Genomic DNA, 72,089 nt, shown 5'->3' with positions numbered 1-72,089 from the left:
TTCATACGATGCCACCTCCTTACTCTGATAAACTAAACAGACAGAGGTTTTATCAAAGTCTTCAGAGTATTCTTAGGGGAGGGATTTCTGAATCTTTCCAATTTATTTCATGCACTGGTGACTCTGAAATTGGCTAGTATATTCCAAGAGTTTCTCTGGTGTGATCAAACACAGAGGTTAAATAACATCCTTTCTGCTGGGTGTAATCCCTCTGCTTAAGCAGGCCAAAGTGAGCAACATCCAGCTATCTTGGTTCCCTTGTATTACATTAAGAGCTGACATCCAGTAACAGTGAAAACTTCCTTCCAGAAACCTTGTTTCCCAGGTCACATGGCCCCATCCCACAGGCATGTCTCACATGCTTCAGCCATTCCGCTGGACACTTTACAATGCATGGTATTTCCTTCAACAGAGTTTACAGAAGAGTGTATATCAGCCATACACCGATCTGTTCTCTGGTACTACTTTCAGTTCTCCTGAAGTACGCAGAAGAAGGGAGGGGGCACTACTGCCTTGTTATCATATGCATCCACAAGCTCTGCAACTTGATCAGATCCATTAATTAATTTATTGATAAAACCGTTTTCATACTAGCCCATGTACGTGTTCTGAAAAAAAGATTTTGGAAAAATCAATTGCCCCAGTTAGATTAACAGTAAAACTTAAAAACCTAATTATTTTCTTTTAACCTGCCTAAAAAAAGGCAAAATTGTTGAGTTCTTGCTCTTCAAAGTTACTCACTTCTCATGTGAGTTGATAAACCCTCCTCGAAAAACAGTGCGGTGCTATGCTCCAATTGTTATTTTGCAAGGAATTAAAAGTCATCAGGAAAAAATAAAAGGAAATCAAGAAAGTTACACTTACACAGCTGGTAAAATCAGCCCACTTTTAAAAGTAACAAAAGAATGGAATTAGTTTTGACAATTTTGCATAAAAATCTTAATCCACACTTCTCGTGCATAAGAAAGTTTCCCCATTCACTTGAATGACTCATTAACAGCTTGCTTGCTGATAAGCAAAGTCAAAACATCCATAAGCCAAGAACTTCCTTAGCACAGTGAAAGAGGAGACGCGTAAGACACTGCTTCAGGATGAGTAAGCTACACATCGACAGTATGCACCTAACTAATTTTAAACATTACTCAATCCCATACTTTTTTTTTTTTATACAGCATGAGAGTTTATGCTGTTTTGTAAATCCAGTTACTCCAGGCTCTACAAATAAATTCAATTATTGCTTGTGTGAGAACAGAGATGATTGTGAAACAGGCAAGGATAGATTCTGTGATTCTTGATTAGGGTGTAGTTTGGAACATGTCCTACAGCCTTACATACTATAATGCAGATTACTGCATAACTTTTCTAATTTTCCAAGATTTGGGCAGTAGTAAGTTAAAAACAAACAAAATACAAAGTTGCGTAAAGCAAGACACTGACATAGTCTATATGCATTACGGAAGGAAAATTCAAGTAATTTTAAATCTTATAAACAACAGTTGGATTTAGGCACTCAATCTGTTTAGGTCCTTTTGAAAGGAACATGTACATTTATCCTTTGAAAAGGTGATCAAGGCTAGCTGGAGGTAATTGGTTCTTCAATTCTTTCTTAGATTGAGTATTTCTTAAATGTAAAACTTGTCTTGATGATGCGCTTCAAAACTTGACTTAAAACTTTGCACTGCCTGAGCAGTATAAAGTGGAACTGGGAATTCTGTGAAGAGTCTTCCCTTCATGTGAAATCACACATACAACAAAACAGAAATCTAATTTGTATTACTCAGCTTCTGAAAAAACTTAAAGATGAGTTACTAAGATACTTTGGGCTTAGAAGCCTCTTAATTTTGTACTACTCTTCATGGGCCAGTTGACAGAAAAAGAAAATTAAAGCCACACACTTAAGGAAATACAATGGTTTGCTTTGGCAAGGCTCAGCAACTCTATCAGGACCATCCACACTGATAGCCTTTTCCTTCTCAGTCAAGAGGATGTTACAGAAAATCCAAGACCAGTATGATAAAAGAACATCGATGTACATACCATTGTTCTGCCCCCTTGCCTTTTTTCAAGTAGACATTCGGGTTTCCTGAGGATTCATCAAAGATATATATATAATTACTAAACTAAACTGACTACATGGCGGCCTCAGATATAAAATGACAAACAACCTAATCTAAGGCAAAATTCTTCTATAGATATGCCCTTCAGAGAGGACATCTGGTAAAACATCTTGTGGAGGGATGGATATGATAAATCAGATGCAGCAAAGTAATGTAAAAGTGTAACTGGTGACGACTTCAGAGAAAACTGAAGAACATATGATAAAGACAAGATAAAGTGCACTCCTGAGGCTGTCTGGAAAGAGGGTCAGAGAAAAAGCTGCTGTCTGGAACTTATTTTGCAGAACTGAAATATATTAATTTAGTGCCAAAATAAGCAGAGTCACAATTTACACATCTCTGTCCAATCAGTTTTAGCTCAAAACTATGGTAGTTTCTATTTATGTTACAGAGCCTCTTACACTGTCTCAGAGAAGCGTAGCACTTAAGGATGGAGAAAAGTCTAATTTTGCTTTGCCAATAAGCACTCCTAACTTTTAACATACTTACCACATCTCAGTTTTCTCCTACTTACAAAAGATGCTGGTTGGAACGACCATTTACAAACCGAGAAGAAATAACGCAAAGCAGGGAAAAGCAAATGGAAATAGACTTGTTCAAACATTTGGCATATCTTAAGGAAAAGAAAAAAAATCATGGAATTCTCAGAATTAAATGCAAGCTGAAATTATATGGTAATAGCTTCTCCTCTTGTCCTAGAAAAGGCATTGTTCCACCTACAAAGGGTTGAATTAGAGTGTCTAGACCAACTCCCTCCCCATACCTTCTCTACCATGCAAAGGATGCTCAAAAAGGTCTGAAAACAGACTGCAAATGACTGCCAGAGATCATACCCACTAATCCCCATATTCACTTACGGCACAGTATTTAAGTGCTTTACAGACAGAATTTCATTTTATTCTTCTAGGCCTCAGAGGACAATATATTAACACCTTATAATTCCAACATCTTAAATTAGTCCCATTCTCTTCAAAAAAGCTTCAAGTAACTTCAATACCTGTGTCCTAATCCAGATCTGTATGCATCCTAGACAGAATAACAGACTCGACCAACAGGACTTCCGATCATTAAATCATATCAAATACTAAAGCAATTTTGCTAATGTAATTTTACTGGTCTGAGGGAGGATTTTTAAAGAAGCTTTAACAGCAGGTTTGTACCAACTTCCCTCTCCCATTTTTTCTCTTCTTTCTCTTGTTCCTGACACAGATTCATGATTTTTAAAGAGGTTTTAAAATTATATTTTTGACAGAAAATCTTTATTTTAAAAAATGATAATAGTATCATTCAGGTGTTTGCATTTGAAAGTGCAACAGAACCAGCCAGGAAGATCAGACTTGACATCAGATGCTCTCCAAGGCTGTCAATGCTATAAATCATTATTTACATTTTAATGTGGTAGAATACTTTTTTCTACAAACATGCTATATTAATACTGCAAAAGTCAAAACACAACAATCTACTTCATGAACAGGCTAAAATTAATTCAAAATGCTACACTCCAAATGAAGTCTTGTTATGAACATGCAGAAAAATCAACAAAAGAATAAAGCAACAGAGATATTATTTGAAAAATATCTCTGCCATTTTGCCAACAAGCATATGTATAAATCCTTTAGTCCATATTATAGGCACAATGCCTGGAACAGACAGAAGATACTTTTGAAGCCAATTAGAAAATACTGTTTATAAGGGATATTTAGTTATGCAAAATGCTAAATGAAAAGTTTCATACTAAAACATCAGCTTGACAGGGTAGAAATAATTCAGGAACCATCTTTGTAGATAAGCAGCCTTGTAACATCTCTTTGATTCACACAAAGGTCCCCCAAAAGACAGTAATATAGAAAAGTAATTCATTACAAATGCCTTTCAATTCCACACTGGACAGATGGCTTAGTTCTCTAATGTGACCTCTCTATTTTTTTTTTTTTTTTTAATTTTTACTGGATTAGATCCAGCAATCCAATGTTAGTGTGATGTTTAACAGCTTAGACAAGATTTAAATAGCATTTATCCCACACAGTGTTTAACTTGCATGCTGTTCATTTTTTCCACTCAATGTAACAATTTAAAGATTAGAAATATAGGTATTAATAATAATTTTCTGAGGAGGTCTTTCAGAAGAAAGAAAATCTTGCTAAATGATCTTGGGAAGACAGAGAAAAAGAGAGAGAGAAAAAAATACACATTTGTAAAATAAAATATTGAAATCTTTCTTATAATACTCAGTGGAAAACACCACATATGAGATGAAGAAAAACTACAGTTCTGATGAATCTGGATTCATATTCTGGACAGCAATAGGGGAAACTCTCCACACATTCTCTCACTTACTAGCACAGTATTTACTTGCTCCCAGATTTATTTATCTTTTTGGCTTTCAGTTACTATTTTCAACAAAGCTAATAATTTCTTTTCACATGTCTGATATTTCAGAAGCATGGGCTGGCCCTGCTAGCACATGTAGTCATAGCATATGTAGTGTGCGCTAATGAAGGCATCGGTGCAAGAGCTTGCCTGCACTATACTGAGACCTATAGAACAGCTATTTTTTGCAGAACCAGATTCAACATATAACTTAAACCTTTCAGCAGTGATAGGATTTTAAATATTATAGATTTTATAAAGAGACTAAATAGTTTTCAGGCAACCTGATTAGAGAAATATTGTATTTTAAAACATACAAGGTAGTCACAGTTCTAGTGTGATTTATTAATCAATCAATTAAAGTTTTAATTTGTTTCGGCTACCTGCTGAGCAAATCTCTGCAGACAGCAAATTCAAGTTGATAGAAGGCTTTTCAGAAGCATCAATTAACAATAGTTATTAAAACAGTGACCTCTGCCAGCTTTTGTGAGATGACACTTCCTGCCTGGATAGGCAATGAAGAGCGTGAAAAGAAATTTAACAACTCTCATGCTGAGAAAGCGACTTCAAGTCTCAGGAGTAAATTAGACAGCTGGCACAATCCGTGACATCTGTACATCAGTCCTGGAAGTCTCTGCCTCTTTTCCCAATTTCCACAGGTCTTGTTGGGGCTTTTTTTATTGTTAATTCAGGCTCTTGCTCTTTTCTTCTGTAGAACCTCTATAAAAATGCTCTTGTTTCCTGGCTCCAGCACTAAAATCACTCGCTTGTTTTGATCAACTTCTCCTCCAGCTTCCTTGCCAGGCTGTCTTCTCTTACAGTTGTTAACACTGTCCTCTTGTCCTTTCGAACAAACTGATTCAGCCATTTCCTCTCTCTTCTCACCCAATTTCCAAGTTTCTGTTGGTGGAAGACTCCAGCCAGGCTCCTCCTGGCTCATCTTGTTTCCTTCTGTTCCCTTCTCATCTGCACGCTAACTCAGTCTCTGCTACTCCTTCCATGTCTCCATTCCCACTGTGAAATCTTTATTCGTGATACTTTATAAAGGAAAAAATGTTACCTCTTCCAAATAACTAACTGACTTCTAACTACCATGAGATAAATTGAGGGCAGAAGGGGCAAACCTAAGTCTCTCGAGTTATACACAGTTCTTCAGTCTTGGGGCTTCAACATATGATCAGCATAAGGGAGTTTCAGCACTGGAGTGTCTTGGTAAAATGAGTCCACAGGTGTGGGAAGATGCAAGCCAGAATGTGTGGATTGTCAGGAACAAATTTGTTAAGACACCTTGGACAAAGGTCCTAAGGAACAAACGTGCTAAAGATTCATGCCCAACCCCACTCCACCCTGCAGAGGCAAAGTGAGACAACACACATCTGAAAGCACTAAAGATTCAACTCCAAACCTGCAAGATAGCAATTTTTCATTTACTCTTGCAAGTTAGCTTGTTTTCAACTTTGCTATGGATGTTATTTTGGTCATAGAGGAATTATGTTTTCTTATTGAGTGGATGCAAAAGATTAAGTTATGTGCCTAAATAGTCTAGAAATGTTTACATATAAACACAGGGTGGTCTGCTTCAAAAGCATATGCACATATAGCTGTATCAAACACTTAACCATCTGCACTTCTCACTCACAAAAGGCCAAACCTGGTACAGCACTTAAGGATGCATGTGAAGTCGTTTGGACAGTTCTCTAGAAGCCAAGACAGAGTGTTTAAGGGTTGGATTTACAAAGACATTTAGAAACCTGAGGCTGTGATTCAACAATTTTCAGTCTTCAGCACCAATAGTGACATAAGGCACTGACACATCCCCTCCTGCACACTGCAGCATACAGCCCCCTCAACTGTGCTGTGCTGGAAGAGCTGGATCACACAACTGATCTGGCTTTCAAAAAAAAAAAAAAAAAAGTGGAGAGAGAAGAAAAATGTATTAGTTCAAATCTAAACTGGTTTCATGATTTCATGATTCAGCTCTCTGTGACTGCACACATTATGTGCCAGCACAATTCCTGCCGGGACCATGCATCATGGGCCACGAATACTGTACACTGGGGTGATTCTATTACATCAATAAAATATTGTTTTAGGGCAAAATGTGTTACTTGTATTGTTTATACAACAAACACAATTCTGAATTCTTTGGTGCTACTGTGAATCCACTGATAAGCAACATGGTGTAAACCTGCAAGAAATGTCCTCAAAGGTATGAGCTGACAGTGATGCTACAAAAGCACGCAGGTTCTCGTGCTGAATGCTTATGAAATGCAAACCTGTCCCTGAATCAAACAGCCTCTGGACATCTGCACATTTACATTAAACATGAACACCCCTTTAATGCACTCTGAAAACACACATGTTGTCAGTGCATTGTTTGTTTTCTAAGACAGAGCAAAAAGACATCTGTTCACAATATCAAATTCCAGTGCACTACCTTAAAAAGAGTAACTTTAATAAGGAAAACTTTAAGTTAGAAATAGAGACCTTGCAGTCAAATTCTCATAGATATTTTATTATATTGTTGAAATAGCTTTCTTTGTACTTATGTGGAACACTCTTCAAAATGCTTTTAATTCACAGCAGTAATCAAGAGAAGAATATGGATATTAGAATGTGTGAAAGCTGGTTAACAAAATAAGCATGCTTCTACTTTACAGTTATCACCAGGATCTTGTCTGAGCCTGTTACTGGTCTGTGCTTTATGGAAAACATTAACTCCTTTATACATACATCGAGAGGAAAAATAGCCCTCCCTAACTATGCAGCATCAGTAGTAATAGAATTTCAGAAGCAATACTTCACAGCACATATATATTGTTTATATTTCCACTTCTTCATGAAACTAGATGTTGCTCCATAGCCCAATGCTAACAACAGTAATTTTCAGGGGCCTGGACGAGAATCAGGATTATTACATCAGTGTTTATCTACAAAGATGGTTCTTGAATTAATCCTAACTTGTCAAGCAATTTGTGCCCCACCTGTTAGCCTGAATGTGCACATGCACATACATAGTTCCATACAGTAAAGCTGTGCCAAAAGTGCTCAGGAAAAACTCAAGCCAAGAGATCCAGCCAGACTTTTTGAAAAAAAACAAACAAACAAAAAAAAAAAAACAAAAAACCAAAACCAAAACAAACAAACAAACAAAACAGAACAACCAAAAAACAAACAAAAAGTTTGCACAAACTGCACACAGTCCTCCCCCACAGGGTTTCAGAGATGGATAATCCCCACCCTCTCCACCAGATGTGGTTCAACTGAGTTCATCTGAGGTCGCTTGGGTCTGCACTGTAAGGTGAAACCACCTCTCCTGCACTCACTAGTCAATCATGCAGCGAGGGAGAGAGGATTAAACTGCGACATGCTGATGTTCAGTGAACACCAGACGGTGCTTTGACAAAGGCCTCAAAACGATGCATCAAGTTCAGTTCTGCTTCTAGAAAAGATGACGGGCTGGGCTTGTTTTCAGCCCGCCTGCCCAGCCAAATTCCCAAGCGAAGAAAATGGGGCTCCCTGCAGATGGGAACAGTCCCGTTGCATGGACTGCCCGCCTGATGGGATCCTGATACCGCACATTACTCCATGCTGTCATCCCTGAATTCAGCCTTCTGAAGCTAGAATTCAGTATTTTATAACATGTTATTTTCAGCTCTGCTATTGAAGAATTACTTCAATAGCAGTCTTCCCACTTTCTTTCTTTGTGCTTTATTTCTCCCTCAACAGAGCAGAAATTACAGTACTTACCTCCTTTTATGAAAAGCAACAGATGATGTATGATATCTGTTATATATTCTACACCTATCAAAAGCAACAAGATTTTACCTTTGGGTGGAGAGATTGATGAATAGAAAAGCTAGTATGTTGTGTAGTTAGACCTTTTTATACACTATGCTTGACCACATGACAAGCACTGCTGGAAGGAAAAGATCTTAAGCAATCATTTCTGCTAGGCACATCAAGTCCCAGAACTTAGTGAAAGCAGCACAAATTCCAGAGGATGGGAGGAAGAGAGGATTACGGATATAACCCTCTGGAGAACAGCTAACTTGTCAAAACAGGAGGGCAGAGCAGACCATTTCATAAGACAAGTTTTGTATCAGTTAAGTTATCAAACCCCAGACATTTTCTGCTTTTAAAACTGTCCCCTAATTAAATCACACTCTGATGGTTTGCAGGCAGAATCACGTGGTTTTAAAACATTCTTTAAATTTGCAGTGGATCAGTACTCTGAAAGCCTGTCTTGCTGGAATTTCTCATCCTTACCATATGTTTAACTTCAGCTAAAAATACAATAGCTTATTGTCTTAGCCACGCCTGCATCTAATGCAGGCTTCAGCTTTCATTATTTAATGCATTTAGGGTGTGTTGTGTTGTACAGTTATTGACTCTATCATATCTAATGTGTCATGTCCTGTTAGGAACTGCTGGGATGAAGATACTCAACTTTTATGCAAGATGGATTCATTCCTACAGATACAAGCCAAGACATAGTGCTAGGCTTTAGAATCTGCATCAGATTCTTCTTGTATTTTGCAAGTAGATTTCTAAACCTTATAACCATACTAACATCTAAGCATATGTAGATGATAAAAGAAGTGCCTGAAGAAGCAAATTAGGCAAGAGAAAAAGCACAACCCCGAAAAAACCCATCATGGACATGAAGGCATTAAAAATATGGCCTCAAATTTTAGGCCTCACAATAGACTTCAAGCAGCCACTCAAAGAGAGCATCCACTTCAAGATCTAGTGCTTTATTAAAATTGTAAACTATGGTAAAGACAGACAAGTCGTATAGCACTACTTCTAAGGGTACTTAGGATACTTGATACCAGCCTTTAAGGACACTTAAGATCAATTTGTTCTTCTGTAATTAACAGGGAAGTAAAGGGGAAGAAAAAAACTAGAAAAGATGACATAGTATAACAAATAATTGCTTGTACAGCCCAATGTAATTTATTACACAGACTTCTATCAAATACCCATTTCAACTTTTCTGATTACCTACTTTAAGTTTTCTTGAGGGAATTTAATAATTAATCCTGATTTTTTCTCTTCGGGATTATGTTCTGACCAACTATTTCGATTTGTCTGTGATACTAGAGATAAAAATCTATCTCAAAACTCACAGGTTTATCAAAAGTCTCCTTCAAGGTCATCTTTACACTCCAGTACAAAAACTGCATACAAGTACAACTAGGCATTTATAAATTCAAGACTCTCAGTACAAACATTTTGGAGAGAAAAGCCCTTCAAATATTATTTTATATAAGAAAAAAAAAATACACTTTCATCACTTCTTCCTCCAACATGACAAGCTGTTCCTTAGGTTGGGATTTTTTATAGGGCTCGTCGAAATTAATTGCGTGGCTTCCACTGAAAGTTGATGTGGGGGAGGAGGGCTAATTCCCTTAAGCAAATTCTCTGAAAAAAATGTTCTCACTAAAACCAAAGTTGGTTAAAGGAAAGGGCTTATCATGGCAGTTACTCCTGGGCTTGCCAAACACAGTCCAGAAACCTCAGCAAAGAGACTGCAGAAATTCACTGTACCTCTTTTGGCCATTTTCCCACTCTTGTAATCAGGTTCCCTCTCATTTGATGTTATTTCCCCTTGCACACAAGGATCACTGTGCAACCACTGCAGAGATCAGACAGGCTTTATGTTCACTGTAGCTTTATAAATGCTGGAGTTTCTGCTTTGCCTGTGTTCCTCCACTGCATGTAACAGGCACAGCAGAGATTAAAGTACTTCAGAGGGCTGAAACCTGGACTAAATCCAAAGTTCCACCATGGTAAGCAAATATAGTTGTGTTCGTAAGTATATTCTTGTACCTGCATTACTTTACATCACCTGAAGAGCTTCCCCCAAAATAAAACATAAACCAGATTTTATGCCAAATATATCTAAAGTAGAATAATCCCTTTAGAACTACTTTGTCTGGTGCTATCCAGGAGAAATGTTCAGCCTATTAAAAAATAATACAATTCTGTTTATGCAAGTGTACTAACAGATAAAACTGCCTAAGTGAAAAACAAAGAATGATGATCTCCTTAGGTAAATATAAACATGATTATTAACACTGCCCAGCTTTGTTCCTAGGTACGTTTTCCTAATTCTGAGCATCTACTTCATGAATACTGACGTCAAAACTTGTTAAAAGCAAGTTCCTTTAAGGAATTTCAAGTCGGTTACCCAAAGTGAAGAAGTTCCAAATTGATAGATAATTTCTAATAGTAAATAGGTACATATTAAAAAAGGAAAAGTCTATTGCATTCATAGTCCTTAACTGAAAAAAAAAAAAAAAAAAAAAAAAAAGACTACCCACTGTAATGTGAATGAGTGGCATGAAATAATCCACCACTGGATGGGACTGTACATGATCCCAAGGGAAAACTCATACTCTGCCAAACAGCATCTCAAAATTTCTGCTACAGAAGGGACAATAAAAGATTTCTTGCAGACTCTGAAGACAATACCAGCCTGATCAACCTTTTCTAATCAGCAGCCAAAGTGTCTTGCCTGTCTATCAATAACAGTGTCTCTCAGCAGGGAGTGGTTTATTATTCTAATAAGATGCTCCAATAAAGAGAGGGTCAGCTATGAATCACTACTATGAGAAAATTTAATTAGATTTTTACACTAACTAAAGACATTCCTTGCACACAGACAACATTTTAAATATGGAGATAAATGTTAGTGTATTTTAAGGCAAGGTTACTTTTGTTTTGTTTTGAACTTATTGTTTATATTTTTCCTTTTCTTGAGATGGCAGTTTACATTATACAGTTACACTGTCCAAGCTTAAAGGTTTCTCATGAAAAAGAGTTCAATAATTTTTTGATTAAAAACTCTCTAGGCAAATCTTCTGAAGTATCCCACCCAACCAAGAGCTCTATATTTTCCTAGGAGAAGGTCTGATGATAGCATAAACAAAAAAAACATACCAAATAAAAAAAATTTAAACATCTCTGCTTCATCACTAAGTAAAAGCTACAGAATAGTTTGCTATCAAACACATATACAATATATATTAAGGTAGTATTATAGTATGGTGTTTCAATTGAAAATATACTGTATAAAGAGGAGAATGGGACTCAGCTATATTAATACATACAGCTGCAAAATATCTGTATTAGCAGACAGAAGTTTCATTAAGAGTAACCTTATATCAAAGGTTTTTCTAAAAGTAACCAGAGGAAAGTCAAAGTCAACCACGAGGGCCAGGTCTATTAGAGCTATTTTGATCATTAGGAAACCATTATCTCAAATTCATGCTGCTACCAGGATACAGGTTCACCCAGTAACATGACAGCAAATTATATGATTAATTAGCTAACATGTAGCTACTGAGAGTCAACCAGTTGAAGCTGATGTCCTACAGAAACAGATAAAATGTTACCAAATGGTATCTATCACCTCAAAAGACTGTCCTGCAGTTATATTTCCAAACATCAGTGAATTTCCAGGTGTTTCAAGGCAGCTCTCCATTCATGAACACTTTGCATTCACTACTCACTGCACTGATATGCATTTCTGTATTTGGCTTTCATTGAATCATTTAATTATTCTTCACTTTTTGCCTAATTGCAATCATTAAGTTTTCTATAGATTCAAAATACAAACACAAAAAACACTTGCATTGACCTAATGTCAGACACATCCTTAATAGCACTTCAGAGGTATTTTAAAAAGGAGACAGAAGTATTAGCTGTTGATTGTATTGTATAACTATTTGGCAAAAGACACAACGAGATAAACATTGCACAACATCTCTAAAAAGGAAGCATGAAGATGGGAAAGCAGAGAAAGAAAGTTTGACTGAAAACAAATCTAATGTAATTATAGTTACATTCTTAGCTACACTACTGAGAGGTTTGCTGCTTTGACGGCCTTTCTGCAACTCATCCCATCATACTGAAAACAGACTTCTTCATAAACCGCAATTAGCAAGAAGTCAGCAACAGCAAAAGACAGAAAATATGGGAAAACAAAACAAAGGGCTCATTTTACTCTTTTCAAGGGCTTAAAAACCAAACCAAGCCAAACAAACAAAAAACCCTAAACACTAAAACATTAGCTTAAGTACGTGTGTGTACATGTATTTCCCAGTATCACAGGGCAGTCAAGGAGCGCTTCCCATCCTTGCATGCCATGCTGCATCAGTGCCGACACATCTGGAGAGCCTCTATGCTCAAATCAGAGCTGAACTTTTCTCAACATATCCTAACCTTCACACTCAGGAGATGGAAATGAACTACTTATTTAGGATTTGAAAGCAAAGGGAGTCAACTATTTGGTCAGACCTTATGTGAGAGAGAAAATACCTTTCTTGAAATTCTCTGAAACAACAAACCAGAAAAAGTTAACAGATAAGGAAATGTTTGAAACAACCTGAAAACTAAGGACCATCCAACAACCAGGCTCTCTGTGTACCTTGTTTACACTAGCATTTTAAGATGTGTGGAGAAGAACTTCAGCAGAAGGTATTCAAGAGATTTGCAGAATTCAGATCTTTAAGACCCAGTATATACTAACACTTTAATAAAGCAATTAGTAGAGAAAGCAAACAGTGGTTCACTTGCATAACAGCATGCTGGTGGAGGATGATGCCCAAGACACAGAAATTAAGTGGCTTAAATACATACAAGCATAGAAACAAATGATTGAAACACGGTACTGTAAACAGATGCAAAAGTACATAGCAGGAGAGAAAGGAGGATATTACAACACTCAGGCTTCAATATCAGAATTTTTATCCCCATTGACTTAACAAAAAACAGAGGGAAGACAACAATTTTGGAACAACAAAAAGATATTAGTAGCAGCAGATAATATTTTAGCTGTATTAGCAACAATTATAATTGATTTTCTGTCTGTAGTATTAAGTTTGCTATCTTTGCACTAAAAATAAATTTTCATTTTAAAAGCATAATCACATGTTAAAACAGTTCTACCTGGCATTTTCTGTCAACAAGCTCATTTTACAAGTGGCATACAAGAGCAACCATTGCTCTGTCATGTCAAGAAATTCGTTTCACTTCCTTAGAAATACCTAAGATTAGATAGCATTCGATTTGTTTATCATCTATTATGTTGTAAAAGCACCTTGTTGAAGAAGTAACCTTTTGTCTAACTGAAGAGCAACTTTCAAAGTAGAACAGATCATGGAAGCATCAACATATAAACTGCCTAAGTCAAATTTCAGATTAAAAAAAAAAAATCATACAAATATTACAAATATTACTTTAAATCCCAAACATTCCTCCTTGGAGCACTCCTTTCAGCTAACTCATCTTTTTCTCTCTCTCTCTTTTTTTTTTTTTTTTTTTAAACAGACTACTGTAATTTACATTATAACTTACTGTAGCTTCTCCAAAAATACCTGCTTTCTCCCTCCATCAGCCACCCCCACTCCAAACCCTCCTTAGAACAGGGTTATCTGCAAGATGCGGGTTTTCAGCAGATCTCTTTAAACAAGAACAGTACTAGCTAGAGCTCTAGAAACAAGTGAACTGCTTTGATGATAGCTACAAGGGTAGTATTCCATCCCTGGAGGTTTTTAGGATTCAGCTAGGCAATGCCATGGCTAATCTGATCTAACTGTGACAAGAGACCACCATTGAATGGGAGGCTGGACTATATGACCTCGAGAAGTCCCTTCCACCTCAATCTCCAACTGGAAATCAAGGAGGATTCAAAGTTGAGAATCCACTGACACAGCAGACTTTTCCATTAATATCTACTTGACTGGGAAACAGAAAAAGATGCAGCAGGCAGAGGGTTATCAGAGGTGGTACCTGAAGAACACACACAGAGAACAGTTGGAGGAATTACAACAACAGAGTCTATTCAGTGTGCTGGAAAGATTGCACTTCAGTAACTGAAACACCAAGCCAAGAATTACTTCCTAAACTTTCAAATTTATGGCTTACTTGCTAACAATACACCTCAGCAACATTTGGCTTATCAGCCTAATACCCTCTTTTCTTAATTGAAATTTAAAACTGAACCACAAAAAAAAAAAAAAAGTTAAAAAGCAATAGATGTTTAAACTTAGGTATTATTTATAATAAAGGTATTGTTAGATATGACTATGAATTTTCAAACTGTGAGTCTGCCATGTATCTCATTAACCCCAAATTTAGAACCAAGTTTGTCATTCAGACCTTCACAAAAGGCTCTTTTATAAGACCTGTCTACAAAGCGCATACATATTTGTCATGAGCAAAAGCATCATCCTTGCTGAGCAACTGTCAAACTGTAAAAGCCAAAATGAAAGAAGGTTCTGCATGCAAAATAGGAATGTAGAAACGCTTGGGTTTTGGCTTGAGGGGATCTCAGTTTTATAGTGCTATTTTGGACACAGATATTAAATTCTGACTTAAAATACATCAAAACAGTAGGGTATTTTTTGCCACTTCTGGAGCAGATTTGATGTTAACACCAAACACTGAATGCAACAATCAGCAAAAGAGCTCAACAATTTAGAGATTCAAGAAGTCTAGGGAGCTTGACACAGACTGACAGGCTCCAGCCAAGCTTGCTGTGTAATTATTTCATGTGTCTGCACTTCGTCTTCCATCACTGAAATGAACACCTAAAGGCAAGAACACAAAGGATACAGAATAATACATCACCAGTCATTTATCAGAATGAACGCCGACAGTGGACAGTTAGAGCTTCCTATTAGGTCCCGAAAGTAGGAATTAGAGGGTCACGCATTCTTCACATGTCAGTCCTGGACTTTGAATTTTGTAAAACATTAACTTGCCTTGAACAACTGACAATAAAAGACAAAAATCCAGACTCCACCCCCGGATGAAAGCATCTGCCTTATAATTAATGCCTTCTCTTATCCCAGCTTTGTACAAAATATTACTTGAGCCACTCTCTGCACTCCTGCACAGCTCCCAGGTGATACAGTTCACATAGTTCACAGGAGGAAACTGAGGCACAGAGCAACTCAACAAAATAGTAATTTACTCTGCAGTAACTCATTCAGCAATCTCTGTATCTTCAAGTGCTTTCAAACATACGTGGTATGGAATGAAAAGGCCCAACACTATTCCACAATCATATTTTGTGAGGGATGGAAACAAAGTATTATAGGCAACAATGGAGCACAATCATCATACACAGAATGTAATCTTTCATTTAATTTCATTTAATTCGATGCGTCCAGGTAAACTCAGCAAAGGTTAAATAAGTGATTAACTACATTATTTTAATCTCTGTGCCAAACTCTTACTTTCTTTCCCAAAACAGAATCTGTAAGAACAATCCTGAGCAACACAGAAGAAAAATCTAATTTCAGTGAAAAAATTGCTGCATTAAGATGCATTTGGTTGCTAAAATTAGAGTACTTACTACAGGATTCCCCTGGCTGTGGCTCACAGACAATAAAGAAGCTGCATGTAGCCACAAAAAAGAAGTGAAAACTAAGTCTGCCAGTGTTAACAAGGTCTTCCTTGTCCACAGTGTCTTAGTCCCTATGTTACCCATGTAAAAGGTAAGAATCAGGAAAATAAATTAATAATGAGGCAATTGTATCTATATCCAATTAGAAATGTGCACTGTGCTATTAATACTCATTTTCAAAATGATATACATATACTACTGAGTAACATTACTGAAATCATAAAGATTCTTTATTAGGTAAAACCTATACAGCAAAGAGGAAGTGCCTTGCAAAATTAAATTATCAGGAATTAAAATAACAGTAGAGCAGCATCTATTAAGGGATGAAAACCAAATCACTTTACCCAGTAAAACTTCTAATCGTTGCATTTTATTTATTTTTTCCACTGGCAGTTGGGAAAAAGGACTAGCAAAATAATTGTACCAAAATACTTCCAATCATTACAAATGAAGATTATGTTTAGAGGAAAACTCTGTGAAGTCACCAGCTGGAATTTGCTACCCAAGCTTTTTTCATTTAACCCATCCATAGGGTTCCTTGTAAACGCATGAATACCCAGAGAATGCCTTAAAGTGAAATTAAAATTAATAACAGTTATTTTTAACAACAAGTAAAGAAAGCAGAGCAAAGCAGTTCTACTCTGTATCCTTTCTAGTTAGAAAGAGCATTCAGAGGTCCTCCTCAAACCTCAAAGTCTGGTGGGTTGATGGGTGCTGAATACAGCCGCCCGAGGCAGCGCTGCAGCATGGCCAGCCCACCAGCCACCACTGCCCTCAGGGAAGGGAACAGCCTTTTCAGTCCCCAGGTAAATCCCCATCTGCACTTCATTACTTGGGAAAACTTTCCCTTTTTATAGAGTTACTGTCAAAACTGCAGGGGACTTTTATTGCCTTTATTTTCAGCCACAACTTGCATTTCAAAGTTTTTTTTACTGTGATACACCTAGAGCTTCCTTTTGCTTAACAGTACAGGTTTCGCATGTGAAAGTACTTTTATCCCCCATCTACAGTATAGCTGTTTAGTTTTCCTCTCAAACAGCTAAAGATTACTTGAAATCATGTAGAGGTACAGAAATAAAGTCATTAATAAATACATTCATATCGCATCACATTATACAATATGATTATGCAATAATGCTGTTCTTGATAGGCCACCAAAAAATAAGTCCTCCTCCCTCCACCTTATTACAGTTCTGCTCTTTCTGCTTGTCCTCTCTGACAATGCAGATGGAAACACTTGCTGTAACGCATTTCTGAATTTGGCAAGAAGCAGTTTTAATTTATTCTTTTTAGACTGATTGTCTGCTGCAGTAAAGCAGCCTCTAATCCCCCTCCCCCAAACAGTAAAACTTAAAAAAAATAGGGGGGGCTAAGTAATCATATGATAAAAATCACAGCTTTAGAAAAAGCTTTGATGTAATCATCAAGTTTGTATAAATTTCCTGTCTTGTCTAGTTTGTTCTTCAATGTCTAATTAGGTAGTTTGTATTGCTTTTTTTCTTTTTTTTTTTCCTGACACATAAACAAGCAGTTAAACTAGTATTTGCAGTCTTTAATTACACATTGAAATCTTCATTCTTAACTTTTTTAACTGAAAGTACAGGGATTCCCTACACTGCAATGTTAGTGTTCTGCTCTGTATGTTGCAAGGGTTTCTTCTAATTAATTGTCACCTTTTAAGGGCACTGTTCTCACACAAAAATTACCTTTAAGGCAAACATGTATCAGAGTCAGAAATTTGCTCTTTTACAACTGAGCTACAATCCCCAGTAACACATTCACTCAGGGCTACACACTGCCCATTCCAGAAAAGGAACATGCAGATCAAGGCTGGTACATGGCTCAAAGTTTCCAAAAAGATACAGATTTTTCATTTCCCAACTATGGAGTGTTCCAGCTAATCTTCAGCAAAGTAGATGGGAATTATTTCAAATCACTGTGCTCAGTCACACAGGGCTGCACATCATACTCAGAGCAATCCTATTTGCAGGATTAGTTTGCAGAATATGACACCAAAATATCAACAGCAATCAGGCCCAGGCCTCTTTTGGCTAATGTCTTCAAGACAGACGTGCTCACGGAGGTGTTCACACAAGGACATTTGAGCTAAGGCTATCAGTCCATAACAGCTCACAACACACTAGTAAGTGAAGCTCTATACACTGTAAAGAAATGATGAAATCTTAATTACATGCACTCGCTTTCAAAGAAGTTGGTTAGAATATTTGTTGAAAAGTGAATAAATAAAACAGATTTTTCCTCCATGTTAAAATACACTGTGAAGTTTTACAACACAACTAATGCACATTTCAGTAATTCACTAGGAATAAAGCAGCATCCAAGTTCCTTGTCTCTTGTACTTGTATGGATAGAAATTATTATCCTGTTAATGAATATCATAAGGAACATTTCGTTTTAGTCAAATCTTTCCTTTGGACAATCTGTGTGATCAATGCCTGCTGGTTTTTCGTAATTACTTTGTAAGAAAATATGCAGCTGTATAGTACTTAATGGAATGAAATGAAATTCAGCATATAACTATAGCCAAAAAAGCGCATTGATCTGGCATAACAAAACAAAGAAGATTACAGAAAGCCCTGCTGTCAGATATATCAACATATTAGGAGATTAGATCAAGATTAAATTTTTTAAAAATAATCATATTTCTAAGGATGCATAGAACAGCAAAGATGTTGACTCAGTACTGAGTTATCAAGCATCACCAGTCTCAAGAATGGCAGCTGTTACAAAAAAAAAAAAAAAAAAACAAACAGCAAAACACACCAAAACCAAAACCACTTCCACACAAAGTCATGTTGTACCCAAGTAGTGGCAATGTGGAGTCTACCCAGATGACTACTAGACCTTTGCCAACACTTATTGAGCATCCACAGAAGTCACTCTATGACCTACCTACTGACTACTGCAAGACGGCACAAAGCAGGGAAGTGCCTCTTCACATCCCATGTACTGGGACCAAGTCTGCTAGAAACCACAACAATTTATTATGGAACTGCTCCCGCTTACCAGTGTAAGGGTCTAGTTCAGATCCTACTTGACTCCCCAAGTCATACAGCTCTAGCTGGGGCTCCAACATGTCTGCTGATTGGAGATAAACATAAATGAAAAATCCAAAATATATTAACACTGGTTCTGGTGTAATACTGCTGGAGTGATCAAGTTTACAGTGTCAGACAATTGGATTTATATGGTATTGCAATATGCCATTCAAAAATTTAAAAGTCCGAGATGCTGAAGTGGGCTATGGGTCCCAGCAGCCACCTACTGCAGGACTGAGTGCTATAATACATTTTTACCATCTACAAACTTTAAAAGTAGATCATATTTTTTCTGCATATTTCAGAATCTCATTAAATCTGTGTTGGTCCATTATTCAGAATTTTCTCTAACTAAAGAAAACGCTTACATCCTTAATAAAGCACAGAAAAGAACAATCAACTGACCTCAGGAGCCGCACAGACCAAACAAGGAAAGAAAGAAGGGCGGGGGGGGGAAATACCCCAAACCCACATCTACCTGCTCTTTGTGTTTTTGGTATCTAAACAAGCTACAAAAAAACGTGTGGTTTCAAAGTTAACATCATAGATAACCCAAATGAACAGCAGTGAAAAAGCTGAGACATAAATCAAATTAACAGCACCTTATTTTAAAGTTTACCTCTTACACTGAAACGAAAACTTCAACTGGATTAACACCTTTTTTTTTGAGCAGAGCTTGGTAAAGTACCTTTGCCTACAAATAGTAAGATGACTAATCAATGTTATATCCCCACTAAGTTATTGGATTTGATCTTGTTGGAGTTGTCTAATAAGTCTCTCATGAATCAAAACAGTAGTTTGGATTTTTTTCTTTCCAGTTAAATTACACTGAGTGTTAAACAGTAAATACCACATAACTAAAAGAGACAGATTGCTATTACATTTAGTAACAGACTGGTTTTCCCCCCAGTATTTTAAACAAAACATACAAAAAGAAACAGGATAAAGCAACGGCAGGCCCATCACTGCTCTGTGCCTGAGAACAGCTGGCTACTGAGCTCTACAAACCACTTGTCACTACTGCTGACATGGGCCATTAAGAAAAACAAAAAAACAACAAACAAAAAACAAACAAAACAAACAAATAAAACAAAACCAAACCAAAAAACCACCAAATATCTCTCTTTAAAAGCTTAGAATCATTTTTCATCCAAATGACCAGGACTGGTTAACACACTTATTACATCTGAAAACCTGAAAGAACAATCTGACACTCACATGCATAGCTGCTCTCCTGATAAAACTCAGTTCAAGAAAGTTTAATGATGTGTTATCACCTAGGAATTTCCCCTCATAATTTGTAATGCAATATGGGTTCAATCATGGCAGATGCCTCCCTGGCTCTGGGATCTTGAATGTCCCGGCTACTGAATCTGAAAAGAACCAGCTCAGCTCCAAGCCGTCTATTAAATGTTGCCATCAAGTTTAAGGGTAACCTCAATCAGGATTTCTAACACCACGGTGGCAATGAACTTTGTAGTAATCCATACCTTTCAGTGGTGGGGAAAGACCGTTGAGAAGAAAATGAAGCAGTTAGGATTATGTAATTATAACTTCTCCCCTCATGCTGTAGGATACAACTTTAATACTTACTGTATTTAAGGAAACTAGAAGTACTCAAGAATCTCATAAACTAAAATTAAAGGTTTCTCTAACAGGGTCCAGCCTCATTTCTGTAAAACAACTTGTCTAAAAGCGACTAGTGTCATCTCTGCTCGGTAGGCAGAAGTGAAACCTGAAGAAAAATCCAAAACAAACCAAAACATGGCTGTATCTTAAAATAACTTGAAACTATCGTATTTTCAATAGCTGCTGAAATTCATTATGATCTGAATTTCTCAGCACTTATCTTCCTGTAACAAAGCTGTCAAAATAGTGGTTTCCTGTTTGCTCATTATTCTCTATTATATTCTATATGGTTTGAAAAATTCACTCGGGGACATTGCTATTCTCTGAAGCAGTGTTGTAGGCGGCAGTCTGAATAGGTTCATATTATTCTGTCGTTTTCTTTAAAGAAACTAAATACTATATATATACTATTTGTATTCCTTTGAAAAATTCTAGAGGAATGCATACCATGCAACAGCATCCATCCTCCATCACCACTATATTTAGAAAATAATGGAATACTGAACCCTGAAATGCACAGCATGGATTTTATAATTGAAATAGATTTTCCTCTAGGGAATGGACAAATGCTCACTAAACCACCTGTTTAATGAACACAATCCTTTTTACCAAAGGTTACAAAGAACTAGTACTCTACCTAGCTACCTTAGCTTTGGTAATTAAAATACCAGTATTTGAGGGGGAAAGTCAATACTTCGGACATTTGTGCAAAATTATGGAGCTTACTATAAAGCAAGACAAAGAGTATTTAACAAAGGTTGACCACATACAACACCACCAAACCTGGGCAGCAAAAAAGAAATAAAAGAGCAAAGAACCAACTGACTAAGATTCTTTAAGAGAAAACAAGTTATTCAACAAGCTGATGAGATACAATATAGGAAGTTTTAAAGAAACTTTGTATTTAGTTGAACCAAATCAAATATTAGAGACTTGAGTATCAAATGATCCTGCAAGACATGTACATAAACTCTGAACCCACTAAAATCAGTATAGGAGTTCGGGATAAATGCAATCTCACTGTTTAGCAATACACTGCAACTTAAATTAAAACAGCTTCACAGAACTTCTGCAGAAGAGGTGTTCATCAATTTACTAAAAAGAAAACAGTACAATGATGTGATCCAAATTGTGTACAAGATACTAAATACTAATATCAATGTTCGATCTACATGGTACATGGCTGCAAAGTAACTAAACCTATTCATGTAAATATTATTATCTTGCAATACAAAGAACTAATTTTTAATCTTTTTTTCTTCATATAAAGAGGGATTAATTTGTGGAGCAAAAGAGTCACGTATTTCACAACATGCTCTTCTACAGTTCCTGTTGTGCTGTCTTGATAAAGTCAAGCTAAAGGAATACTTTGAGAAACTTAAACATGAACAGGGATATTAAATGAGCTCCTAGTATTGAAAGTTATTGGAAACTGATCTCTTGCTTATTATTTCAATTCCCTATCATGTACAAAAAGATATCTCCATGTTCCAGAATGCAAACAGAGTTTTAATCTTTAATTATATTCTCAACCTCAACTCTTCTGGAGAGAAGTATAGATGTGGGCCCAAGGATTATTGCTTTATTACATTATCATCTCGGTGGTATTTAATGAATATTGATACTTAATGCAGCTTTACCAGTAGGGGGAAAAGAAGAATTTTAGAACTCCACAAAAAACTTCTGATGACTTTTCTCAAAACGTAAAATACAGCCACACTCTTTGCTCTTCTCTTCTTGAATACTTCCAAGAAGAGGCCCAAATTTTAGAGTACAGATCATAATTCTGAATGTGATTATTGCAATAACAACACTTGCATGTTAAATAACCACATTTGCCACAGCCTATATACCAGGTGTCACACTTAACTGGTACACTGGATTCTTGGTTTCAAAGCATAAATCCCCAGCTGGGATTTCAGACCTCTACAACACAGTGATGTCAGAGTAGATAAGCATAATTTAAACACAGAGTCTTAAATGTTCACAGGTTTGGTATTTTTTATTGGCTTAAACATGCTTTGCCTTTATCTGTAAAATAATCTGCTTTTCTTTCATAATGAAAATCCTTGAACCTAAAAAGCAATTAGATGCTGTTTATAAAACAAAATGATGAAAAAAAACCCCTTTCCTCTAAAAACTCTTGGCAAAGGGCTCATCGGGATTTTTTTTTTTGTTTGTTTTTGTAAAAATGATAAATTACACAAGTTCCAAATAATTCTGGCACATCTGATGACTGGATGTATGGTTTATATGTATACACATACCTTTCAGTTAACTGTTAAAAACAGCAACTTTTTTTGAATACTGCATCACTGACTATTTTAAATTAAATCCCTTCCTCAAGACTCAACTTGTGTGTCCTGAAGCAAGCTCTTAAACAAATACAATAGAACCTTACGGTACTACTTATATGACAGAATCACTAAAACTGTTAGGCTGTTAATGCTGTGAAAGAACAGCACTTTGACTATGCTGGTACTGAATCAAGCTACAGTAAAATACAGAGTTTGGGATATCTAAGTTTATTTTGCAAATGCAGATGAACAGATACTCTGTGAGCCAGTAAATTAAGCTTTTAAAGGAGACCACTCGCTAAAGAGTATCTTTTGCTAATGTGTCTCCAAAGGATGGAGCAAGTATAGATTTATTTTGAATATATTCCTATTCTGGAAAAGAAGAATCCAGATGGATTCTGGGTTGTAGAGAGCAGAATAGAGACCTCCTCTAACCCACCCAGAACAAGTGGCAGATGCAATGTGACCCTCCTGAGTCTCTGCTCTATCCTCAAGTCCTTATCTCCTAAAAGAAAAATTATCTTCACAGCTTTTTGTTGCTCAGTTATCTAGAATAATATCATGGGCAGCACTGTTTTTTATTTTATTTAATAAAAAAAGAAAACAAAAGAAAAAAGTAATTTTGCTGGTCTGCTCATAGCAATAGAATACAAATTCAGAGATTTTTTTACTCAACTTATTACAGTGTTTTCACTGTCAGGTTAGGGCATACATCAGAGCACAAGAGATTTACAAGACAAGTTGAAGAGCTCTAAAACAAAAAAGTTGGACTCTCTTATACTCATGCCTCTCTATCCATTGAGCCTGAAGTTGTCAAACAAAAAACAGACTTCCACTTGTTTATTGTTTATAGTGTGTTTATTTCCCCAAACCCACAAATGTCACAACAAATGACCCCAAAAGGGACCATGAAGGGCAAGAGTCTCAGTACCTTTTGTGGCGAGCAAGTTCTTGTTCTGGCAATTTCCTTCTAGACAGAGAAGACCGATGATTAAACTGGGAGCACTGAAAAAGCTCCATGCAACAGAGCTATCAAAGTCACAAGGTTTTCAGCTGAGACCCCTAAAAATTTCCATTAATACTAACTGACCCTCTTGTGTGTGCCAGTGAATACAACTGCAAGAATACAGTCAACATCCTGTGCTTCCTCCTTTCTTCTTCCTCTTGTCACAGTGGCTCACTGCTATCATTTTCCAGCTAGACAGTGACATCCCAGACTCTGCTGGGCTCTCAGCAGGGTGGTCCACTGGCAGGGCCCACCTCCATGGGTCACTGCTCTCAAACACCCCAGACTCTTCAGGGCACAGCATTCTGCTCCCACAGGGTCATGGAAACAACTTCATAATTGGGAATTTGCTTTTGAGATGTGGTACCAAGAAAAATAATACAAGATGAATTAACTGCATCAATTACTACATTTTAAGAGGAAAGAAAAAACTAAGAGCCATCATTTCTTATAGTATTTATTTCAAACCAGAAGACGACATCCTGGTTTTCAGAAGGGTTGCATGTATATGCTCTCCTAGTCACTTGGAAGGAGTTGACAGCTTTCAGCACTTCAGCAAACACTGCTTTGAGATTCTTTAACAGAAGGAAGGAACCAGCAGCCAGATGAGAAGCATGTGAGGGAACGCATCTATTAGCAAGTACAGGGAGATGTCTTGTTAATAGAAGACAGAAGGAGGGACTAAGCAGGGAGAGAAAGAAGCCAGCAGTTAGTCATTTTCTCATACAGATACATTTGGCTAGAAGCAAGATGCATATCAATCTAGTATTCCTTCCTGCACTTTCAGAGCCAGTGAAAACCAATACTGAAAAGCAAAACTGAACACCTAAAGGCCTCTTCTCAAAACTGTTCAGCACCCTTAGAAGCCCTCAGATAATGAAAACAGTGAGAAAATTAAAATTTTATTGGTAGTGCTTGCATAGGACAGAGACCTTCCATTTAAAAAAACCCACTTCTGATTCAAAATTGCTGCTGTTGTTTCAGATACCTACTAGTGAAAAACTAGAGCTTCTCATCTCCAAGCCAGAGCACATCAAAAGATGGCCTAAGGCTGGCAAGGGTCAAATGAGAGCGCCCAGCAATAATCAGCTTTGCCATTAGCAAAACTCTTTCTTCAGCTCCTTCTGTGAGCTTCAAGACAGGCAGAGAAGGTTGAGGGTTTTGGTTTGTGGTATTTGTTTCAGTTTTGGTTTTGTTTTGTTTGTTTGTTGATTTTGTTTGTAAAAAGGCATTTTGGATAGGAAGGGAGAAGAAAAAGCAGAGCAGGGAGAGAGACTAAGGGCTCGAGTGAACAGTGAGTTAACACAGCACAAGAATCAAGTTTTGTATCACCATCGTTAAGAGAAGAGACACCATTTGGGTATATTGAGTATGTGGAACAAACTCAAGTCTCACCATAGCAGTAAAGATCAAAGATGTGGATTAGCAAGATTAATGCTCATCTTGCACCACTGCCGTTAAGAATGTAATGTGCAATAGCAAAAGTTATCCATGCAGTTTCTTCAAGGAACAGGAATATAAATAAATAAATAAGCAGCATACACTCTAATACTACCTTTAACTCAAATGAAGACATATCAAACAAATTCTGAATAAAAATAAAACAAAATATTCTTTGTCCTAATCATCACCTATGTTATCTCCTGAGTAAAAGCGTTTCCTTCATTCCTTTGCTGGCTGAAAAGGATTACTGCAGTGTTGCTATTTGTTCCCATCTAGTATTCTAAAATAATGTTTTAGCATATAGCCGGTTTTAACTACTTTTATTTAAGAAAAGCTCTAGATAATACAGTTGCTCTGAAAAGCATTTAATATATACTTGACTCATAGCACATTGTTACTCAGCCCAAAGACTTGTCATTTTCCTTAATTTTAATAGCATACATCAAAGCAAAAAAAGAAAAAGAAACGGTTACCCCTTTCTTGACTAACCAATAAAGATTAAAAAAAAGAAAGTCACTGAACTGCCATGGGAAAATTAGTATGCAGTATACCCTTTCAAGGAGATATGTAGTTTTGCACCTGGATATTTTCTTCTTTTGCACCTTTTATTATTTTCTTAATTTTTTTATAAAGAATGAAAATAAAATAAAAAAACCCCACACAGTATGATTCATCATTATTTGCATGAAACTACAGCAAAATCAAGATATTCAAATCCATTTGTCTTTTTCTTTTTTTTTTTAAATACTTTTCATAAGTCTTTTCATAATTTGCTTCTGTCCTGTGTTGGAGACATGATATTGAGCTCAACAGGTATTTGATTTGTCTTATTATGGGTATTACTCTCTTCCTAAGACATACAAGATAGCAAATAAGGACAAATATGGAAAGGTCAAAGAAAAGCCATAGAGGAAGAAACCAGGGAGGGATAAAAGGGCCAGCTCAGCATAAATATATTTTCCCTGTGAATAATGCTGGAAGTGGTAATAAGATACTGAAACACAAGTCAACTACTAGCTGAAGTTTAGTTACCACACTAAAATTGCATTCTATCTGCCAATTCTAGTTAAATGCACCACTGAAGGAAAAATCACCTGCAGATAAAAAGACATACAATACTTTTAAATGTGTATATTATATACCCCATATTAAGATTTATACAGCTGTGACTGTTTAAGTATAGACTTTTCTATGCAAAAATAGAAGCTAGCTCCTTCTTTCTCACTATCCTTATTTCTAGTAACTGGAGAAGCCATGACTAAAAAAATAAACAAACCACTAAAATATTTTAAGACCTCTGAATAAAAACTGTGACCACCAGTATCACAGTACTCTAGTTTATAGACTTCTTGGAAAGTCCATTTTAAGTGCTAGATAAACCTGATAAAGGAAGAAAACTCATTAGCCAGTTTGTCACAATATATCCCTGCTCTTTCACAGATATAGGATAACCAACATCTGGTTTTCAAAACTATAGTTCTGCTAGAGCTGCCCTTCTAACCATTCTTTGTCTGACCTATTGGTAAAACAATAGAACATTTTATGGATTCTTGAATTAGCAACCCTTTAAAGTTAATTTACAAGGGGAAAGTTCTGTTGACTCTGTTTTTTTTTCTCATTTTATATGAGAAACTCTCAGTCATTCATATGAAAAAACTCTCGGTTTCTTCTGATTCCTTCATCAACTTAGGCTTGTGGACTCTGGTGACAACAGGAACTTTTATCATTACAACTATGAAGTTTTTACTAGCACAGTGTTTATACATCAGTGACTCTTGTTCTGTGAAAAAAACAGGCAGTTTCCACAAACTACAAGGATGCTCAGTACAATGAATAATTGCTTAGCAGTTCATTTTCTACATAATAATTTTCTTATATGTAACTAAATATTTTAAGCAGTTTATTAATTTATAAGCTTAGTTGTGGACATCTCTGTTTTTGGCATCAGGACACAGACTGCCTAAAGTGTTGATACTCTATGTCCTCAAACAGTTTCTAAGTGTCCTCATAATTGCTTGTCACCTGTAAAAGAGGTTTAGATTCAATGCAAAACTAACATATGGTGAACAGATGGACTCGGAACAGACGTTTGTCGAGAAAGTACTCACACCAAAGACTTTTTGGCTTCAGCCTTTTAGGACCTTCAGAAAAGTCCTACTTGAAGCTCCGAGTCATACTAATCAGGGTAACATCATTCCTCAATGACAATCTCGTGTTGCAAAAACTTTTATGTCTGGCTACAAAGAAGAATCCTTACAGCTTCTCCATTATCAGAGTGTCTCCATAAACACAAGAAACAAAATATTGTTTCCATAGGGTACTCCACCCATCCAACAAGAATAATTCATCTTGTATGAAACAAAAATGTAAGCACAAAGCTGCTATTATGATGATTTAAAAGAATAAATAATTACAGTAAAAAGTTTTATTTAAAAAATCTCCCACACACCCCCCCCCCCCCAACTCTTCAAAATATTCCATAACTTACTGAGGAGGTAAGACAAGAGTTGTTGGCTGGGCTTTTGGTCTGCGTTTTGCAGATACTCCCATCTGGTTGGCTGAACGTTTCAAAGACTGCTGATTCAAAAGGCCAGATGCTAGCCCGGCATGATACTGCAACTGGAAAATAAAAACACATATATTAAAATACACACCACTACAGTATTCTATCTATATCAGATCTCTACTATCTGTACCACTTGAGTCAAATTACAGCCAGTCAGTAAGTTAATGTATGGTATTTCACATATATTTGCTTGGTGGAAGATGATATGAACAAAAGCATAAAAAAAGTCTGCTGTGAAACAGGTATTACAAGGAAATTATGGTATAGGGCAAGTAAGATGACGTATCAAAGACTTCCTCTCAAGTCTTAACTCTCCTGAAACTTGGGCTTGCTTTTAAATGTTAAGACTGTTTCTCTTCTCAAGGGATCAAGCTTTCTTACTTTTTCAAAGAAGATAAGAGGAAAAAAGACGCAACCCTTTCACTGTATAAACCAGCATTTTAGAAATAACACTCATTTTTTTTTTTCTTAAACATAAAACCACAAAACATTTGCAAGGAAGTTTCTACCACTGTAAAGAAAAATCTAGCCTTTAAAATACCTGCTAGCACATCTCCATGGCATTGCAGAAATATTCACATTCAGTAGCTTTCTCCTCTAACCTTTTATTTTACTTGTCAATGAAAAACAAATTTATGAAGGACACAACATGAATCTGCAAGATTTTGAGTCCATTCCCACTGCTCACAGATTTAAGAACAGCTACAGTGCTGCGTCTGTCCTGAAACCAGCTTCAAGTGCAACAAGCTAAAAGCTTATCTCCAAACACTTTTAATTTACATTTTGCATTCTTAATTCCCCATTGTTTGGGGCGGGGGGGAAGGAGGGAAGTGGGGATGGAGATGTTCAGTGTTGGACAAATGCAACTTCCTTCACCATTCTAATCTCCATGTTAGTGTGTTCATTACATTGTCTAAAGATTTGCTCTGAAAAAGGTGAACTGTTCAACACGTTAACAATTCTAACCCCATGGTCTGTATCTAAAAAAAGATTAGTTAGGGAAACATTATTTACAAACGTTCAGAAAATAAAGTGGTCTTAGGTAAAGCTATTCTGCAAGGTACTGACTGAAAAGGAAGGAAACAAAGCTTGATAAGGTGATCTACCTGAAAACGGCTATTAAAATGAGTGAAGCTATCCCGTGAGCCAATTTGACTCAAATGTCAATGCTCAGAGCATCCATAAGGCTTTTTAACTGGCTCCTGATTTACTCGGCTGCTCTGCCACGTGATCCCGCCCATGGCACAACATGAAGACACATCGCATTCCTAATGGGAAGAGAACCGTGCTCTGCCAGGGAGAGGGGGGGCACAGTATTGCCCCAACAACTCCGCTTAGACCAATGAATTTTCCTCAAATTTGTTTTTCTCAGAGAGATTTCTGAAATGAAAAAAAATCAATGAGAGCAATGGACAGTACATGTTTGAAAGGCAATGTTTCAAAGTGTCAGGGGCTTAGTTTTCAATCTTCACTACCAGAATTTGCAGTGAGTGCAATATTCAGGGAATTAAAGGCAAAGACAGCCCTGGCAGAAGACCCCTCTGACTCCAGGAACACGCTGTTCCCTCTTCTTTTTGCATCTTGTAAGAGCAGCCCCCCTTCAGCCATTTTGTGCTGTTGACACCATTCACTTATGTACACTGTGCAGAATGACACTGACAGGTATTTCAACATCATTTGGACACTTGCTCAGAGACAGAGGTAATCACCAGTGCTAATCATAGATGAATTTTAAATGCAACCTTTTAAAAACATTTCATAACCTCCCAGCTAATCTGACATTTAGTGGTCAGGCATAAAAAAAAAAAATAATTAAAAATAAATATATTCTAAAAAACAATTTTGTCCTTGAAGGCTGACTCCCAGTGATTAAGCTATTTTTATTAATTTTAAGTATTTCTTTATAATCTACCTTTGCTCCTAGGAATGCAGATCCAACTGTCAAAATCTATAAGGGCCATTAAATATTTACCAAACCATCCTTAGAATGGGAGAAAAGGTCAAAGTTAATAAAACTGACAGGCAGCTTCTGTCCAACTTGATTTATACATTATTAAAATATCACATACTGTATCGCACAGAATGCATTCCTTTTTGGGGGTGGAGGGGTATTAACTGAAGAGATTTGAAAATTGTTTCTTAATCATTTGTTCTGAGGAGCAGAAACAAGACTGAAAATACTATCAAAGCAGTACCACTACCATCAAAACTATAGCCAAGTGATTCAACGGTGCTGATGGATAACAAACATGCCATGCAGTTCCTTTTTCCTCTTGTAAAATAAACACCTTTGTCCGCCAGCATCAGCCATGACAGCAAATCTCAGATAAAACCATACTAATCCCCTCAAAATTTTTTCATACTAACAAGAGAACACTATTTCCAAACATATTCTCTTCACCTTAGGGAACGCACATGAAATGTAGTCAGGGGATATTACGGGTGCTAAAAGGCTCACACAGGGAAGCAGAGATGAGCTCGTGGGACACAAAACCTTTGAGAGTTAATAAACACACAGAAGCCACATTTAGCTCAAGAAGTTCCTGAGTCAGCGTTTGCTGATGGCTGGAAGAACATTGGGGAGAACACTGTATATAGGCACGTGCTTATAGCTCCTGCTGGGGATGATATATGGGGCAACATGAGCCTTTGGGTTGACCCGGCAGAGCTGTTGTGTGTTGAGGTTCCGGACTCCAGAGGGGTGGCCCACGCAGGTCTGAGAGACCCTGCGACCCACCGCAGCCAAAAGTTGGGCACTTGTGGATGGTCACGACTACTTTCTGTAACTGTATTCCCAACCATCTTCCATCTGCTTTTGACAACTGTGCTCATTTAAGCCAGCAGAACGGTAAACAGCAATAGCTTTATCCACAAAATATGCTAAATACTCACTGAACTTGAGTATTGGTGCAGCACTAGGTAGTGCTACAAATAATTTCTTTATCAACCGCTACAGAATTCCCCATCATTCGGACACTTTATTACAGTAAGCATCTATGTCTTTCAGCTTGTTTACTGAAGCTAAGCTCTTTACTTCCTAATGAAATATTCCTCTGTAAAATTTCAAGAAGATTGATCTTTTTTTTCCCCAATACATGCGGATGAAACATAAAATCTATTTCACAAAACTAAGAAATAAAAAACAACAACAAAAAAATCGATTTATAACACTTAGCAACTAGGATATACACCAGTGCCAACTTGTACAGTTTTATGATGAGTCTCATGATAGCTGATATTTTTCTTAAAACTGTGGTTCCAAGTAGATGTGTGAATTCTACATTTTAAAATCAAAAGACACTCTAGTTCTAAAGGACGTAGGAAAAGTACTGAAAATAACATTTCAATTCATGCAAGAGCTTTACCTGAAGGTAAATAAAAACAGAACTCGGAATTATTCTAAAATTTCATTATTTTGAAGATTCATTATTTTTCTAGGTTAATGGTAACATAGCCTATATTTTCTGAAAGAAAATATTATCACTAATGTTTGCAGGTGCCATAATTCACATTTTCACAGTGTTCCTGAGTATATGAAAACTACATTCATATATTAACGGCTTTGCAATCTTCCTCACAAAGTGAAATACATCATAACAGAGAGAGCTCTTTGGAATCACTTTTCTCACAGTTGTAATTGTAAAGAGGGCAATTTCTTCATTCACAGATGATGTCTTTGGCTTTTACATGAACTATTTAAACAGAGAAGGTGTATTAGAAAAATACAGACTGGATTTTGTTCCAAAAGCGTTAATATTTTTTTGAAAGTTAATCACATAGTATCTTTTATTTATTCTTTTCCAGTGACTCTCTTAACAGAAACAAAGCAACACACATCCTAAAACAATCAAACAAAAAGTAACCCCCCCCATCCCCCCAAAAGATCACCCTGTCTTCTGCAGATGATCTTTAAGGTTTGGAGCAGACAGAGAACTTCCACTACAGCCAGAGGGCTTCAACCAGAACAATGCAGTAAGGTCCCTTTGTTCGGCAGAAATGATTGACTATATCATGACAGAGTGTATTCTGGCCTACAGGTTTACTCTACAGTGTGTGTTATGAAACTACAAACCTGTACACAGTGCTAATTTAAACCTTCCAAAACTAAAGCTTCATCATTAGAATCATGCTGGGTCTAAAGGTCTTTGGCTTACATAATTCATGGGCTGGAGATTTTGCATGTGCTGACTGCTGACCAAACAAGTCATTACACTCCATTTACTGACAAGGCCATTTAAAGTTGCAAAAACTGGTTGGGTAGGAATAAGGTAAGAATTGAGGAAAAGAAAAAAAAAAGCAATCACTTGGAGCATTTACAGTTGATCATGTCAACTCACAGTTGCACATTAGATTTACATATTACCATTATTTAAAGGTTTTTAAGCACCGTTTTCCTTAAAAAGTGAAATCAGAAGAATGATTTTTCTTTGTAATCACATTGCCCTGTTACGATATTTTTTCCACTCTCATTTAAATACTTACTGACCACATACATAAACAGTAAAGCATTTTCTCAGATGTAAGTAATATAAAAAAAAGTTTATTTTCATTCCTCCAAGAAATGGATTTTTGCAGAAATGGCTGACAGATACTCGCCTATCATGGAATTTTCCAAGTTCACTGCAGTACTGGTGTATGCATTTACATTTGCCTCCTTTTAAGATGCACAGTATTTTGCCCCTCATCATTAAACTATTTATCTCTTGCAGCTAACAAGGGATTTGTCTATTATGATAAAACTCTAGTTGTTCTTTTGAAAAGAGCAATGAGCAAGCAAACTGGACACTCCCACAGTTTCATCTCTGCAGACTAAAGTAGGCAAGAGAGAAATTACACCACCTTAATTGATATTTTTAAGCTTCTCTCAGATAATGAGGCCGGTTTGGAAATTCTCTTTTTCTGCAAATAATGTTTGATCATTTTAGGATAGCTGAATTCTTGACTTGGCCAAAACAGCATCAATAAACCAAAAGAGCAGTCTCCAATTTCTTTACTCATTGGTTTTCCTCTTGTGTTACAGGCTTTTCAATTAACAGGAAAGCTTGACATTGTGCCTTTCCTCTAGTGTACAATTTAATTAGGACACTTTGTTCTATTTTTTTAAAGCATTTATGCCCCCCAAACACTTTCCGGTTTACAAGAATATTTAATCAACAAATAGCTATTCATGATGGGAACAAAGGCTACCCCAATTCCAGTCTTTTTTAAATCCCTGTACAAAAGTTATTGCATCTTTTCCTAAACACCCTGATCCAACTAAACTGTGAAACTAATGAGCTCGCACTTCTGTAAAAGCCTCTTGCATGCCACAGCTCCTATTTGCATCGCATTGAGATGCACGGTGCCACTGCCTCACCCTGGTCAATAAACCCGGCAATCGGGAGCATTCTGAGGACATCTACCTGCACATGCCCCTGCACACACAATCCTGCTTTTCCCTTACATCTATCCTCCTCTGTCCCAAGGCTAGAGAGTTGAGAAGCAAGTTTAGACATTTTTTTTATATACACTCACAATAGTAAGAAATACATGGATATATATCCCTGTTTTTTTTAACGTCTTGTCTTCACTATATTTTTTTATTCCATTGTCTTTGAATTCCTATTTTTGCTCAGAGTGCTGTTTTAATTAGTGTCAGATTTCAGCATTAAAGTGTGTTCTTCCCTTACTTTCCTTTCAAAAACACTGAAGTTCTGCTGATGAATGACTGCATCAATGTTCCCTCACTCCAATACTGCTTGCAAGTCTTTGGCTTTTTACCATGCAGAGATAGCAAATCTGGCAGCACTTTCTTCAAGGAATTGGTCAAAACTTTAGCATCTACATCCTTGCTGCCAACAGAATTATCTGCACTGTTCAAAGTCTCTGCAAAAGCCACTACTGCTCCAGGTTTTTTTAAAAAGTATTCTGGAATCCATTTAATAGTTACATCAGTGACATATTCTTGCTTTTTTGATAATGTCAACACAAAGGGACACTGCACAGCCAACAGGCTCTGAGGTTTAAAGAGATCCAGTATTTCTGAAATGGATGTAGAGGGATAGTAATCACAAACTGAGGCTACACACTGCTTCATCTTCCTCTTCAGAAGAATAACTGTATGTTATGCTTAAGATGTTTATAAATACCTCCGGGTACTCTGAAGGGCTTAAAGATATATATTTCCTGGCAGATAACTAAATGAACTGGCATTTCATTGGATATCCAACAACCCAGACACATAGCACAATCACAAAAAGCAGAGTAAAATTATTACACTATATTTGGCATCTAAACAACAAAATAAAACCACATGCAGTAACAAACAGTAGTATTTAAAAGTAACCCTGAGCTCCAGGGTAGTAGCTGGTACGGAGGTTGTCCACTAAAAGGCAAATGGTCTTAGTGTCACTCTGTGATATATTCACATTTGTGTGTTCACTTAATGGATTTCATTAAAGTCTAAAGATCCAAGAAGTGCACTTGATCAATATTTGACAGAAAATCCAAATTTCTTTTGACATAAGTATTATCTTTGAACAGGACAAATAAACTGTAGAAGGGAAAAGTCATCATTAAAACTCAAGACTGAATAAGGACACAATTAATATCTTCCTACCCCCCGTGCTGCTCTGCTCCCTTAAACACCCACCAGAACTTTGAAATGCAGACACTGCTCTCACACTAAAATTAATATTTTCTGAAGCCTTAGACTAAATCTTTGGTGTCGAGGGCTCAGGTGGCAGCTACGTCAGTATAAAGAATGGCCTGCTGACTCTGTGACAGGGGATGCTCAGGTGCTTATGTAAGAAATGTGAAGATACTTTAAAACTGAGTGGTAGAATAAAGGGCTGCAATCAGCTATAGAAATACTCTTCAAATTGTCTACCAGGATGCCATGATTTGCAGCACTGTATTGGGCTTTACCACCATAGCAAACAAACTACTTTTCAGACAAATAAAAAAAAATAATACTCTTCTTAAATAAAATGTCCACAATGTGCAGCTTATGTAAATCCAACTAGTCCAGCTGCACCATCACACAAAGGGGAGAAAGACAGTGAAAGAACAGATGAGAGGGAAATCTGTTAGTGGATAAGCAATGTAGCAGTAATGACCTCAGCTGGTACTTGTGCTGCTAATTCCCCCCCAACCTCCTCCCTCATTAAAATTAATTATTTTAACTTCTGTTAAATGCCTTTCCTTTGATTTGGTCACTCGCACAGTAAGTAAAATGCACAATATATTTAAAGTAGCAAATACCCATACTGAGTGTCAGACAATAGCTATTAGCCTAGCCTTGGGCCTCCCTGCCAGCACATGGAAACCTGGCTTTCCTCGGGCTCCCGCAGCCTTCCTGGAGGGGATGCCGTGCTCAAGGAGGAGAGTGCCGGCGCACTGTGCATCCTGACACAGGTACGGCGACGTGCTGCCGAGCTGTACCAGACATCACCACATCTTCTGCTAGAGGTGATCACACCACCGTGCCAAGTAGAAGGGGCTGCATGAATACTGTTTAAACTGAGCTGAACGTGCCAAACTAGGAGAGAATTCTTCCTTAAACAGTTACTTTTGCTAATATCCTCTATTTCTTTACCTCTAGCAGGCATCCTGAAGCAATGTTGCTGGGAATGCTAATTTCCAGCCCGCTAGCAAGGACAACCAATTAAAGCTTGAAGCAGGACAGTTCGATCTGGAACAGAATGTATGTGGCCTATTTCCCTATATGAACATTCCTACTATAGCTTCAGAATATTCATGATTGGATTCATTTATACTCCTTCCAAAACAGTATAAAGTGACCCACAGAAAGCATTCATACACAGAAAATGTCAACTGATACAGGTCACTTGTAGGTGATTAGAGAAAGAGGCTTGAATTCTCACCCTCACTCGTAACATACATTTTTGCACAGACAAACCCTAGAATCACCATAGGTGGCTGGAAGCAAAGCGATTGGCTGCATTCTGGAAGATGAATGTCAAAAAGAAACACAGTATTTTCTCCATTTAAAATGTGTCGCATTCAACACTGAATGGCCATCTCTACAATACTCTTTAGAAATGACCATAGCCACTGTACCTGCAAGCAGAATGCTGAAATGTAATGGTCAACAAAACATGAAACTTCCTCCCTCCCTCCCCCTGCCCCACCCCCACCCTCCCAAAAGTCACTTAAAGAGCTTTTCTGCCCTTACTCAAGTTTTCTGTGTTTAAAAATTAATGATACATATCTGAATTCTGTTTTCAACCTCACATTGACTTTTCGGAGACAGAGCAATCCTGCTGATCACTAACAGCATTGTAAACTCTTCCTTCTCTCAAAAGTTTCACTGAAAATTTTCTCCAGCTAAAACAATACTATACATTAACTAAGAACTCTAAATTAAAACACAATTATCTTTAAGAAAAAAAAAAAATCCTTCAGAATAGCCATTTATGGCTTACAACATGGACTTTCAGGAATTTTATCTGAAACAGAACATCAGACTCAAGAAAAATTAGCTCTCTGCATTTAATTACGACATTTACATGAAAAGTTGGATAATGAAATCTGCAACCCTTGTCATTTGTATCCAAGGTAGAGAAACCATCTTACTCCATACTGAGAGAGACCAAAGTGTGTTTTATTACATCAGTTTGTGTAATGCACTATTGATAATAGTGGCATACGGCCAAACTTTATTTACAAAAAGAATAAATAAACCCCCTACACTTTGTGATTTTTTTTAATGTCTCTACTTTTAGAGACTTACTATGAAGCTGTAATGCATGAAAAAGCTAACTTTTGAAAAATCAGTTTAAAAGATATTTCAAGGTAAGACATCCAAAAAATAGGTAGACATTTATAAAAGTTGTAGTCATATTATTTCTCCAGGCTTGAAGGAGTTAAGTTATGAATGTTTTTTTAGGAATGAAAAAAAGAATCTATCAGGTTTGATTGATAAAAGTGTAGCTTTTAACTAAGACTGAAAAAACTGAAGACTGGCAACATTTTTTCCAGAATAATATGCTTCCTTTGCTTTTTTTCAGCACAGTGCACATAAATCAAAGAAATGTTAAAGAGGCCCATACATCACAAGCTGGCATTTCCAAACTATTTACAAAATCTGTAATAGTCAAGAAGATGGAAAATATAGAAGTGTGACCAGCAAAGTTATTGAAAGAAAAAAAGGCAGTTCCACCATCCCAGCAGGGTTAACCAAGGTTGGAAGCAACTCCTGATTGTAGAATTTAAAAATATTAAACCAAACCAATCCTGATAACGCACGGTTACAAAAAGCAAACAAGACAGTGTAATAGCCAAAACACAGGGAAGGTGGATTTGAGCAACATGCTCACACTCCATGATTAAGCATATGGTTCTGAAAATAGATGAAGTAAATGCTCTAATAAGGCTTGAAGTACATACAAAAGCAGGGCTGACTTTGCATCTGCAAAAAGACAGTCCCCAAAAATATCAGTAACTCCAGCGCTTAGCTGTGTATCCATCAAATTTTCACACCCCAACATCTAAGCATACACCAGACTCATACAGATGAGGTTTTCCTCAACAACTTTTACAAATGAGAATCTCATCTCCTCTTCTGAAAGGAAAGACATGGATTATGGAAAGTTTATCTGTCCATCTGTTGAAGATGTCACACTCTGACTAGAGAGTGCAAAAAGCACAGAGATGTTTTACAACCAAATCCAAAACTTACTGTAGTCTGAAGTGGTGTAAAAGCCATATGCTTTGCAAAAACACCTCTTTTGCTACACATTTTTTTACCACAGCACAAAGAGTAACGGTTCAAAAGCTTCTGTAATCTTTATTTCTGAAAATAGATCACATATTCTTACTCTCATCTGCCACGTTCGGGTAAGCTAACTGATCAGAAACCAGAAAACCAATGAAATACTACACTGTGCAATGAAAGTGAAAAGAGACACCCTCCATTGCAGTAAGTTACTTGGAGTTTACAGGTAAAGTAGCAGCTCAGAGAGCCCGAGATGGGGAAGGGGATCATGTGCCAAACAGAAGGGTTTGGTGGAACGGCACATAAAATGGCTTTACAGTTTTCTCTGTCACTGTTGAAGACCTCCTGTAGGAATATTTCAGATGAAGCTGGGGGACCTCAGAAATATCTTTAAGAGAAAAACAAATGGAATACACTTCATATTATTTTCATGGGAGCTTATAATGATATTATAATTAACTCAATTACACTACAAGATTAATAGCCTTTAAAACGCTCCCAGTCATTCACTACAGTCCTAATTAAAACTCTCTTTTAGTGCTGAGACAGCAAGAAAAATGAAACTACTTGCTAACTAACCACATATAAGTATATATGGTATTATCTTTATCATACTGTTTGTTTCCGTGGTTACAATTCAGTGAGCAGTTTGGTTTGTTTAAAAAAAAAAAAAAAAAAGAATTAAAAAAACAAACAAACAAAAAAAAAACCCAAGCAAAGACAGCAAGACAAATGGACAAGATGCCACTTCAGAGGCTTCAACACCTGCAAGAGCATATCAGCTCACTACAGCTAACCAGTTTATTTCTAGTTTTGCTGCAACAGTTAAGGGCTTCTACAATAGCAGATGCCTTTCCTCCCACACATCAATTAATTTGCAAATGCACTCAGGTTGTAGAAATAATGAAGTGCTGAATGCTTTTCTATTGACAAGTTTTGCTGTCAGGAGGTGGATGCTGTAGGCGAGGTGCTAAAATGTGCTGCTGCTATATGCATGCCAAAGGAAAGACATGCCACATGAAACTTGGTCGACAGCTAACAGGGCACATCAATTATTTTATTTACCCCTCTCTCACTGGAAACAAAAGGAAGAAACCTCTCCAAAAGTTTTTTATTGTATTTATCTAGGTATTTATAACACACCATCTACAATGAGATCTGAGCTTTCGTGTTGACCCAAGAAACATTTCATATTCAAGGAGAAAAGCAGTGTTTGCTCATGAATTGTCATATATGCTAAAAAAATTACGTTAAAATTGTTAAGGTTACCAATAAAGAATTCAGTAACTAGGAAATTCTTGTATTCATATTGCCTATGGAATCTAAATAAGTCTGCTTGTGCTAAGGATTCTGACTTGATTATGTGCTTCTTTCCAAAGGACCTCAAATTACCAAAGTCTGCAGGATCACATGGATGAAGAGGCAGTTATTCAGAATCCATTTTCATGCACAGAATGTTATTTACAGTATTTCACACAATGCCCACACTTATCTTCTCAGATGTCTTCTAAGATATTTTCCTGCTTTATCTTGCTTCTTTAGAAATACTGTTAAATTTACCTTCACAATTCTTATTCCACTCATGTTGGGTACGGATCTGAGGAATCTCAGAATTTTAAGAATGCTAAATGTTTTTACTACTTACTATATTTGTAGTAGGCTTCCTATAGATAATAACAGCAGTCAGGCTCTCACCAAGTCTTCAAAGCAGCCAGAAAAGGCTTTAAGCCAGGTCATGGCAAAGTTGGAATCTCTACCTCCATTTCTACCACTTGCAATAAAGGATTAGTCATTAGCCGTCCACCATTACTTATCGTCTTAATCAGCCACTAATGGAAGTGAAGTGCATCTTGCCAGCTGTTCTCTGAAAATAAGTTAAAAACTGAGATTCTGAACTTTCAAATTAAATTCTGTGCTCTGGAGGACAGCATGTTCTCATGGATACAGACCCTTCTCATTTTGAGTCCTCAAATTAGAAGGTATATAATTAGCGATCACAAAACAGACAAAGAAGAGTTACATTATAGTTAGAAGCCTGGACGGTTGGAGTTGATCCTTTCCACAAGCTACCTAGGAAATACAAAGTCAATCTGAAAGAACCTTTGTGAACATTCAATCTTGTGTCTTACCTAATTCAAGTTACTTCTGTGTTTAAAATTTAGCAAATGTAGTTAGAAAAAACAATATGCCTGTGCTCACCTTTCAAGTCTTCCAAGAAAAGCGAGTCCTGTACTATTCCTCTCCAATTCTTCCAGTGCTTAATTACCACAAGTGTTTAAACCATGCACCTCAGCTGTAGTCTGAATTTGCTAAACTTCTATTTTCAATTACTGAATTTTTTTTTGTCTTTGCTTGTTATAATGAAGAACTCTCTTATTTACTTTTTCCCCCTCAATAATGATGTTGGTACAAAGCAAGTGAGTCATCCATTACCTTTTCTTTTATGAGTGAAATAAATTGAACTTGTTTGATCATACAGAAGGAGCACAGGAACCCAAATGCTTTTGATCAGTTCTCATGTCTATCAACTAAAAAACCCTAAATTAACAGGCACCTAGACAAATGATAACTAAGTAGTTTTACAATTAAAATAAAACCATTTTCAAGTGTTAATAACTGAAAATGTTATTAGTACAGGTACTAACAGGTAAGGAAATTTGTTGTTAAAAATAGATGATTTTCTGCTTTTTAAAATATGCGATTTTCAGGCTGACCTTGTCTCTTTTAAATTTTTATAGCATCTTCAGTTCCAATTTGAGTTTTTCATATGGGGTAGACAAATCTTCTTATGTTCTATATTAAATGCAAGACACCTTCGTGGCATGATCTGCAATATTAATAATATAACAGTACCAATTTCAGGAGCGGCAATGTAGCATCAACACATGCATACCTACATGAATAGAAATTTAACCATGTATATCATGGAAAACTTTAATATAGCACAGGAAAAAAGCATGTCTAAGACATCTCAAACACAATTTGAGATTTCCTCTTTCATCATACAAACACATGACCTTGTCATGCTTCACAAGGTAACACCAACATAGCTGATGCAAGAAAACATATGCTTCTCTTTATTGGACTCAAAATAGGATTAGAGAGGAAAGAGAATGATACTTGGGGCCAAATCCAGGTTTCTGAAAACTAGACTTGCAGCTGTCACTGTATTCAGCCTAAAACATCTCCACCCACATAAGCCCTACAATACTCCCATCATTAATTGACGCAACCGAATTTGAAAAATACTTTTTGGAAATGATAAACACTACAGATTCTTTATTTAGCTAGGAATTTGCACTGATGTTATCAGAAGAGTTTTAAGACATTGAGACGGAGCCATTTTTAAGTTGCTGTGGGACACAGTTAAAGCCACAGGAAAACCTAAATGATTAATTTTTATGGATTTCAAGGGAGACTGACATACATTTGACTTTCTATGCATCAGCAGTCTTGCAAGCACTCTTCAATAACCCAGTTACCATTTAAATGTCTACTATCTAACCCACAGACATTTCAGCTCCTCATCTAATCACTAAGAAAATCTTACTGGATAAAAAACCAGCAGTTCATCAGTATACCAGTTTAAGGCACCAAGTAAACAGACATTCCTCTCTGCTTTGTGGACTTCATTATTAATGAAGTAAAAATTGCAGACATCAGCCTATTTCTTCAGGTGGCCATCATAATAAAAATAAATAGAAAGTTAATATGGCTGGCTGCATGGCTTATCTGGCATATTTACTAGAAGGTAAATTAAGAGCACTAATGACCACAGTGCTACAAAGTGAGGTAATAACATTGGATTGGAATAGAAAATTCTTCTATACAGCTTCATCTCACCAAGAGCTGTGTTCCCTCCCTCAAATCATAAGACAAACTTCTGTGATTAACTACTTCACCCTTCCCTACTGAAGGCCACACTGTCTACAAGCCTCAAATATATATTGAACAAATGGACACTGCTGCCCTTCTTTTTCTGAATGTTTCCCATTACCAAGAAAAAAAACAATTAAAAGAAAAAAAAAGGCATCACAATATTACTTAAGTCTCTTGAAAAAAGCCAGGGAGGCCCTGAGGAGGTTCTCCTTTCCTGTACCTTTACCACCCAGCTCACAGCTCCCCAGAAGAGAGCCCACAGCAAAAAGCAGAGCTACCCCACGGCACGGCAAAGGCTGCCCTGTGCAACGCTCCTCGCTGCCCTACCTCAGAGCCTGACTGAAATAGCAGCAGCAGCTTACCAGGCTTCAGTGCTACAGAGACTCAAAGCCTCCAGCTAGATTTGAGCTGTCTGACATTGTAACTGAAATAGAGAGGGAAGAAGTGTTTTCCTTGCTGCTCAATTCATTTTATGGTATTTTATCAAAGCCACCTCTCTAACCTGGGCTGGAAAACTCCAAAAATCCATCTGACTTAGGGGAACAGCACTGACCTCTACACACAGTTTCCATTGTACCAAAATTTCAGTACACCCTGTTATGAACTGGTATCCAGCTCTTCTTATCAACTGTTTCCCATAAAATCACGATACATCTAATACACATGGTCTGCCACTCTCCAAAACTTGCCAGTCCTGAATAGCCACAAAATGCTGTACCCTATATTCTCACATATTCTTACCTTTCTCACCTCAAAAACCAAAGCAACCCCTTCTTCTCCAACAGTTCTGAGCTACCCAGAAGCAAACACCTTAAAGAGCTAAGCACGCCACAGTGCCCATCACCACAGAACATCAGCGCGCTATTGGAAGTGACTAGTTTAGCCTGAACAGTGAATTAAGAATGTAAAAACATATTATACGTATAAGAAAAACAAAGAAAAACCTCCATCTTTTTGGTCTTGAAGATAGACAAGGAAACTACATTAAGAAAACCACACAATTGTTACATTACCATTAGGTTTTCAAACAGACACAAGCTGATAAATTCAGCATTAAAGTTTTCCAAAAGTATCCTTAACTGTTCAGCAGTGCATGTACTTACACAGCCGAAAAGGATCTTTCTATATGAGATTATACTGCCAGCAATATGACAAACTGGTGTGCATTTAAGGAAACTGGGTCGGTGGGGGAGCAAAATACTGCTTTTCACAAACCATGATTTTTAAACTTGTTTCTATCACTAGTCTCTAGTTACAAAACCTTTTGTAAAAGATGACACTACTTACCTACCTCCCAAAGTTTATTTTATCAAGCCAGTAATTCAGCAACATGAATGACCAACAATTCACTCAACTATAGTTTTTGCCTGAAGCATTTTAAAAAAAAGAAAATGAGCAAAGAAAACTTATAAATGGTGCTGAAAGAGCTGAAGACTTGCTGCTAGCACACTAAACAAACAGGAACAATTGAAAGCCACAGAGCAGTTAGTAATTTATACTACTGAGCCTAATGCTTGGACAGTAAGAAAAACAGATGGCTTCACAATATGGAGATAGCTCCATGAAAAGCAATCAGCACAGGGATGCTGCAATAATGTAGTAGCAATAGTTTGTCTGGTTGTTGCAAGAGCCCCAGCAACTGAATTGCATCATTTCAGGGTATAAAACAAAAGTAAATGAGAGTAAAACAAAATACAACTACTTATTACAGTTAGCTTATACTCCTCGATAAAACACGGTCTACTTTAGAGTTTTTTTGGACAGTCTTGCATAGTTCTGTGCAAATAAATGAGCCTAATCCACTCAGCACTAGCAGTGCTCCTCTTCCTATCCCGTCCCCCTCCCAGTAATTCTGCATCACACCGAACAGCTATGAACGTCAGCTATTTAGTTCCACTTTTAGCTCTGCTTTAAATAAAAGTGTGCTGAGTGCAAGCTGCATAATGAAGGCTCAAAACCATGGAGATGGCACAGACTGCAATTGGGCAACATTACCAAGCTGTGGGGGTTTTATTTTTTGTTTTTCTTTGTCAGACTTATTTAATTTGTGGAACAAACCCAAAATTTGTAGAAGGGAAGTTTCCAACTACATGCTGGAGCAAACAAGCAGCTGCCTGGTTTCAAATGAAGTCCTGTTTCAGACCTCGAGGACACACTTGGAGACAATGGACTCACAGGGCATGTGCGCACATAAACACATGAAGAACATGTGAAGCACTTCCTGACAAATGTGTAAGGAGCTCAAACTAATTTGTTTTCTTGAAGTATTACATTTCAAGACCATCATGACTAAGCAATATATCAGTCATGCAAGGACTTTTAACAATCTAAAAATCTAACCTGCAACTTTTCAGAAAGGCCAAATCATTATAAACTTTTTGACCACAGGAACCTCTTAAAATATATATATGCCCTCTAGGGAATCAGAGCACAGATGAAAACCTAGGTTTAAAGTCAAGCATAAGATTCTTCTTCCTCTGCAACTTTAAACAACCTGGTTTATTGTAGGAAAGGGCAAGGTCAGTAGCTAGAGTTAACTGAGTATCATCTTGCCTTGCACACCATGACAGGTGATGCTATTCAGCTACAGATTATGCTGACATATTCTCTGTTTCAGCAACAAGACTATTTTAATTAAAAAAAAATCCATTAAAACAAGTGTTTTGCTATAGAATATGTATTCTATTCTTTTTCTTAAATCAAAACTCACTGACACAACTGCTGATGCTGGCATAAAGCAGCGCAAACCAAGGCCTCAACACAGTTTTACAATATGGTTTAGAGCCAGAGAACTTTTCCCAAAACATCAGCCCCCCAGGCCTCTAGTGAAATATTTTCCCCATCTGTACTTTCTATAGCTCGGGAATTTGATTAAAGCAATGTGCAGGTACTGTTTACTCAATAACATTACCTATCAGTGCTTCATGAAATCCAACTGATTCCCTATGAGGCTGCAAAAACTTCTGGAATGCAAAGTCCAAAACAAGTTCTGTTGAAGATGAGAAAAGTGTAGTTTGTTGTGAGTACATACACCAACATATACAAGTTGTTACAGATTACAACTGGAATTTAAAAACAAAGCTGAATAAATTGGTCTGAAGCATTTCCAAAGTGCAGGGATAGTGCACTACCTAAATGCTGATGAAGGCATAAACTCAGCAGTGTTATGAAAGAAGTCAGCATTAAAACACAACTGACTGCACTTGTGTTTAGTTCGTAAAAGAAACATGGAAGCACCAGTTTATTATCACTCCCAGTGAGTGACCCAATAGTATTGTTCCTTAAAGTAATAATCAAATAAGCAATTAAAGCAAGTTCATTTTAAGGAAGATGCTTTCAAAATACAAGCCTGAGGAGTACCTCTTACAAGAATGGGAACAGAACCTGCATGTATATGCACAGCATTTTGCCTGCCATGACTGCTGCTACAGGTATTGCTCTTCTCAAGAAAGCAAGCTATTAAGATCGATTAAATACCTATTTTGCTTAAATACTCTTGATAATAAAGGGATTTTTCTTCCGCCTTTATAATGGGTATTTTACAATGGCAACTGATAGATTCTATATTAAACTGTTTTCATTCAAAAAAGAAACCTACTGCTACAGTTATCAAACTGAAAAAAGGAAGGATGCTAGAGCCCTGTGATTTGAAAGGAAAACAAGAGGAGAAAAAGGCATAAAATCTGCACAACACTATAATAATCCTACTGACAAGTTTTTTTACCTTGCCAACTTCCTTCCATGCAGAAGCATTCTTTTATAACCTGACAATTCCCTGCGGCCTGGTAACTTCATGAACATATCATGTAATCTTGTTTTTAACTTCCTTGAAGTTCCTGCACAAACGTCTTTCTAACCTACTGATCAGAATGACATGCATCTGCATACATGAAAAGAACAATCACATTTCCAGTACCCTACACGCACTACCACTGCACTTTAGAAAAGTCATTGTTTCCATAAGTACCCTTTTAATGAAGACAGACATCAAGGGTTAAAAAATATAATAATAGATTTAAGCAACTTGCAAGGAAACAAAAAACAAATCAGTCAGCCAAGTCACTGTTTGACCTCATCAGCCACTGGGAAAATCAAAAAGGATTTGCTGCTACTCTGATTTGATCATGCAAGCCTCTGAAAACTGTCTGGTCCACTATTTATTTAAAAAAAAAAAATATTCTCTCCATATTTAGTATAAGTGTGGTGAACATGAGACATTAGTTTTCCAGACTTCACATTGTGACTGACAAAGCAAAATGCATACTGAAGTTAGAAGGCCATCAGATCTAGAAACTCTGAAAAAAGCCACCTTAAATGCACAGTAAATGTCTCCTCAGTCCACTCAAGCAGAGTCTTCAGCCACTGCTCTATGTCTGTGTCTATTTCAAAAGCAGGTCATAGAGGCTTACAGAGAAGCCACAGACCCTTGATTTCTACACATCTGGGAACTACTACATTTTGCCAGTTAGCACATATGAAAATGCACTTAGGACAGTACTCTCAGAGTTAATTTAAACTCTGGGAGTTCTACTACAAATACACTTTGTAAAACAGTTAACGTTCCCCACAACAGATTTCTTTGGGGAAAGTGATTCTTTTAAATAATCATCTTCCCGCATACTGTTGATGCAACAAACCTTTACTATAGCATGATCATCATCAAATATGCATTTACTAGCCACACAAAATAATGAAGTTACTCTGAAATTTGTTTGAAGAATAGCTAAAAGCATTTGCAATGCAGTATTCTCTGATTCAGGAACAGTTCCCATTCCATTGAAGTCTGTTCCATTTTAAACACTTTTTCCTCTTCTGTTGCTCTATGGAAGATCCACACAGAAGGACAGCAAGTTTATCAGTACAGGAAAAGAGCAAAACTTAACAATGAACATAGCAATAACATGGTTCATGAGGGAAAATCTTGAAGAATAACGTGTTTTGGTTTATCAACTTAAATCTTTTTCTGGATCAACTCATTTTTCATTTCAGTACTCCTTTTGCTTTGTTGCAGGGAAAATGAATTGTATCTGAGCAGGTCAATGTTCTACGTTCATGCTGCTTTTAGTTTGTGCAACCTGCTATGGCAAAGTAGTTGTCTCATCTGGGTTCCTGCAAAAAATTAACAAGAAATTTACTCACCTCTGTATGCAGATATGGCTCCATATTACATGGGAATATGACTTCGAATTTATATGTCGTATTTATTTATATTTATAAATATATTTATAAATAAGTAATACTTATTTATATTTATAAAACACAACATTCCAAAGCTGCTTGGTCTCTATGGACATCTGTGTAATACCAGGCTGCCGCATCAAACAGCACTAATGAGATATTCCTTAGATTCCCCACAATCAAAGGTCTCCACTCATGAAGAGGGTTATGCCGACCCTCTCTTCTATCCATACTGCACTCTGAACAGACAGTATAATCCCCTGGATGTATCAACTCTTGCAACTGAATGGATCATCGAATGAGACAGACTGCGGCTTTTCTCACAGCCTTCCCCTGAAAAAGTGATTTGTTTCTTCCATTTCTGTAGAGTTTAGTGGTCAATTCTTCTCTGCTTCAGGTCTTCCAGAGGGAAGGTATTGGCTTGAAGGAAACACAACTAACTAGGTCCCTCATCAACAGCAGAAAGCAAGCACATTGACTTGTGCCCTCTATGTATTGATGCTCTAGCTGAGTAAATTAAGATGTACAGGGGGAAAGCAAAGAGCACCAGAAGCAGTTATATGACCCAGAAAAGCATAGTTGCAATTTTATATCTTCTTCAATCTTCCCAAAATGTGATTACAGCTGACCTTTAAATCTAGTAGATCAACCAATCAATTCTGCTGGAACAACCCTGTATATGTGATCTAAGAGCATATCTGTACTTAAAAAACTTCCAATGGCTGCTTGGCATAGTCATTTTCTTTTGCTGTTAAAGTTACCAAGATTTGTCTCAATTGATTTTACTTGCAAGAAAACCACAACATCAAAACTGCAGCATCAGCAGACACTAAAGGTCTTAGCTTCTTGCAGGATGAATGCAATATCAATAGTTATTAGGATGTATTCATACTAGCTACACAAGAGGGATGGAAAGAAGATGCTAGTAATCTCACTTAATCCTAACACAGGCCCAAGTCAGGTTCTTTAGACTGTGGGAAAAAAAGATATGCAAGGAAAACTATAAACACTCCAAAGTATTTGTCAGGCAAAATGTTGAATTTGGAACTGCAAACATATTTAACAGCTCTTTAAGCATTAAAGCCTTCACATCGTGTTAGATGTTAGTTTTATTTCAGTTGATAAATTGTGCTTTAACAAAATAACTCAGAAGAGGCTTCAGGATGTTATTTGTCCATAGTGGGCTCAGAAGCGAGATCAGCAACCACTTGTGATCCTACTCATAGACAGTGTCTCAGATTTCTCGGAGTAGTCATTCTGTAGCACCATCCTCATTTTATAGATGGGAAAACAAAGACATGCATAACAGAGTGACTTGTGAAATCCCAACCAGCAAGCTAAGGACAGAGGAAAGAGGATGGATAACTCCACAGTCCCTCCAGTCCCATTATAAACATGGCAACGCTACCACTCCTGAAACCTTTGCCCTCCCCATCAAAAATGTTTTGAAGCGCCCACACATGGTATCATCATACACTTGTGTTCACACAGTCAACTAGATAATAAGTTCTTTTATGCAGAAGGTCATTAACTTCACTCTATATTACATGCTAGTGTGTCCAAAAGACCCAGAAATTGGAATGAATGGTTAGTTTTTGCTTTGTCAGGCATGAGAGCTTACAGACTTGATCAGCTCCGCGATCTATGAAATTTCTACAAACAGCTCTGGAAGAGGCACCAAGCAGTCCAGCCAGCCTCTCCCAACCCCAACCCCCCCCAAGCCCCCCCCCCCCCCCACACACACACCACGCACCCCCCACCCCCCCCTCCAAAAAAATGGCACTGAGCAAACTGAAAATGCTACATTGAAAATTCTGAAAATACAAGATTTGACTCCAGAGTAAAACTGAACCATAAGGCAAGCCAGAGAACTTGTTAAGTCTGAGTGCAGAGACAACTGCAGAGAAAACTCTAAATAGAACCCAACTGAAAGCATATGGGTAGGGTAAGGAACATTAGAATAAAAATCTAACTAATGGTAAAACACAGTGATGTTTTTTCTTAAAAGTCATGTAGGAAGAGAAACATATATCCAACCTCATTGAGAGATAACCTTGGGGGGAGGAGGAAGCTATTATTCTTTTAACTGCATCTTATTTGATACGAAAGTGACATTTTCTTTGAATGAAGAATTCTTTTAACATAAAGAAAAGCCAACTTCTGAAATGAGATAGAGCCCAGTAACACTGCAGTAGTTGAGAATGTCATGATTTCCATCAAAAAACTGTTTTGCAGAGATTAGGAACAGCTGTTTCAAACTGAATTAGACTAAAACTGGAAACAAGCTGTCAAGACCCAAAAAATATATTTTATACATAAAAGAACATATTTGATTCAGCTGTTTTATCATGGTGGTCAGCCAAAAGAGAGAAATAAAGTAACATTATGAGATTCCAGACGTTGTCGCAAAGACTCTCTCATTTTTAACACTCTTTATGTAGATTTATTCCTTTAAGCATTTGGAATAGGAAAAATGTCAAACAGCTCACATCACAGATTCTTGAATATTTTCAAACCATGGGCAGCTTAAAACATTTTAAAGACACCTGAGGACTTTTTCTACTCTAGTCCACATTCTCTGCATCTTCTGTAGCAGGAACAGGATGTTGCAATAAGGACAATATACTCAATTGCTGTTGACATGAAAAGATTAAAATAATTCACTTTAACCCACCACTTGTGAGTAACAGTACATGCATAGAGCTCCTTTTTGTGCATGCTTGCAGATCCTAGGAGGCTTTTAGTGGGTATTTTCAATATCGATTTCCACAGGAATTGCAGTTTCATATAATGAGAAGTAAATACATCTATTTTAGAATATACTGTAAAATGTCACATCAAGATATAATTCCTTTATGCCTAATGGCCCATGCAGTATATAGAGCACCTATTACAAACTTCCAGTTACACCAGCTTAGAGAATTCAAATAAAACAACAAAAATTAATCAAGACTGGTGCTGGCTTTGAATAGAACTATTTGTTCTAAAGCTCAACTCTGAACATCAAAGACCCCTGTGATTTTATTACATGCTGTAAGATGTAGCCATTATACTCTGCTTTCCAATCAAAGCTAAAGTAATCTTGAAAATATCCTTAGCATTTCAACATGGTCATTACTTTTAATAATAATGATATATACTAATTCTAGCCAATAAGTATATTAGTTGTTACTGTCAGCTTGTCAGTATATGTGCTTTTGAAGTAGAGGTATCTGGGAACAAGCCAATTCATGAGCATATAAAAAAAATGCACGCTTCAAGAAATGCATTTTTAACTCACTAAGACACCAGTCAACCATGCAACTGCAGTCACTTGCCAATTCACATTACTCACACAGTCTAGCTTTAGGCATTTAACTTGAGTACTTCAGTTCTCAGCAAACTCACTGGAACACCATAGCATGACTGAACACTTCACACTAAGCCAAGAACCTTACAAAAGAGCACAAGGCAATTGCTGCTCAGGATACAGAAACTTTTGATCTTTCTGTGAAAAGATCAAAAATGTGAAAGACTAGCACCCGGTAGAATCAATCAGCTTTCATTAAGTCTTCTTTTATTAATTTGGAGAACATCTTTTTCTAGGTATACTATAACTGAACAAACATCAGTGGCTAAAAGATTTTATTCTTGTTTTTTGTTTCTTGTGCAAGTGGAAGCCTTACATTCAGGAATCTACAATCAGATAAAATGAACTGCTAAACACGCTTGGGCCAATCTTGTATTGGCAAAGAAAGTGATAACATGTACTGATAAGTCATCTTTATCTCCAGAACTTCAGGATTTTACAAATCTAATAGATTGAAATGCTGGCTCATACCAAGAAGATGTACCACCAACAAACGGAGTTAGAAGTGAAGTAGCTCCAACTGCAACGTTCATATTCTCATCTCTATTCTCCTATCAACCCCCAAACCTGCTTGACTCTGCCACTACACAAACTTCTGAGGAGTCATGATACATTTCTGCAACTACTGAACAAGTCCAACAATCAGCGATAAATTTACATAGGCTACAATTCTTAGTACCACATTTAGAATATTGCTTTTCTACACTTCTACTCCCAGATGACCCAAGACAGAAGAATATAATTACAGAGGGTAGGGCAGGAAGAAAAAAAAAAAAAAAACTAGTCCATTTCTCAAAAGGCAGCATTTAACAATAGGAGCAAAGTCTTGGTTTTCTATAGAAGTCATTCATCAGATCTCCTGCAGAAAGCAGAACATCAAAATTGAAGATCCCTAAAAGCTGAGTCAGATACCTGGCCAGATCGGCAACAAAGTTCACCTGCAAAACCAAGTATTTTTCAGAAGAATGTAAAATAACCACATCTACCACAAAACGTGGACTTCCTTAATGATTTGCTTAATGTTATTAGTGAAATCTCACATCTTTGGGGAGAACAAACAACGTGTTTCAAATTATCAAGCAAAATTTTATTTTATGAACAGGAATGTTTTGGAAAGAGCAAATTCACTCTGAAAGATCATCTTAGATCAACTGCAGATCTTTTCAGTATACCTCCATCTATGTTAAAACAAAAAAACTGGTCTGTCATTTCTTATTCACTTTCTTCAATTGTCACAGCAACAGAACCACAAAACAAGTGACACTCCTGCACAGCAGGATTATTCTGTCTTCCCAGGAAAATAAAAATCAGCTTACATTCATCCCAAGAGGCAACAGATTTCAAGAATCATCATCGATCTTCTAGGTTACATGTTTCCAACATCAGAAGCTCAGTATTAACTACTGCTGAATATAAAACTGGTACCACGTTTTTGCCAAATGTACATTTCCATGAAGCAGGAGCCAAACCAGTGGTCTGAACTGCACTTTTGATTACATACAGCTGCTTACACAGACTATTTTCAGTTTTATTAGCCCTGAGGCAATTTCCATGTTTTGTAGACCAGTTATCAACAGTATCTGATTAAGATACAATGGGGAAGAACTGACTATTGCTTATATGCAATTCAAACAGTTTAAATCACTCTGCAAACTGTCTGAGGAGGCCAGCTTTAGTAACTCCAAAAGAGAATTTCAAAAAAAGATCAGTGATGAGCGCAATTCTGAAGTTTAGAAAAAAAAAGTCACACAAAAAGACCTGACAAGAATAGCAGAGAGCAACAGGGTGACATCATTAAATTTTCCATTTTACTTTATTTCCTGTAGAAGTTATAAAAAAAACCTTTTCCATATAAAGAACATCAATGGGATGCTTATCACCTGTATCAGTTATTTTATATTAGTGTTCGTATTCCTTGAATGCCTGTCATATGAAGGTCCCAAATGCTTTACAAACATCTTTAATTTGCCTCAAAGAAAGTGAAACACAACTCCGAGTCTCTGAAAACATCCTCTGTGCTTTCGTGGTGGCCACCATTCACTAGGTGGTAAGTCAGGCTTTCATCACCAGTAACAAGTCAGTCTGAGCCACTGAGAGCTGGGATATCAGGCAAACATTAAATTCAAAGGACTGCTGGGTCTGAGGGTTTCTTACAATGTTCTTGTTCTGCAGTCCTACGTATTCTTCTATTAATCCCTAGACAACATGGGTTTCCAGTTATACTTTGTTGTATTTCTCAACTTCTAAAAGTAAAGCTTTTTCTTCTGATCTAATGGTTGTACCATGACTTATCACCTACATACTGCATTTCTGTGCCTGTGCATGGCTTAGTTTGATTCAAAGTCTGTTATTAATACAAAGCAATGCAGTTTTAACCAATTGAGTTTGATGACTGCATTATACAGCTTATAAAAGGAAAGTGATCACTGACTTACAAATTACATAATTCAGCCATCCAACATGAACTGCATGAAGAGTTCTTGCAGAGGAAAAAAAGGAGTGGGCAGAAGTGTTTTGGTTAAAATAGAGCAACATCAATCATTTCCATCCTGAAATAGGCTAACAACTAGAACATTAATACTTATCAAAGAAACAGGGGAAAAAAACCCCACTCATTAGTAAATAAAGGTGTTGCAAAGCACTAAATAATTCCCACCAGCTGACAAGGGGGCTGTGATTTATAATGGTGTGTATTGATATATCACTTCCCATAATTAGGAAAAGTGAGACTGGTACTGCTTACAGCATTATTTTGATCAGAGCCCTGAAAAATACTGCTGAATAACACCACCACACACAACAACAGAAAAACACCACAGCATGCTCTCAGGCTGCTTCATATTTGAAACGCAGTATTCTAACAAAATCCAGTAAGAAAGGCAAATTCTGTTTAGACACATATAACCTTATCGCACAATAGCATCCTAGTGTGAATTATTACTGTTATAACTCCGGGAAGATCACAGATATAAAACATTCAAGCTACGTAACAAACAAGCCAGAATCAAAGGCTAATTATTTCTCATTTTTTTTAAGCAACAAGTTATTCATCATTGCTCTTCTCTTTCTGAAGTAAGAAACTAACCTCAGTCTACTAAAATGTCAAATTCAAATAACCTGCATACTAGTACAAGGCAGCATATGTGGCAAATTCTCTCCTACCATTGCATCTTTTTGGTAGTGCAAAGAGAAAATAAATTGGTAATTTTCATTTCCTTTTGTTCCAATTATTAGGCACCAAAACCACTTTTATAGTTATACATAGTAACTGTAAAATAATTAAGATAGCCCTGGATCATACTTTTGTTCAAAATCAGCATAGGAACCAAAGACAAAGAAACACAAGCGTCCAAGAGCTGAAGATTCCAAGGACACCCAGCTGAAGAAGGAAGATGCATTCTCCAAAAGTAAGATGGACATACCTGATGTTACCCATCCGCAGTGCTCCCAAATGCTGCTTTAGGCAGGATTTCTAGGGAGAATTGTCCTGGTTTGGGCTGGAATAGAGCTAATGTTTCTTTTTGGTAACTAGAATAGTGCTGTGTTTTAGATTCAGCATGGAATTTGGTATGAGAAGAATGCTGATGGCACACTGATGTTTTCAGCTTCTGCTGAGATTTCAAGGACTTTCCAACTCCATGTCCTGCCTGTGCGCAAGGGCACAGGAGGCAGGGAGGGAGCAGAGCCAAAGCACCACACTCAAACTGGCCAATAAAATATTCCATATCATGGAATGTCATGCTCACTATATAGAGGAGGGGTGGTCAGGAAGGGGGGCTCTCTCTCTCTCGGGATTGCAATTGCAGGATCTTGGTATTTTGGAATCACTGGCCGGGAATGGGCTGAGTATTGGTCAGTGCTGGTGAGCAATTGCATTGTGCATTGCCTGTTTATATTTTCTATTATTGTCATTGTTTTCATTTTATTACCATTATTAAACTGTTTCTATCTCAACCTGCAAGACTCCCTTTACTCCTCCAATTCCCTCCCCCATCCCCAGGTGGGGAGGGAGGGTGGGTGAGCGGCTGTGTGGTGTTTGGCTGCTGACCAGGCTCAAACCACACAACTCATCCAACAAACAGCAGCTGGTGATTCTGCATTTACTTTTACTGTTGCCGTTATGCTAAACTTTCCTGTTTTCCTTGAGGTTTTCACTATATTCTCCTCCCACTATATTCACTTTTTTTTTCCAAACTATCATTGCCTAGCTCAGAGACCCTCAGAAAAATATGATGTCCCACCTTTTTTCTTCTCCAGTAAAGTATACACAGACTACTGTAATTCCTGTTCCCCCCTCCTCCTTTCACATTTTGGTACGTTTTTCCCCTCATCATAGCTTTTCCAGTGCTTTTTTCCACCACCACTGTGATATCAAGAATACTTTGCACACTACCCAAATTTGCCACCCCTGCCATTGCTGGTCACTAAAATCAACCCTGCAATAATGAAAGTCAATATTCTCCAGGCAGACAGCTGAGCAATAATTCATAACTACAGCAGTGGGAAGCAAAAAGGTAACCACATGTTTCCCACTCAAATTAAAAAAAAAAAAAAAAAAAAAAAAGAAGAAAAATAGAACGTCAATGTAACTCTGAACAGCAAGGACATTTCACCAAAACATTAGCCTAAAAATCACACAAAATTAAAAGCCCATAAAGGGCATTTTTCCAGACTGCCAGGGAAACAACATTAGTCATTAGCTGTATAATACCTGGCATCTACAAAGCATTTCTGTCCACAGAACCCAATGCACTTGAGACACATTTAGACTAGAAACTCTCCCAAGAAGTAGGTTAAGTATTATTATCTTATTTTATCTGTAAGAAAAATGAGGCACAGACAAAAATCATGCATCCTGTTCAAGGTTACAACAAAAATTAATAAGAAAAGCAAGAACAGAATCCAAGCGGCCCAGGTCCTATTTTGTGCCCCGTGTACAAGGAAACACCAGTTCGTGTATCATTCATTTCTCCAGTGACAGGAATATAAACTCCCACGGCTTATCTGCACAGGAAAGGAGTTCACAGCCAGTAATCCCTAAGAGCCTTTCCACTCCAGCTCCCTCTATGAAGCACTGATTCTGCTCTTACAAGGCAGATTAAATGTGATCTTCAGAGTGCAACAGAGATATCCTTCTAGGGACTTGTCACTTTGCTTCAATTCAAATCTTATTTTTTAATTTATTCTCTTCTGTGAGCAAGCCAAGGGATTCTGGTCACTTCAAATCTTTTATTTTAACTGACTTCTTTAGTGCTACTGCTCACTGAGAATACCAGTATCTCAAGCTGCACCACTAGCCTTCCCACTCTTACCCCAATAAGCACAAGCAATCTTCAAAAGCAATGTCCAGAAGCACTGGGCAAGCAGATGATCCAGTTACCGTCATACAGTTTTCCTCAATGACACACATCTGTCACTGATACCACAGTGCACCTCAAAAGAAAATGTTTCCCAGTTTGGGTGGATGACATCTCAGCAAAATAAGCTGGATCTCCATGCAACAATGTGTCACAATACTTTAACACCGCATTTTTGTAGAAAAAAGTCCTGAAAGGACAAAATCTTGGCCATCTGCCTGAACTTCCAAAGAACTGCCAACATAATAATTCAGTTACATTGCCCATGCTACCATAAAACTACATTAAATTCAAAATGTTTGAGTGCATCCAGAATTTAAAATTAATGTTCCTTGGAATGAGCACTTCGTTTTACAATCAAGATGAAGAAAACAAAACAAAAAAATTACTTCAACAGTGTTCCTCTACTATTATGGCTAACATTTAATGTCATTTATTGTCATTAAACTCAATATTTGTGTCTAATCAATACTAAGCTACCAAGGGCAGTCGTAACAAGTCTGGACTTCCTCTACAGGCTCTATTGATTTCTTTTTTTGGAGACCTACAACAAACACAATTTATACAAATAATTTATCAGGGAACACATCAAAATAATTTAATAAACAAAAACTATATATTCCTTTTCTCTTCTGTCATGTGACAGAAAATCATTTTAACTCATTAATGGTAATCTCAGCGGTTCGATTTTAAATTTATGTAAAAACAAAAGGAAGCTATGAAGTAACAAACTTAAATCCAAATATTTTTTAGTGTATTTCAACACGCAGATCAACAATTTTTTTTCATTTTGTATTTGCCAGTGTGTTCCTTTTAAATAAATTTATGACAATTCCTGTCCAGCTTTGTTCACTTGGAATATTTACAATACAACTGATACTGTAAAGCTTATGCAAGTTGCCATAATCTTATTCTCACAGATAAGTAAATTAAATCATTTGATCTAAATCCTAGTCACCCAGAGAGTCAAAGTCAGAAAAGTTGATTTTTTGCTTTCTGCTCGAAGTGGCAGATAACAGCCTTCCCAAACACAGGGTTATCATGTTTTTTAAGTACCATTTCATGATGATAAAACAATACCACTGCCACTCTCATCCACCTATGCACACAGGTTCAAAGTACAGAAGTGTTGGAATTGAAGTACAGCAAATGGACAAATGCAACTCTGAAAACAGTAGAGCATACAATACTCCAGTGAAGTTAAAATCAAAGAAAAAATTTAAAATAACGTCCCCTGTTCCAAGACTACAATTATTTTACATTTCCCCCACTTCTACTGCTGTTAATATTATTTGAAAGACTGAAGACAAACTCTCTACTGCAAAGGGGAAAAAAAAAATAAATGAATGATGACCTACAGGACATGGTATTTTTACTTGGCCAAGTAAATTCTGCTAATAGTGCTATGACTCAACAACTCAGGGAAGACTTAGTTTGCTGCTATCTAACAAATTCAACGTTTAAGTCTGGTAGAAAAAGTAACGCTATAGTGTTGGTTTGGTAGTTGATCCATCTTGCATATACCCTTCAAACAACCAAACAAAAGCAAATATACAAAAAATCTCCACCATTGATTAAAGCTCAAATGCTGGGCATGGACTACTTGACAGCACTCCATTAAGAGAGGGAAATCTTGCCCTATAAAAGCTTTTGCCTTGTTCAGTGGACATATAACAACGCTGTGTATTTTCTGTTCCACTGGAGTCAATGGAAACACCTTAACAGATGCAGGGTGAGGGTGTACAAATGCTTTGCCAAGGGCAAAGAGGATGAACAGATACACGCTACAGGCAATAACTAACCTCACAAAAGCAGCAGATAGAAAACAAAAGTTTATACCACTCAAAGAATGAGTTCAAACTCCTGGATTCCAAAAGCCTACATCTAACTCTGACCGCCAGCATTACTGTAGTTGGATGAGGCAACCACACCATCACAAGCTTTATTAAACATGTTATATATCAATAAGCATATAATACTGGTTTAATCACATCATCAACAAGTATTTTTCCCCCATTAAACTCCTTTGTCGCCTGGTACTAAGAACAAATATCGAGAAACATTCAGTTTCTTAGTAAAAGATGTTCTTATTGATGAGATCATGTTCTTCTCTACTGCAGAAAACAAGCAGCACCCAGGAAGGAGGAAGGCCAGCATAAGGGCACTTGTTAAAGAAGTAGACTGAAGAACAAAAGCAGCAAGGTCTTCCAGGGCTTTGTCACAAATGAGGCTACATCTCATTTTTAAAAAAATTAAAAAAAAAAAAATTGAAACTGAACCAGTATTTCAGTCTAGTAAGTGACTTTTAAAAATTCCTTTCATCTAAACTTATAGGTGATGCATTCTTCCCTGTGGTAGCTTCATTTGAATGCCAATATGATGCAGTATGAAGCAAGCACCTGGTAAAGGGAAGAAGGCAGCAGCACCCTGCAGATCAATCCTGACTGTTCCAAGCAGTATCAGGCCACATGCATACAAAACAGAAAACCTTCTGCCTGCTGGTGTCATCTTAGATTTCAGCTGCTCAGACACATCAATCACATTACAAAAAAAAAATTCAACAGATAAGATGTACATAACTACTAAAACCAGAATTCAACTACAGTTACTAACCAGAAACAGTCCACATGAAAAAAACCCTACTGATTTCCACAAACTTCCTAACTTACCAATAATCCTTTATCTGCATTACCTATACAGAATAATAGCTCATTTTTACCTTATCTAATATTCTATCTTCAGTATTACATTAGAGAGCACATACGAATCCTTCTGGGAAACAGCATTTCAATTGTAATGAAGAAAACCTTTTTTCTTAAATAAAATTGAAGAGGAGGGGAAAAAAAAAATTGTCAGGTAGACCTGAATACTGTTCCATGGCTACTACATGCCTCCATGTACCCCACAGTCAGCAAAGTAATTTACTTGTATGATTTCTACCGATACATGAAGCTAAAGCAAAGAAGAAAACCCATTTAGTTCTTGCAATAAGATCAACTTAAACTTTCTGTGTTTTTCAGCTATTGCTTGTGAGCTCTGTTAAACACCTGGAAAAGTAAAGTTCCTTTACAGCTGCATGTGTATGTAATTAATGCATTTAACAAGCTGTTGTGTTCCCAAACAGCTGCTTCCATTATACAGACAACTTTACCATCTGCAAAACTATTGGGTAAACTACAGTAAGTAAATATCAGGATAGCAGGTGCTAATAAATAACAAGCATTGCCAAGATAACACACTTCTATAAGGAAAGTTTTAGTTTTTCCCAATGTACTTTTCTGAACCCCCTGAAGCAGGCAAACTTAAGATACTTAGAGGAACTAGTGGTGTGACTCACAGGAACAGTAAAATAAGGTTCAGGGCAAATATCTCTGAAATCACAATTAAATGTAACCCATCTCTACTACACTAAGCCAATGAGGTAGGTCAGTAAATTTGCACCTAAAAGTGGGTCTTCTCAAGAAACATAACCAGACACAGCTACAAGTATTAACTACGGTAAATAAACCAAGTTGGAAAGTATCACTTAAGTCTAATCTCCTATGTCAACATTCACAACCTAAACAGAGAATTTTGTATTCATGTCTGTATTATCTTCACTACACTTTGCACACAGCACTGCTACTTAACCTAAAATGCTTATCTGAGCATCCAAGACCAGATCAAAATCAGGCATTTGCTTGACCCAGCACCAAGCTGCAAATATAAAGAAATAACTTTTCTAACATCCAGTCTCATGAACCACAAGGAACAACGATTAACACAGTCTCAGCTGAAATTTAAGAAAACAAAACCAAACAAGCTACTACTTGTGCAACCAATTTTGCTGGAAAAAGTAAGAGTCATATATGTAGCTATGATCCAGATTTACAAAAGAAAACAGAAGAACTGATTTGGTAGTACTATGCTTTAAAGTGTTTCACGTGGTTTATGGCATTTGGAAGATTACTCTTACTATATTCTCTAACAACTCGCTGAGACTATCATTTCCACAGCAGAAATACTGATAAAAGTGGACCAACTAAAAATCTCACTTTTTCAAACAAACAGAGTATTTTACAGGATAAATTTTTGAAACGCTGGGGGTTTTTTGGTTTGGGTTTTTGGTGTTTGGTTTTTTTTTTTTTTAAGAATTACCATTTCAGGCCTCTAATTGTTGTTTCAATTTTAGATAAAAAAATAATGTAGCAAAGCTTTTTTTTTTTTTAATGTATAATGTTTCAATATACTGAACAATAATTTGCTTCTCATGAGATAGCTGAGTTATTACTGACCTTACTACTGTCCTACAAAGCTGCTAGTACCAGCCTCCCCATGTTGTAAAAATAAACAGAATGCACTGAAACACGTAACACAGTCTGCGTACTCATTTTCCCTGTATTTCATGAACGTCCTTTGGACTTGTACAATATCCCCAAAACTCTACTCCATCTACCCTCCCCTGGCATCCATGTGGCTATTCATGCCATCAGTAATTCATGAAAAATCAAAGAGAGAGGAAAATGCCCTTATCTCAGCTCATCAAAAATACAAGCAAGCAAGCCACAAAGGGGTCACAAATTAAAAATTAAATGCAGACAGACATAAAGTGTATTGACACATCACCACATCTAAATCCTCCCTTCAAAGCAACAGAAAACAACAAACACACATAATAAGAACAGAAGGCAGCCAAAAGATGTTACGAAATAACATTTATTCAAGTGTATTTAGCAATGAAGAATTAAGCAGCAACCACACACAAGCATCAGTAGGGTCTTTGCTGCTAATGGTAAGTCCAGCAGCTCATGCCCTCATACAGGCAACACACCTGCTGTTAGGAACAGGGGCAACCTACCCATGCCTGCTGGTTACTGCAAACCCCAGAAAGGGATACTAGTAAAGTTCAGAAGAACTATTAGACAAAAAGCAGCTTCTTAAATACAACTTAAACAGTATCTTTTCTTTTGTCTGTAAAACAGAAGTCAAAGGAACAAAGATAAAAGAAAAAAAAATACTGATTTTCTCCTGGAACACTTAACTGTGTTTATGAGTACACAGGATACTAAAACTTTCTGATTTCTGAAATCAGAATCCAGTATTACAAAAAACTGCTCTTCAAAGCTCCATACCACTCTAAGTTAATAAAAAACTCTATTAGTACAGCTCTGTCAAAGCTATTTCATTATCAACTGATCTTACTCTGATAATGACTTAGAGAAGTAATTAAATCAGTAAAAATTTGACTGCATTACAAGTTTAGAAGTTTTCATGCATAAATGTTAGATGGATTTGCTTATTTTCTGAAAGTAGCAAATTAATTATTTTTTCTTCAGTGTCAGTAATCTGCTAACAGCAAGAAACACAAGCAAACACGAAATATTTTCTCAATTAATAAATCTCTATTTTAAAATCCTTCCTGTCATCCATTTTCCAACCATACTAAATTTCTATCAATGCTAAATGTTACTGATTTCAGAAGATGTTAACACATATTTATATGCAGAAAAGTGACTGTACAAACATTATTGTGGTATTCTTTTTTAAATCTGAGTAATATTAGATTGGTTGGCTCAATGTATAACAAGAATTTGCCTACTAAGTATTTGTGTAGTCTGAAAGACTTCCTTGCTCATGTATCATAATAAATAATTTAAAGTGAAATTGTTTCCTTTAATGGTCTAAATATTTTCAGATTTACTATTCCTGCTTACTCCTGCTGTCTTGTGTAAGGTTCTTAAAAGCTCCAACTCTGGAATCTCTCATTAATAATAATTATCATAACAGAAATTAATCCATCTTTTACATTTTATAGCAGCTCACTAGTATTTAAAACATAATTTTAAGAAAGCTTTTAAATACTTATTCATTTCTCTACAAAGTAATAAGCATGCTCAAAAAAATCAGGATGTAATAGGCAACCTGAAACATAACGGTGCTGAGACAGAGACCAGTAATAATTGCAATAACACAGTGCATACTTATTTAATAAAATCAGATGTGAGGAAAGGAGCATTGCTGACCCACAGGTAGACTATCTTCATAGCAGAGAAGGAAACGTACCTATCAAATTTCTGTCTCTGGATATATTAGGCATACAGGTTTATGAAAATGACCTATGCTTATGAGAAAGAGGTTTCTTTCAACAATTAATTTTTTAAAAATGTAAAAAACTGCATTAACATTATCTGGCTTTTTTTTTTATATTACTTAAAATTCAATACACAATCTGAAAACACTACGTACGCCAAAGCTGTTGAAAACAAAGTTACTTCTGAGACCAGCTGCAAATGTTTTTTAGCAGCAGAAAATGGTATGAAAAGGCAACAAGATTTCTGGTGATGACAACTTCCGTATGTTTCTTTCCAAGAAATACAGAAATAGGTTTGCAGGTGACATAAGCTCTTGATTCTCTGCTCTAATATCCCACTGCCCTCTGCTACAGTGTTTACTGACAGATGCAAGGACACAATATACTTTTCTTTTATACCTACGTAAGATGCTAAGCAGCTAACATGAAAAGTAATTGTTCTGCTTGGGATTTAACACCCCCTTTGAAAAACAAGGACACACATCACAGAAAAGTCTCCTCTCAACTAAACACCATTTTTATCCTTGAGAGTACATTTAGGTACATATTAGGCTCCTTAACTTCATTAAAAACTCAGCAATTTTGACAATCTCAAACACTCAGAAGTCTATCACAAATCAAACATTCTGTAGGAATACACAACTAAATTACACTGTTACCTTATTTGACCATTTGTAGGCTTGAAGAAGTTGGCTGTAAAGAGGTGTTTTATCCTGAACAGGATCTAGGCTCAACAGTCCACTATTGTGCAGGGGGTGGTTCTCAGATGGTTTACCAACTAGGTTGCTCAGACGCTCCAGCTCACTGAAAGAAAACAGAATGGCATTTTTTTAAAGTCAGATCTATAGACAGAGATATCTGAGATGTACAATCCTCCTGCAGGAACAGCAATCAAGCATAAACTCTATTTTAATACCTAAGTGAGTTTTAAACACCTCCCTAATTCGATAAAAACACATAATCACTCCCATTATCCAAACAATTTAAAGCGGTCTGTTAGTCATTAAGCTCACTGCTTCTTAGGAGAGAACTTTGCAGAACAGCCTGGAAAGAGTCAAAGTATGGCAGGTCCTGCTCACAAGCACTTCCAGAACTCGGGGCATCTTCTGAGCAATGCATACCCTCAGAAACTAAAAAATTCTGCTTCTAATATTGCAGACAATGCTAAAATAATGGTTTTTAACCATCAAGCAGGCAGATGCTTCATCATTTCACTAAAGAACTAGAAATTAATGTTGACCTCATATAAATATAAGGAAGAACTGGCATTAGTCCTAAACCCAGAGATGGTCCTGCAAAGTCCGTGATTACTCTAGGCAAGTATACAAATTCCAAGTTCTCAGGTCAAGGAAGCATCTTCTGATTTCCACAAGCAATTTGTAAATATGTAGACATGCTATGTCTGAACATTCTGAACTTCAGAACTTCTACTAAATTATAATCAGAATTTGGATCATTCAAAAGGTGACTTCTGAAAATCTCTGTAGAGAAAAATCCCAAATATCTCAATTTGCATTTAATGTTGGTTATGAAAATAAACAACAACAACCAGGGAACTGACAGTTAAGGGTCTTCCACACTTTACTACCACAATATTCTTCTTTATTAACCATCATTTCTACAAGTTTCTGTGGCCTACATTCTTTCTAAGCCTCTGGTGCTGTGAACTCATAAACGTGCTTAATGCGCTTAATGTGAATAGACATAACAACTAAGGACTTGTTGAACAAAGAACCCAGTCAATACTTTCATGATGTGAGCCATAGCCCACTGATAATATTAACTTCAATACACCTTGGAGTATTCCCTTGTTACTTGAAATCTGTGCTTCCCAAACATGTAATAGAATAATGTAACTCTTAGATGCTACATAAAGTACAGTATTTGGGGGCAGTACTGTTTCAAAAAAGACAAATGAAATATACTCCAAAATATAACTATTATTGCAAGGAATCTGGAAAGAAATGGTCGCCAAAGCACTGATAGGCATATCCACTAATGCTGTGGAAGAGATGGTAGAAAAGGAACTGGTGATGTTTGATAAAGAAGCTACTCTCAGTTATGGTAGTAAGGACAGGCACTGACTGCAAAGAATCACACAAGAACTTCACAGCACTGAAATACGGGATGATAAACTGCAAAGTAGAGGAGTGTAGAATACTACACACGGGACAAGATAGGCCAGAGCCAATTGCTATCTATTACTGTTTGGGAACAAGATTCCAGGGTTATACTAGATAATTATTTTAAAAGCTGTCAAGCCAGACAAGAAGGATAACCAAAGGAATAGCCCAGCTTCCATGTTGAGAACCATGAAGCCTCAACTTGAAAACAATAAAAACCAAAGAGATAATAACAGACGTCTATAAAGCTGTGTACAACATCAGTCCTAAGAATGATTATCTACCATCTTGCCCAATAGAAGGGAAAAAGTAGGTAACAAATTATATTACCACGATCAAAACTAAAAATGTGCATGGCCTGTTAGCCAGCAAGAAACAAATTCTTGTACACAAGATCCCAAACACTAAATCTTTGGAGGCCAGAAGATGTGTTGGGAAAGGGTAGTTACGCACTTGCCCTGCCCTCGGACACCTCCCTGGACTGGGCTGATGGCTCCCAGGGGGACACAACTGACCCAGCAGTCCTCTGGCAGGATCCACACAGACCATCAGCCTCAAGTTTGTCTCTATTTATGGGAAACACACCTGCTGGTACTAAACAACTATACTTATGTGTACTAACTTTCCAGCCTTTCAAGTTTTGGTAATAAGCTGGTCATTGTTGAACCACTTGGACGCTACTGGATAGTCAGAGCCCATAGCGTGTTTGGTCTTTAACAAAAACTTCCGAAAACAGAGCAATATTTCCCTGCAACCAAAAGCATTCGCCTTCTCAATTCACCTCACCGATAGCTTCTTTTTTAAAACAAAACAAGAACAAAACCTAGGTGGCTATTATGAGCAGCATTCATCCCTTTGGAGACTCTGGAGTGAAACACCACGAAAAGGGTAAGGCGCACGAAGTCAGAAGGAATAAAATGGAGCGGTTTTGCATTTATTTGCCTAAAACTTTCTCCGGGAGTGGAAACGGCACTGCCGGGCGTCTCTGAGGGGCCAGGCCCTGGGGGCGGCGGGGCCCCGGGACCCCCCTGCCTCCCTCCCGCCGCCCTCGCGCAGGGCCGGGGCCCGGCTGCACACCCGGGCGGGGGGCGGGAGCCCCCTCAGCGCCAGCTGCTCACCCCAGGTCGCGGCTGACGGAGTGCAGGCTCTCCTGGAAGGCGGCCACGAAGCCCTTCTCGCGGCCCTCCAGCGTCTCCTTGTTCCGCATCCCATCCTTCAGGCAGTCGAAGACCCGCGTCACGCTGGAACGCAGCGCCTGGATGGCGGCGATGGCCTGGGAGAAGGCCTCCAGGTTCACCCCGGGGCTCAGCACCCCCTCCGCCATCTTGGCCGGCCAGGCCCGGCCTCTCCCCGGCGGGCCGTGAGGAGCGCGGCGAGGCGGCGGCGGCGGCCCGGGGCAGGCTGGGAAATGTAGTCCGGGCTCTGAGGGGGCCGCGGGCGAGCGGCGGGGCTGGGCGGGAGGCGAAGCTTCCCCCGGGCACCGCCCCGAGCGGGAGTGACGGTTACACCGGCACGGCGGGTCGCTTTTCAGCCTTTTATCCTCTTTTTTATAACCTCAGGGATTTCTTCAGCAAAGGCGGGCCTGCCTCACGTGCCCTGCGACAGTAGCAGCTTGAGGAGACGTCTGTCTGGCCCCCGAGGTTCAGAGCGCTCGCATATGCTTCTCTTGCCTTCCACAGAAATATATTTTTACTAGTCAAATGTCCTATTTTCTTTTATTTTCCTGTGCTGTGCATCATTCTCTGCTCACAACACAGGGTATATTCCCTCCTCTGGATGTTCTGTGGATCTGTAGGGTGTTTTCCAGGCATAGAGCCAGAAATAAAACCATTTAAAATAGGAAGCAAGGGCCCCCATCCTGCTGTAACAACTGTGCTTAGCTTTAAGCAAGTGGGAATACTTCTATAGGCATTATGCTCATTGGTAGACTGAAGATTTGAAGGTTGGGGCCCATGTTCCAGTCGTGATTACTGCCGAGATCAACAGGACAGGGACCAGCCCTTCATTATTGAACGCAAAGCACTGCAAAGTTTGAGAGCACTGTGACAGTCCTATGTAGTACTAGTCTGATTTTTCAGGAGCTGCTTATGTTTCCAATGCCACCGCCGGCTCTTTTCACCCCTAGAGTTCAGGTAAAATAAATAGAGCTAAAACAAATGAAGCACTGCGCAGGCCAATAGTCACTCCGCACAGAGTAAATTGCAGCACAGGGCTAGATTTTTGTTTTCTCAACCTCTAAAGTAAATAATAACCACTTTCATAAAGGTATTAATTAAATTCAGTAAGCACAAGCCACACAGTCAGATCCTTTAGTCAGGGGTGCTTTTTTTTTTTTTTTAATATGTAAAATGGCAATGAATACGACAAGGAACAGCAGATGTGTCAGTGGCCAAGTGAAGCGAGGCTTTGCCCTTCACTCAGTGACACTTCTCTGTCTGTCATGCAATGGATTCCGAAAATTGCATCCAATCAATTAAATGTTTTCAGTCAACATGAGAGGTATTGATAAGTAAAACCCTATTACTTATCATGAAGAATTAGAAAATTAAAAGGCTGTGGTTCTACTTCTCTTGAGCTTAGCAATGCTGTTGTTACTGAGCACAGAGGTAAAGCAAACTTGGAAGAAACGTAGTCTGAAGCAATATAGTTCAGCCTACATAAACTGTGAAATATGTAGTGGTGTACTTCAAAGAATCAGCAATGGACTAAGCACAGTTAGCACATAGGCAGATATGAACAAGATAGGAATAGTTCTTTATGTAAAAAAGCACTGCATCAAAGAATAGCAGCCAGAGACAGAAAGGACAGGAATACCTCAACCAGACTGGCAACTTAAACAGTTTATGGATCTATAATATTAATTATGTTAGACATAAAATACCTTTTGTTGGACTACAATAGATTGGTCAAGAAGGTACTGTGTTATTATAAGGGAATACTTGTAGGCTGAAAGATCATTCCTGCATGGCATTATTCTTTTTTTCTCTCACTGCAAAGTTCAGACTCTGGGTGCACATTGCAGATGTCTACAATGGAAGTGGATGATGCTTTCCCATTTCTTCCCCTCGGATGTAAGTTTTATTATTTTTAAACATGTATTTTCAGCTGTTAATATCATATTTATTTTAATGATCTGCAAGATCCCTGTCACTGTGGTGCCTGAGTGCAAGGATTTCTGATTTTACATCCTACCTGGAACAGTAAAAGGGCTTGACAGTTGTTTTACTATTTTTAAACTGCAACGACAAAACAGTGGCCTGAAAACAAACCCATAAATGTATAAGGAACCATTTGGAACTTGCCCTTAAAGAACAAAGAACACAGCACAGCTTTGGCTTAGAAACTCAAAGGAGCGCATTCACATTTTTTGCTCCAGGGATCTGCTTTTCCTTGCATAAATGAGAAGCCAAGTTCTCCTGAACAGACAACAGGCAATTCAGAGCACTAAAAACTCCGCTGGCTCCATGGAGAGTTAAGGCAGACTCTGTTTCAACACCTAAAGATAATGGCTAAAGAAGAGAGCAGGAATTCCTGTTCCTCTTATCACTCCTCCTGTTTTGCCATGTCTAGAAGGAAAAGACTGCATAATTTGGTGTGCTCATTTGTAGGGCATTGCTTTGCCTAAGTTGCTCGCTGCTTGCTTTCAAGCAATATTCCTTAAGTGGCAGCTTGCCCAAACCAAGGCAGTATGCTAATTTCATCTTCATTATTGGTATACTGTAAGTGGGCAGTATGGATATAAAATAGATGAAACCAGGGTATCTCCAAGGTACCGATAAAAATCTTTTTGCCTTAAAATCACTAGTAAAACATAAAAGCAAGAATCCAGCTGATGTTCAGAACATCCAAAAATCTTACTATCTGACAGCTGTTGAGTGGCTCCTGCTAAATTATTTGGGTGGCCCAATATGGACACATATCCACATCTGAGCAAGCATCAGAATTGACATCTTTTATCCTCTACACCAGAAATTCAAGGACCTAGTGATCTCCCTCCAAAAAAAGATCACTTTTAAAGCGTATGGATTATATCCACATTGCACAGTGCAGTGTCATGTAGAGAGATGCAAACAGCAACCGTGGCCCTGGAAGCAGCCTGCTCTGTTAGTTCAGCATTCTGACCAGACTAATAAACCCTGCCTCTCAGCATTGCTAATTAGCTCTGGCAGACCACTGTGCTAACACGGTGATACTACAGCTAGCCCACTTATCTCCACACACTGCTGCACTGTGCCACGTAGATAGGGTAAGAGATGGAATAGAGGAGACTGCAGTGAACTGCCAGTTCTGGATCTGTTCTGTGGCTAAAGAGAGAATTTCATTTTGGGTGCTGTCAGTCTCATAATGTACATAAGCTCTGAACTCACTTGGAGAGAAAGGGGGAAAAAAAAGTAACAATCCAACCTGGCATCACATGCAGCTTGACAAGAGCGGTACAGTTCTCTTCCAAAGCAGAAGCTTCACTGGGGAGCATGTAATTAAGATGAACCTTTCACAGCAAAGTATGTTATGGCACTATTACTCAAATTGCAACTACTAAGAACCAAGTGGGCTGTAATTAATCAGCAACATCAAAGAAAAGGAACAATTTCAGAATTGTGCAGGGGTACTGTAAACAATTTGTTAGGAAAGAAAGTACCCAATTAGAAATGCGTTCTCATTTAAAAGACATTAATTTTGTTGTCAGAACAGACAACTAATGGTGACTGTTGGGTTTCATACCAAGTGCAGATAATCTCTCATGAAATGTCTGGACAGGACTCAACATTTGGAATAACTGACATCATAATAAATGATCTTCAGATAAATGCTGATATTTATTCTGTGGCAAGTTGGACTGATATTCATCACCAGGGCCTCTTCATTTCTTTATACTTCATTGATACATTCTTGACAGCACTTCAGATAAATATAATAAACTGACTTTTTTTGTTGTTCAAATAATTGTGATGCTCAATAGTGCAATTGGTAAGACATTCTTGCTATTTTTACATTCCTATTAATTTCTTTCAGGTTTTCAGTTAGCCACAGAGTTCACTACACAATGCATTATTGAAACACAAGAGAAGCTGGGGGGTTATCGACTCATGTTTGAGACTTCTGCCAAGAGAAGGGAATGCATCCTACATCCTTTTAGGCAAGGTTGGAATGGCAAGATGTTTTCAGATATGGGGGAGCCTTGATCGTCAGTGCTATTTCTTTCCTATTGTTCCCTGAATCAGAATCTCCCTCTATATTCAACAATAGCGATCGAAAATCTTATCTGAACACTCCTGCCAGAAGAAATAGTGAAATAATGAACTGAGCTGACAATGATGTAGTTATCATCAGATTTCCTGTGGGATGAATAGAGTTATCTTAGTATTGTTTCAGGCTCAGGCAACCTGGCTCACATTCGAAAGGATCTTCCCCCGCATCATGCTGTATGGAAAACAGACCTGGAGGCCTCCCAGTCCCCTTAGGGGGTCACCGTAACTCTAGGAACTACAATTTTCAGGTGACTGTTCAGTTCCTTATCCAGAATGTTTTGTTTCAGTTTACAGTTATATAGTGTCCACATCACACACAGAAAATCCAGCACATATCACATTTGTCTGCAGAATCACTAAGGTCTGGATGGATTATGACTCTTTGATTCCCTCTTGTCTGATGAAAGAATTTTAAGATAATTCAAAGAGATCTGCTGTTATGCTGTGCTGCTTCTGGACTTTAAGTCCCTGGGGATGCCAACTTAACACCTTATCCCAGCACTGAATTTACATGAGAAGTGAAGAGCAAAATACAAGAAGTAAACCATACCCAGCAAAACTCATGGTGTTATCTTATGCATGCAGAATTCTGTCCCAAAATATGTCAAATTTTACTTGCAAAAATAAAAGGCTGCTGTTTTATTCTGTATGTGTGCAATCTGCAGAGAAGTGTACTCAGCCACTTCTTTTCTTTAAACATTCAGTGATCAAGTGTGGAATCTGATGTAAAACCGAATGGGAATAAAGTATCATTATTTAAAGGCTACATAACTGCTTAAAATTAGAGCTGTGAAGGCATCAAAAAATACCAGAAATCACAGATGGTTTGCAGATAAATTCACATTGCATTTAGTCCACTCAACATCTAAAAAAAAACCTATGCTTTTGCCTTGCTTTTCAGTCTATCTGTTGATGCCTGCTCAAAACATACTTCCTTCAGATTGGGCTTTGAGTCGTGTTCTGTTGCCCTATGCATTCAGATCCTAGTCACTTTGAAAAATCTGCACAAATACATGTATTTTTAAATGATGTAGTTAAAATTTAATATATTTTGCACATTTTCAAAATGACAACTATCCTAAGCAGGTTAAATAAGACATTAGCTGGGATGAAATAGTAGCAAGAACAGACAAGTAGTTCTGCAATATGCAAGTGGTTGAGACAGAATGACCCAATTGCTTTTTCTTGACTATATTGATGATTCTGCAGTATTAGAGTCAAACTCATTGTTTTCCCTATCCAAAGACTGCAGGATCAGGCTTTTACATAATTCTGGGATATTAATGTATTCTGTAATTTAAATAGTTGAAGTCTATTTGCCTTTTTTAATGCCCCGGCTGTATTTTCAAATGTTCTGTCTTGTCCCCTGGGTTTTCTCTCTGACACTGGTTTGCTCTGGGGAAAATTCCGCTTCCATTATCATGAAAGACCAGGATTTGGCACAATCATTCCAGCCTCAGTGCCTAGCAGCAGTCAGCAGAATTTGTTGAATATATAATGCTTGAATTCTACTCCTTACCAGTTTCTTGCGGAGGTAGGATTTTGCAGCAGGCAAGGGGAAGCTCAAAGCATGATGGCTATTCAATACACGGCTGAGCACATCCACTAGCTATTGCTCTTCATTGAAGAGGCATATGAAAGTTTTAGATGGCAGTGTATCCACTGTTATGACAGTAAATATGATGGAGTTCATGGTACGATAGATGGTATTTCTTCTTGCCAGGAGTGAACTCCAACGTGCAGCTTGGAAAAGCAGAGGTTGCTTTTCCCCAGGCTCTTTAAAAAAACCTGACACGGTAACAATCACTGAGACAAGTTCAAAGAGTTCTGAAGGACCCGATTAGTAAATATTATCTGAGAAAAGTGTAACCTCAGGACAATAAGGCCTGTCATGAACCAGGTTCAGGCATGATTTTGGCAATCTTAAGCTTTATTCCTTCTAAATATAAATGTAGCATGCCAAGCAACCATCCTGCCTAACTCCTGAGCCTAGCTTTCCCCATTCCACCAGCCACTTGCCAAGAATCATTTGATCCAGTACTTCTTACAAAAGCCAAGCTACTTCTCGTAACTCTCCAACCTAATTAAGCTACTTGCTGGCTTTTATAATCACCTCTCCATAAACCAATCAATCTCAGCAGGATTTTTAACAGATGAAACTGGGCTGATCTCCCCTTAAAGCACCAGTCATCCTGAAACAACAAGGTCTTATTCTTTACACTTTTACTTGCACGCCTTCTTTCATTTCTTTTCCAGCTGTAAAAGAGAGAGTCCAACAATAAAAATAAATGTAGTCAAATATGCTTAAGGCTGAATGAGGGCATGGAAACCTGCAGTTTTCCAGACAAGTCAAGCAGTTCTAGCAACTGCATGGATCAGTACTTTCTTTCAAGCTGTTTCACACTCAGTATTGTTCATCAATCCATTAAGGAGGACAGACAAGCATGCTTTTTAACAGAAATCCAGACAAAACAGTCAGAATAAATCAAAGTTTGGGGATATTCACAACTCCAGCATTTCAGAAATTCAGTACTTCATCTTGACCTTTATTCAAGAAAGCATCTGAACCACACTTGGAGTACATACAAAGGGACTTTTAAATCAATAAGCCTTTCTACACCCCTGCTGCCCGCTTCAAGACCCTATTTCTGGAATCTGTAGGGCAGCTAAACTGAACGCAGTTCAGAGTCCGCAGCCAAAAGAGCATTTACTCTGGAGTGGAAGGCACACATCCGAAAACTGCACAGAGCATCCTAGAGTCACTGAAGCACTCCGCATGTTAGCAGGACACAACTGGCATTGCTTAAACTGCCACCAGACTGGATTTACCCAGAAGCTTCTACTCCCACAGGTATTGGTAAGGAAAACTTCCTTTATGAACAAAGAAAAATGTTAATCAGTTTGGTGTTGTCAAAGGCATTCTAGTGTGTTCCTTGATGTCTTGTAATATGAGATAAAAGGGACATTGATACTTGGAGATAGTGGAGGCACCATATGACATGGAAATAAATTGGCTTCAAATAAAAGACTACCTTCCTTTTGTCAGGACAGAAAGAGGAGCATATGCACACACAGTGGGGTCGCATCGCTACCAGGATCCCCAGCGAGTATCTGCCCTGTCTGGGTGTTGCTCCACCAAGACCAGCAGACCCAAAAGCAAGATGAAGGAGCATGTGTTGTAGACACTGGCCTGCTGCCCCACTGGCATGGCCAGCTAACAACGTCCATGGGCAAGGAGCCAGAAGCATGTGTGGCAT

General features: G+C 37.6%; 1 protein-coding gene across 2 annotated transcripts; it reads right to left on the bottom strand.

Moving 5' to 3' along the window:
- Positions 1–27,827: 27,827 nt before the first annotated feature.
- On the bottom strand, positions 27,828–64,920 carry MED27 (mediator complex subunit 27). Of its 2 annotated transcripts, none has more exons than XM_042787002.1 (3): positions 64,702–64,920; positions 62,120–62,264; positions 27,828–27,962 (listed from the first exon to the last, which is right to left on the bottom strand). In XM_042787002.1, the coding sequence occupies exons 1-3, from the start codon at positions 64,905–64,907 to the stop codon at positions 27,828–27,830; spliced, it is 486 nt and encodes a 161-aa protein (XP_042642936.1). In that variant the 5' UTR covers positions 64,908–64,920. The 2 variants fall into 2 exon arrangements, with proteins under 2 accessions (XP_042642936.1, XP_042642937.1); XM_042787003.1 differs by lacking the exon at positions 27,828–27,962 and adding an exon at positions 55,285–55,466.
- Between the last annotated feature and the right edge of the window lie 7,169 nt (positions 64,921–72,089).

Source organism: Tyto alba, unplaced genomic scaffold (genome assembly GCF_018691265.1).
Source record: "Tyto alba isolate M040663 unplaced genomic scaffold, T.alba_DEE_v4.0 Super-Scaffold_11, whole genome shotgun sequence".
NCBI lineage: Eukaryota > Metazoa > Chordata > Aves > Strigiformes > Tytonidae > Tyto > Tyto alba.
This window is presented reverse-complemented; position numbering and strand designations above follow the sequence as displayed.

What these genes read in the sequence shown, in the direction of transcription:
- MED27 (XM_042787002.1), bottom strand. Translation starts at nt 64,907, where the DNA reads ATGGCGGAGGGGGTGCTGAGCCCCGGGGTGAACCTGGAGGCCTTCTCC. An exon ending in TCCGTCAGCCGCGACCTGGG is followed by an intron (nt 62,265 to 64,701) that starts GTGAGCAGCTGG and finishes GTTTTCTTTCAG; the next exon opens with TGAGCTGGAGCGTCTGAGCA. An exon ending in CCTACAAATGGTCAAATAAG is followed by an intron (nt 27,963 to 62,119) that starts GTAACAGTGTAA and finishes TTTATTTTCCAG; the next exon opens with TTGCAGTATCATGCCGGGCT.